At 35.5% G+C, this 72,089-nt stretch overlaps 3 protein-coding genes and 1 pseudogene across 3 annotated transcripts; all 4 read right to left on the bottom strand.

Moving 5' to 3' along the window:
* Positions 1-6,043: 6,043 nt before the first annotated feature.
* On the bottom strand, positions 6,044-16,181 carry LOC126713455 (uncharacterized). Its single transcript, XM_050413205.1, has 9 exons — positions 15,811-16,181; positions 15,633-15,727; positions 14,177-14,384; positions 12,201-12,726; positions 11,861-12,112; positions 10,707-10,895; positions 10,548-10,622; positions 7,917-10,430; positions 6,044-6,520 (listed from the first exon to the last, which is right to left on the bottom strand). The coding sequence occupies exons 1-9, from the start codon at positions 15,975-15,977 to the stop codon at positions 6,215-6,217; spliced, it is 4,332 nt and encodes a 1,443-aa protein (XP_050269162.1). The 5' UTR covers positions 15,978-16,181; the 3' UTR covers positions 6,044-6,214.
* A 7,210-nt stretch (positions 16,182-23,391) lies between these two features.
* Positions 23,392-43,932, bottom strand: LOC126713452 (uncharacterized; annotated as a pseudogene).
* LOC126713454 (uncharacterized) lies at positions 43,780-46,239 on the bottom strand. The gene is made up of 3 exons (XM_050413204.1): positions 45,922-46,239; positions 45,684-45,798; positions 43,780-44,204 (listed from the first exon to the last, which is right to left on the bottom strand). Exons 1-3 carry the CDS (start codon positions 46,054-46,056, stop codon positions 43,939-43,941), a joined length of 516 nt encoding a protein of 171 aa, XP_050269161.1. The 5' UTR covers positions 46,057-46,239; the 3' UTR covers positions 43,780-43,938.
* Positions 46,240-48,789: 2,550 nt separating this feature from the next.
* Positions 48,790-69,480, bottom strand: LOC126713451 (exocyst complex component SEC5A-like). Its single transcript, XM_050413203.1, has 21 exons — positions 68,852-69,480; positions 66,040-66,191; positions 65,503-65,597; positions 64,884-65,078; positions 64,567-64,694; positions 64,294-64,452; positions 63,273-63,377; positions 61,243-61,317; positions 60,601-60,738; positions 60,325-60,516; positions 56,704-56,847; positions 56,243-56,369; positions 55,889-56,099; positions 54,921-55,036; positions 54,565-54,799; positions 53,555-53,648; positions 51,335-51,412; positions 51,136-51,192; positions 50,671-50,820; positions 49,615-49,830; positions 48,790-49,242 (listed from the first exon to the last, which is right to left on the bottom strand). The coding sequence occupies exons 1-21, from the start codon at positions 69,278-69,280 to the stop codon at positions 49,024-49,026; spliced, it is 3,315 nt and encodes a 1,104-aa protein (XP_050269160.1). The 5' UTR covers positions 69,281-69,480; the 3' UTR covers positions 48,790-49,023.
* Positions 69,481-72,089: the final 2,609 nt, after the last annotated feature.

Raw genomic sequence — 72,089 nt, 5'->3', positions numbered from 1 at the left:
AGTTTGTAAATTTTTTTTGTAAAATAGTTTGTATCTTTAGCATTATTCTAATTTTTTACCCTAAATTTAATAATGTAGTCAAGTTGGCTATTTTCAATCTCTAGTTATTTTTATTACTTTTGCTATTTCCTAATGTTGGTGGGAATCCATAAATGTCTCCTTACCTAGTATACTTTAGCATGTGTTAACAAATATATATATATATATAGTTTTTTAAAGAGTAAATTACAAAGTTGGTTCCTATTCTTTACATCATATCTCAATGACATTTAAGTCCGACAATGTTTTTCCACCTAGACATGAGTTGTAGTGAAACGAAGGGACAACGTTTTTAGTTTGACATAAGTTGGTGGAGATTGGAGATTGAGGATGGTTTTTAGTTTTTTGAGGTGGGTTATTAGTTTGTCTAGTTTTGGGTCTTTGATTCTGTCCTCTAATGGTGTGTTTGTTTGGAGGTGAAATAAGATAGATGAAAAAATTTTGAGAGAAAATGAGAAGGAAAATTTTTTTGGAGTGTGTTTGGTTGGGTGGGGAGGAAGAAAAATAAATAGTGGGGCCTAAGTGTTTTCTCTCTAACCCCACGAAAAATGTTCTCTCCCCAAAATGGAGAGAAAATTGAAGAGAGAAAATGAGGCTGCTTAATGGACAAAAATGCCCTTGTGCACTTGCATATGGGCTTTGTCTGTACATTGCTCTTCTTCACTTTTTTTTTTCTTGGACGTTGCCTCCTTTCTTTCTTTTTTTTTTTTTCCTTCCTTTGGACATTGCCTCTTTTTTCCTTTTTTTTTTTTTCCTCTCTCCTGGACGTGCCTCCTCTTCTTCTTCTTCTTTTTTTTCTTCCCTCGTTGCCTCTTCTTTCCCTTTTTTTTTTTTTCTTCTTCTTCTTTTGATTTAAGTGTACATAGCTCATATTTTTTTTTTTCTTTTGCTGTCTTTTGTGTGTGTGTTTTGTTTTGTTTTGTTTTTGTTTTTTTTGTGGTTGTCTGTCACTTTTTTTTGTTTTAATTGGGTATCATTTTTAACAAGGGTAAATGAGTAAATTTATACAAACTCATTTTTCCATCCCTCCATTTTTTCACTTCCAACCAAACAAAAATGAGGGAACTTAAAATCTTTTCTATCCTCCCACTTTTCCCTCCTCCCACCAATTTTTATCCTCTCATTTTTCCACTCCTCCAACCAAACGGACCTTAAGTAAGTTCTAGTTGAGATTACTAGCGTATCTTCTTTTGAGTGAAGGAGTTGAAAGGGCCAAATAGGCATTTTTGTGAGTCTGTGAAAGGATGATAATAATGCGTGGATAGTAGGATAATGAGTTTTTATTTTATTTTTAATAGAGAATTTCAACCTATAGCATCTACTTCTGTTTTTTTTATCATCAAACCAAGGCACCAATCAGGTTTTGGTGTAGATCGGGATTGAATCTCAAATTTTTTATTCAATTATCAGAGACTTTATCAGTTCAGCTAACTAGAACCTACGGCAGGATAATGAGTTTGAATCTATATAATAACCTCATGATATTTGATTTAGAGAGAGAATAAGAAAAAGAAAGAGAGAGAACGATTCTTTGTGTTGAAATGAAGGTGCGACCAAGGCTTGATGCTTGATGCTTGATGAGATTGAGAGAGGGAGAAGAGATGGAGATGAGTTAGGGGTTTTAGGGATTTTGGTTGTCACCTGTCTCAATTTAATTTGGGTTTTTTTTCATAACAGTTTTAATGGTACAATTAGCAGATAATGTGGCATGAAAAATAATTTTTTTTATTGTTCCGTTTAACACATTAACTTTTCCCATCCAAAAGATAATGACATGGACTAAATTGACATGCATTGAAAAGGTTAGGGACCAAATTGACACAATTAAAAAGTTATGGACTAAATTGAAATATGGTGTAAAACATAGGAACCAACTTTGTAATTTATCATTTTTTTAATAAAGGAAAAAATTTAGGAAGTCTTATACAACTCTTTAGCATGCAAGATACTAGGGTTCCTAATAATTTAAACATGTGGTTGCATTGATCAATAAAGTACCAATATTTTTTTTTAAAATTTTACAAAAAATAAATTCAAGGCAATAGTGTGTTTGAGATTAATTAAAAACCCTAATAAATTGCACTTAAGGAACCATTGCCAAGTTTTATCCTCCCATAAATATAGGTATGTATGTATGTGTGAGATCTACACGTTTAAGTAACTAGTTTTTTTTGTTTGTTTTTGTTTTGGAAAACAAAACAATAGAATCCTTCATTTATAAGAGTATTTCAACTACAATATACATCAAAGAAGCACCAAGCAGTGTGTTCTCTAGAAAACCATTTACTCAAAAAAAAAAAAAAAAAAAAAAAAAAAACAAAACAAAAGAAAACAAAGAGACCTAGAAGACCGTGTACACCAAAGGAAAACAAAAGAAAAGAGGCCCACAACCACTTTATACAAACTGAGACAAAAGAGACCCACTACCACTTTATACATACTGAGAACAAAGAGACCCACTACCCCTTTATACAAACAAACAAAAACAATCTACAATAATCTTCATCCAGACTCACATATCTTCTTAAGAAACCGCAACCCGCTGATATGTTTCCAGTAACATCAACGCCCCTTCCACTATTGCCTTTGGTTGTGGTTGGACTTTCTCAAAATAGACTTTGTTCCTTGCATTCCAAAGAGCCAATGACAGAGCAGCCCACTGTTCCAGATCCTTCTTTGTTAGTTTGTCACCCAAACATTGAAAGAGATGAAAAAAATCCTGGACTTCATTGCTGCACTTTTGCGCTCTGTCTTTCACCATCGCCCACACGTTTCGAGCAAAGGGGCATTCCCACAACAGATGAGCACAAGTTCCCCTCTTCTGTCTACACAATTCACTCCTTGGATCAATTTGTATCTTCCTCCAAAAAAGATTATCTCTTGTAGGGAGAATGTTGGAGCAAGCCCTCCATAAAAAAAGTTTTAACTTTAGGAGGTACTTTCAAAGCCCAAATCTTATTCCACCATTTTCTATCCTCCTGTGCCTTTGAATGTTTAGCTTCCACCTGCTATTTTAAACGAAGGGTTATCTAATATGCTGACTTGACAGTGAACTCATGCCTCCTATTTTCCTTCTAAATCAGAATGTCCCTAGAACGGCTTCGTTTAAGTGGTATGGCTAAGATTTCCTTCCTAGTTCTTGGTGAGAAGATTTCACAAACCTTTAATCTATTCCACTGCCATGTGTTTGTATCAATGAACTTAGACACCTTAGCAGATAGCCTTTCTTCTCCAATAAACACTAGTCTATGGGATAACCAACGTGAAGATGAAACTTCAATCTTTGTACCATTTCCCACCCTTCATCTTGTGCCTTCTATAATGACATCCCTAGCAGCTAACAAACTCCGCCAAACATATGAGGATTTATATCCTAATTCAGCCTCCATGAAAGAACAACTAGGAAAATACCTTGCCTTATAAACCCGATAAAACAAAGAGTGTGTATGGTGTGTCAATCTCCAGGCTTATTTAGCTAGCATAGCTAAATTAAAGGCATGTATATCTCGAAAACTCATACCTCATTTTTTTCTTTGGTGTACACAATTTCTTCCAATTTATCCGGTGGATCTTCTTTTCATCCTTTGTTTGACCCACCAATATTTGGCCAAAGTAGTGTTGATAGAGTCCCCTACTACCTTTGGAATTTTAAAGAGACTCATAGAGTATATTGGAATGGCTTGTGCAATTGTCTTGATCAACACCTCTCTTCCAGCTTTAGAAATAAGCTTTTCCTTCCATCCCATAACTCTCTTTTTTATTCAGTCATGCATCTCCTTAAAAGTATTCACCTTTGATTTTCCACTAGCCATTGGTAGCCGAAGGTATTTTTCACAGTTATTCATAATCCTTGCTCCCAATAATTGCTATATCTCCCTCTTAACTTCTTCAGTTGTATTTTTACTAAAGAACAAAGAAAGTCTTCTGTCTATTAATGGCTTGACCAGATGCCTCTTCATACTGACCTAGGATGTCCAAAAGGCGTTGGCATTCTCCATCTGATGCTTCACAGAACAACAAGCTATCATCAACAAATAGTAAATGAGAAATATGGACTCCTCCCCTACATGATAAAACTCCTTGTAACTGTCTAGTTTCTGATGATTTTCTTACCATTCCAGATAACCCCTCAGCACAAAGGAGTAGATAAGGTGACAAAGTGTAGGGGTGCGGCATAGAAACCCACCTCGTTGACCAAGCTTCTCTTTTACAGGCCATCGTAGGTTGGTTTATTTATTTATTTTATTTTACACTAAAGGCTATTGTAACTGTTAAATAAAATTCTTTTATTTTATTTTGAGTGTTCTGTTCTGTGTGTAGTGTATACTCCATTAATCGTAGTCAACCATGCATCCCTATATTTTCTTTAAAATTAAACCTAAATTTAAAATGAATAAAAAAGAGTAAAAGTAACACCTAACTTATTGCAACTAGATTATAAAATGAAATACTAAAAATAAGATAGAGAATTCCCATAAAATAAAATGAAATATTAAAAATATGATAGAGGATTCCGATAAGAAAAAAAATAGAGGATTTATGCAAATTCTAGCATGGTATGCATTAACGGGATTTATGTGCTAGGCTAAAACATTCTTGTAGAAGTGTGGTAATCTCTTAAAGCTGTCGTTTAATATTAGCCTATTTCTATCCATATATGCTCTCCTAGTATTAGTTTTTTTTTTTGAATTGTATGAGTTTTGACATGTTCAAATTTTCTTTCTCATTTTTTGTATTTTGCTTTATGCTCTATTAAATATTAATCACAATTTATTAAATATTCTTTTTACTTTTCTTAAAAAATACCAAAAGTTAAAAAAAAATAAAAATTTAAACATATGACATACCATAATTGGTGAAGCCATAAAGTGAAATACAAAAAATGAGACACAAAATTTGTTTCCTGCTTAACTATTATCATTTGTAACTTGGAAAAAAAAGAAAAAAGAAAAGAAAAGAGCAGAATTGTATTACACTTTCACTCATTAAAATGTAACTGATTTTAAAGCTAAAGTTCTGACGCATATGGGGCCATTTGGTAGCAAAGGTTTTTGTTTACAAAATAATATGAAAACTATAATCTAAAAAAAGTGTAATAAAAACACATATTTCGAGAAACACTTCAAACTTTTTATATTTCTCTTTTTTGTTGTTGTGAATTTTGAAAATCTAACCGTTGAATTTCATATTCTTTATATTCTTAACAAGTATATCAATTTTTGTACAAATCAGATGTTATTTATTATTCGATTAATAAACTTATTTTTTATACACAATTTTAAATCACAAAAACTTGAAATTTTAACATTTGTTTGATGACATAGCAATTGATATTTGATCTTCTTGAAATTTTGTAAGCATAAAAGGTATAATAAGAACATACAATCCTATAGTTAGATTTTCAAAATTCACACTCAATGTAAAAATATATGAGAAGTTTGAAGGATTTCTCTCTAAACTAATTTGAAGAAAAATTTTGTTATGACTATTATTGTTTTACATTCCCTCATGTACCTGAAAATTTTGAAACTATGTTACAAGCAAACACAATAAAATTTTATCACAAGGAAGCAGAGTGCAAAAGCATTACCGTGTGATCGATATTTATAAAAGGAATATAATAACATTGTCATGTCCGAATTGTGAGTTCTTCAAATAGGGTTTGACTTCTTCCAGTACTGTTTTAATTGAAATCTCCTTTTATTTTAATGAAAAACTACTTTATTATCCACTAATTAAATAAAATGTGAAGATTAAAACTTACAACTACTTGCCATTGTATATTTAAAACAAAAAACCATGTCCAGTTAAAAAATTACTGGAGGTAAGCCTAACCCTTTCAAATATTCATTTTCCTTGGATGGCTAAACCCTCCAATTGGAACAGAAAAAGTTGGCTGAATTGAGATTGAGTTAAGCAATTGCAAATTCATCCAAAAAGGAAAAAAGAAAGATGCAAATTCATACGCAGTTTGCAACTGTTGAGAAAAAAAAAAAAACGCATATGATCCTGTAATCTGACAATCAAAATGAAAATTTGAAAGTGCCAAACATTCATCTTCAAAATCTTCCTCTCAGTGATATAGGCACCCAATATAGAGTGGCATATTAAGTAATGTTCAACTATCCTAAAACGAAAATGTTTAAAAACAGAAACTGTAAAGATAAGTTTCTGATTATGATGTCCACAATGCGTGCATGACATGCAATTGACTCATATCAGTGAACTTCAGAGACATTTTGTAAAGCTCTCTCAGCTTTTCAGCATCTCCAGACCTATTGGATACTGGATTTGGTTGAGAAACAGAAGCAGACTTGTTTGCACTGGCTGAAATTGTCATGGCCAGGATTTTCTTCAAAAGCATTTGCAACTGTCTCCAGAATTTCTCATGTATCTCAGGATAGCTGATTCGGAAAGAGTCTGAATCTTTATCTGATAGATGGCGTCCTTCAAGCATGCGTGATAGAGCTGATTCCAGCATCTAAAAAGAAAATGCAAAATTATTAATATGTCTCAAAAAGTGGAGAGTAAATGAACAATGCTATGCAGACCAGTACATAATATTCATTAGCAGCTAAGCCCATGATTTGTTGATACATCATAAAATTTTGAACCTGAGGAAACAGCCCTGGTCCATGTTACAGGGCAGGAAGAAAAGATTCCTTTGTTATCCTAATTTTTACTGAATCTCATTCAATAATAACCCAAGAGATGCTAAGATTATGTTTGGTAACAGTTTTTGTTTTCTATTTTCAAAAACTTGTTTTTGGGAATATAAAGAAAAAAACAATTTTCTTGTATTTTTGAAATAAAAAACATGTTTGGTTAGTTGAAATTAAAAAAATAATTTTTTTAAAGAAAAAAATAAAGAATGCTAAAATATGTTGTTACTAGGATTTGAACTCTTAAATGAGACAAATTAATTAAATTAAATACATATTTTCATTGACTTTGGAAAATTAGAAACTAAAAACAGCTTTTTGCATGTCTTCAGTTTCCTTCACAAATTGAGTTTTGAGAACAATTTTTGTTTTGTCCATTTTAGGTTGCCAAACAAGTTTTTTAGTCTAAAAAATAAAAAATTGTTTTTGAAAACAGAAAAAAAGAGGAAAAAACAGTTACCAAACATACCCTAATTTTTTTTATGATGATGCGAAATACAAAAATGTGCTCACATTGGCTTATGATGGAACTACATAAGATTTGTGTATAAATTGCTGAGCACTATCTTGAAGTTTTTGTAGCTTTTATAGCATGGCAAAATAGATCTAACATCAGATTCCCCTCTCACATCAGAAAGGTTTTCATAATATAGTGATTTAAATAACATAATTTTCTTAAAGATAATTAATTTAGTTTTGACATGCAAATTTGAGTAAAGTGGTAGGATTGCACAACTTAGGTCTTAGGTAAAGTCTTACTCATTAAGGAAAAAACTTGATATACTAAATAAAAAAAAAATGCAAAATTGGTTTCTTCCTAAAAAGTCTTATCATCAAATTTTTTCCTTAATGAACTATGACTTGAACCTAAGAGTTACCTAGTGTAATCATACTGCTTTATCACCCAAAGCTGAGTAGAGACCCAAAGGCATCGTTATCATTATCATCGTTATTTCCATTGCAAATAGCGGCGACAGCTCCTTGGCAACTCAGTTTCGCTGGTTTGAGAATCAATTTATAAAATCTAGGTTGGCCCTTGCATGGCTCATCCATAATTCTAATTGTGATGAGGAAGATATTTTGGTGTCTTATCACATTTTTTACATGCCATGGAAGTGTAACACATATAAACATTAAAATAAAAAGGTGCGCATTCAACAAGGGAAAAATAGGAATATGAGGCTCTCCTTTAGCTAGAAACAAAGAAGTACATACCGTGTTTGAGTGTAAAAGGCCTGAAAGGCTTAATGACAGAGCTGATCTCTCTATGAGTATAGTCAGATACATGCTGGGATGTGTTTGTGGGCCATAAAAGTCCATGGCTCTTTGCCAGTTTCTCTCAGCCAAGGAGGCATACTGCTTGACTCGTTGGAGAATACTGTTTTCAGCTTTAGACAGATTGCTTTTCTTATGATCCGACTCCAGAAACTTCAAACAACAATCCCTTTGGTAGCAACCTAGATGAAAGTAAGCATATGCAGCCTCCTGTTTGCGCAATTCACCTAGTGATTCATACACAGACAATGCCTCTCTTATTGCATCATTGGCTGAAATCTCATGCTTTCTTGATTCTTTCCTTCCCTTTCTTTCACTAGAACTGGTATAACCTACATGCGTATCTTCCAACGCTCCATTTTCATAAACTTCTGCAGTTACATCTTCTTTTGCCAATAGCATGCCAAGCCTCAGATATGTATGAGCAAATTGTGTATATACCTCATTCCTCAAGTTACTTGTCACAGAATCAGCTTCTTCAGTGATAGAATTCAGTTCTAACTTTGCTGCCCCATAATATCTGAGTGATTCACTGTATTCTAGTTTTGCAGTCTCCAATGCTTGGTTGTATGCATTACGGAAAATTGCATGTGTTTTAAGAGTCTCAATCTTTGATACCATCTCTTCAGCCAATGCTCGTCTGCCATGGCCCAAATTACAGTTAATTAATATAATGTTGGTGTGATCAGAAACTGCTCTAAATGCATCGATAGCATCTGCAAAAACATCTTCAGCTCTGTTCATTTCTTTTCTTGCCAGTCTGTTACGACCTAGTTCGTTACAAACCCACCCTTTCTTCTTGACTACAAACTGTAATTCTATTGAACCAGATGGAAGTCCACCCAATGCCTTTCTAGCTTCTTCATAACAGCTTAGGGCAGCTAAAAGATTATGCTCTGCATCTTTAACTAAAGGACCCCCAAGGTACTTAAATATCCCACCAATTTTCACTTTAGGTGTTTCTCTAGGAGCTGTTTCAGTTTGAGATAAGACTGTGGAGCCTACATCACGCGTCTCCAAAAAACCCTCCACTTTTTTGGAATTAGTCCCCAAAGGTTTTACCCCATCAGTGTAAGAATCTTCTTTTCGGCTTTTATCACCTCTGCTGTGCTGAAGACACTCAATATCAGAATTTTTCTTATAATGCATTTGGTGATGAACACAGTCATCTTCAGGGTTTCCCAAAAGTGAGTAGGCTGTGCCCTTAGCATGTGGTTTCTTTGATTGTTTTCTGCCATAAGCTACTGAGCTCATATCTGCATTGCTACTGCTGGCACTACTACCACTGCTTGCCCTGTCACTCTGGCAGCTGCAATTTACCAAGGAACATGAACTGCAATTCTGGTTATGCTGCACCAGCTTCTTCTTGAGCCTTTTAACTTCCGTAGCCACCTCAGAAGACATTCTCAATTGTCTACTACTGGATTTCCTCTCTGCCTGTTTTGAGATCTCTTTTCCATTTATTATATGGAACTCAACATAAACATCTCCAACTAGTGTCCATGCCTTGGCCCAGAAAAGGTAAGTGGAAGAGGATTGTTCAAGAGTTTGAGAATCATCTGCAGAGTTGGATAAGTCATCTTTCTCATCAACGCTGTATGATCTTGTGTTTTCATTTCTTTCACTGAATTTTTTCTGCCATGATGAGCAACTGATCATTGAGGAAATGAACCTCGTGTCTTCAAGATGCTGGGGCATTGATCCATAAACAGAACATGCCAATTCTGCTACCTTCAAAGCCTGATGTAACTGGCCATCCTCCATATAAGCTTGACCAAGTGCCAAATAAGATTCCCCAAGCAAAAGAACAAGTTTCCACAACCTATGGTCCAATTTTGATGTTGGAAGCCATTCCCGAATGTCGCAAACTTCAATACAGTCAGCATCACCACAAGCACAAACAGAAAAAGGAATAGATGAAGGCAACTTATCATTAGTTTCACTGACTTCCTCCAGCCGTAGCTCAGTGCTCTGCAGTTGGCGCATCCATCTAAGAGACTTGATAGCCTGAGAGACATGATGCACTGCGGCTAACTTTGAAGAAATGGGATCAGCAACAGTTTGAACTGGTGTTGGAGACACCTTGCACACTGCGAAGCTTTCATCACCACTGGAACTTGGTGCAGCTCCATCTGGATCCCTTTGTTCCTTGTCACCTGCTGCTATCAAATTCCGGGAAGCAGATAAATTTTCCTCCATCTTCACAGAAACTTCTGATACTAAATCTTGATAACTTTGTCCATCTTCATATGGTTTGTCACCTACAACTGAAGAGAAGACCCTTTCATGGAAAATTGATTCAGAAATATCACTAACAAAGTCCAAGGATTCTTCCTCAGCATCAGTAACTGTAACTTCGGATTCTACAGGAAGAGATTCAGATGTCAAATCCAGCTCTTCATCATAATTTAAAATGAGCCTCGCAAATTGTTCATGAGCAAATGCACGCACAACCTGTTTAGCATAATATTAAATGTAAATCACATTATATTTCCAATGTAATATAACCAAATTTAACAAATTACAAAAAAGAGTACAACTCTTAGAATAAAAGTAACTCAATAAACATACCAGATGATCTGGCTCATCCAGAAAATCCAAACATTTTCTAAAGAACCTCACACATCTGGCCCTATTATTAGGAGCCTGCAACAAACCGTCAATTTGTAAGAGCTATTTTGAGGCTACTAGGCAACATATAAAAGAAAACAGTTATTATCTCTTTCCCACCATTGAAAGCGAAAGCCTGTGACCAATTCGGTACAGGAGAGTCCCTAATGAATACAAGGAATCACTTCGCGTATGCAATAGAGTAGGTAGGGAGCTTGAGGCATCATCACAATCATTGGAAGAATGGTTCTTGGGAATGACAGAAAGATCAAAAAGTTGAATTACATCTTCGCCAGCACTTTTATAAAGCTGCAAAAATTGAAGTCAGACAAGAAGAACAAGCTCACCAACAATTTTAACATTAAATGCATGAAGAAAAAATTTATTTTGGATAGACCCAATACCAAACCAAAAAGATTCCTTTAGAAAATAATATACATATAATCTTTTATTATATAAATATAACTAATTCATTACAAAAATCTATTAATTAGGATTATAACAAACAACTATATGTATATTTCTTATAACTATGAGACACAAAAAACCAAATAATTTGATAAGGAGGTATCCCTATCACAATTACCTAGTAGAAGATGATTTATACAAATATAAGAAAATTCCAGATAGAGAATATGTACAGCTATGCTATTATCAAGTATCAAAGCTGCCTTGTCGGCTTCATCATGATTATTAGTATCTTTGGTTTTAGTGTATCAGTGGTCATTAGTAAAATTAAAAATAACTATATGTGAGATCTCTTGAAGATCATGCTCCTTTGCCACAATTTCTTCATCTTCTCTTCCTGGTGTTCCAAATATATACTTATAAAAAAACATAGTTGACAGATTTGAATCACAAATAAGGAACTTTTCACTGATTTCCATTTTATAATTCCAATACATTTTATTCATTTTGGCATAAAGAAAAATTTTAAAATCTTCATTTTGGCATAAAGAAAGTTCTAAGATATTAAAAATTTATGTGGATTTTCAGATCACTAATTGACTCAAGGATAAGTGGATTCATTCAAATTTAGATCACATTATACAAGGAGATTAATTCTACATATTCGAATTGAAGGATGATATAAATCAGTCTATTTCCAACATCATATCCATGGTTAGTGCATTCATTATTAGAAGGTAGTTCACTTTTAAAAAGGAAAGTAAATATAAATCAGTCTATTTCCAACATCATATCCATGGTTAAAGCATTCATTATTAGAAGGTAGTTCACATTTAAAGGAAAGTAAATATAAATCATGACAGTACCCAATAAGCGCCAGGATCCTGCTTGCAGTTTTCTTGAAGGAACCTCAAAACAGAAAGGCCATTTTGCTGGACAACATAAGGATGAAAAGCAGGAGTGCCGTCCTCAGAGATTCCTTTCAATAGAAAAATATCATCTGTTTTCAGAAGCTCATAACCTTGAACAACACCATTTTCATGATAACAGATGGCCAACTCAGGCACACTCGCCATGACATTGTCAAGCCAAGCTTCAAGCCAAGTTAATGGAGTGACCTGTGAAAACATTGATGTAAAGCATAATGAAATTTGTGAAGAACAAAATCAAGAAAAAAAAAATATATTTCAGAAGTTCACTTCCCACCTGTCGTGTAACATCCCACAAATGCAAGCTTACAGCAACGTATTTTTCGTTACTGAACAGAAGTAAGTCACTGCCCAAGAGCATACGAAAATTGTGGAACTGCCAAAACAAAACCCTTAAAAACTCATCATTACTGACTCTTCTATGTTTTTCAGACTCTTGCATTGAGCTCCTAGGCTTCTCGCCAACTTGTGAAACCTTTTTGGCAGGATGATGCCCTTTACTTCTGTTATTCTTCTTATTTTCCCAAAGAAGGCCATCCTGTTTAACTTGTGGGTAGTCAGAAAAAGAATTGAATCCTTCATCTTGAACAACACTATCACTCTTCCCCATAAAATGAGTTGTACTTCTTCCAGGAAGTACAGAAGAGTTTGATTGCTCCTGTGATGGGACATGATGAGTTGGAGGACAATCACAAGCCTCCATTCTAACTGAATGCATGGCAAAATTCAAAAATAAAGATTGGTCTGCACATTTTGATTGATTATGTCTTCTAATAAACTTTTCCCCCTCTTCAACATCAGGCCTGCACTTTAAAAAATAAAATAGATGTTAAGAGCTGTTTGTTTCTCAGAAACTCAATACTCAAAAGTTGTTGATTTTTGAGAGTTAAAATTAGAAACCCAGAAAATTATTGAAATCTATTCTAGACTTCTAGTACTTTTGTTTAAATCCTTTTACCTTGCTCCCATTAGATGATGAAGAAATTCATTTATTTATTAAAAAAAAGGGCATTGTGGCACTAGAATATCAGTATCAGTAATTCAGAAAATTATATTATTTTTAATTTTTTTTGATAGATTTTAAATAATCATTTGCGGTGAGCGTGGATCGAATATTATTTTTATTTTTACTTTCTTTTAGAAAAGGGGGAAAAACAATTCTCGCCTTGCCTCAAATTAGATAACTTCAAAATCAAATCTGAAAGATCCTCTTGCTCTACATTGACCTCATGTAGCTTGGGGGCACTACAGAGCAACTCAGGCCCTAATGAGGACATCAAGCATTTAAGTAGGAGAGAATGTAATACCCCAGATTGTATGGATCAGATTAGACTGAATTGAATGAGTGTTTGTGTGTGGGCATGTACAGATTCACATCGAGTGTGTACTATATAAGAGGCTACAAGGAGCTCCAATTATAACTTAACTAGTATTTTTAGGCAGATGTAGCCACCACTTTCTTTGCGTCGTGACAAATCATCTTCATTTTAGTGACTTGGCAATCTAGGATGTTGAATGGGAGCTCGAACTTGCCCACCATGCTAACTGGGATGGCTCAGCTATAGGTTCTAGCTTTGTCAAACTTGCACTTGATGAGGTACACCTCAACACTGCCTTTGGCAAGGGTATCAACAGCTAAGTTGCCAATTGGGCTGCAACCAATCATGAAAACCAAGGTTTCAGTTGGTTAGTTTTGGATTGGATTTGAGGTGATCATATGGAATTTCTGGGAAGTTGGGTTGGTATTGAGAAGTGAAATGGGATTTCTCTACCAAGGTTTGGTGGGGTCCAATAACAAATTTGGAGCAATGATGATCATTTGGATTGGTTTTACCATCTTTACTACTATAGTTTTTATTTTTTATGTTCTGAAGTGGCTAACATTATGCCATGTTGAAGGAAGTTTGGTTAGATATGATGGCCAAGACTTCATGGAACTAGGGGACCAAAAAGAGAATTTAAATTATTTTTCTCTTTTCTAGTAAACTAAAAATTAAAAAAAAAATTCTAAAGTTTTTTTATATCGATATTCTAGTGTCAAATGGCCATTTTTTGGGCTAAAAAGATGGCATCGTTATGACATTTTAGCTTGGACAATGTTGACAGATATGGACAGATGGATGAAACTGACCACAACTTTAGAGCTAAATTGACCAAATCTAAACTTCAATGACCAAATTGACAACAAATCCAATCTTAAAGGGATTAATATGTAATAGGATGACAAACAAAGCAGTATATGCAATAACCCACCCAGTATTCAGCACAAGCGTCTGTCCAATACGATGGACTCCAATTGATAATCGAGCCTTGGAATAAGGCATTTTAAAGATTTGCTTCAGAATGTCAGCTGGAGCAATCACATCTATCTCATCCCCATACTCAACTAAACCAGATACTGCAAGGGCCTCACATTTCCTAGAAAGATTTGATGCAACAGCACCACCTTCCCATGGTAAACCTGCCAAGTATGAGCACCAAAATAATACCATCAGATATAAGTTTTTTTTTATAAGTAAAATACTATTGAATATATCTGATTCATAAAAGAAGAAAATTAAAATATTAAAAGAATTATTCGAATGCTGTTTACATTAACACAGTAGTTCAAACATCAGATGATAGATATTGTTACAGAGACCACAAAAGCGACTCACACCATTGCAGGAAAACATTTGCAATTATATGCACCAGCAAGTGAAAGGGAAATGTACAGGATTGATGACTAGGATTCGACTCAACAAATTGTCACACATGGCACAATATTATTGGGTGGGAGGACCACTGGGAATTGCTGATGTGACCCCCTAGACTCCCAGTGCAGTGAATAATTACTCGGGAGTCCCACAACGGCTCTCCACAGTATTTTTTAAGTACGCTTACTAATGACTTTGTGAGGTTAGTGATAGGTGATGGGGCTATAGTTTTGCTAGAAGTAAATGCAAAATTGAATGTCGAATGTATATACATCCCAAAAAGATAGAATCGAAGGAGGTAGTATTGGTATAAAGCTGTATGCATATGAATCATGGCAAAAAAAGGAAACTTTGCCTCTGCAGCAAACTGTTTCTGGAGTTTATAAATCTGTAGATTCTCATCAGTCTATACATGCTTTTAAGAAAAGTATATATATATATATATATTAAGGCCAAAAATGACAACATTGAGATGTATAAGTGGATAGTTTTCTTTTTCTTTTTGCTTTGCAAATAATCTAGCTTTTAAGAGCATTCAAATACCAGCTCATAGCATTGTATACAGGGACTTTTTTTGATTGGTCTTGAGCTTGAGGATTCACTTCTAGTGATTCCATTCAGTTGTTTATAGATTTCCATTTTTAATTGTACATAATATTTTTTTCCTTTATCTGTTTTTGTTGTTTGTACATATCTTTTTAGCTATTTCATTCTTCTGTATGAAGTAATTCTTCTTCAATAAAACTTTTATTACTACTTATCAAAAAAAAAAAAAAAAGAAGCTACATTTTAGGTTTTCGTAACACATTAAACAAATAAATGACCAAAAACTATATATCTTTTGATAAACAATATGCAAATACTACCGAAAATAAGCAAATGCATTCATATTTTTTGGTGGCATTTGGCATTTCCAATATATAGTATGTAGAGTTTTGAACCGTGTCTATATTATTAGTTAATATTCTAGCGCCAATACAATGCGGTAATATAATTGTGACTGAATTAGGTACCTCCGGTGGCAGTAGTAGGTTTTGAATTCGTAAGAATTGGCGGCGAATTCAGATCCGTCTCCGTCGGAAGCATCCGATATCGCGGAGCACTCACTCTGTGTGTATATATATTTGTGTCAATACAAAAATAAAAAATCAACAATTCAAAATTCAAAATTAAACGAGAGAGAGAGAGTACGTGTGGTGGAGCGAAGGAACGAGTGCGGAGGAATTGAAAGCATGGAAGGAATTGTCGGTGGGAACAGGGATAGAACCGCAGAGGAAACCGACGGGTTTTGAACTTGAATTTGGCCTAACCACTTCAAGTTTTCCCACGCACTGAAGCTCTCCCTCCGATTTCGCCATTTCTCTCTCTAATTGGTAGTATAATATTTCTCTTCACTATGTATGTATGTATTTGTGGTCTCTAATTTCAACTTCAACTAAGTGCGTGCCTCTAAAACTAGTCAGTTGGGGCACCACCACCGCCACCTCCATCATCTTCTACTAGAGTCTAGAAATTTTCAGAACCAACTAGAAACCTTTTTTGTTTTTTTTTTTTTTTACTATTTTGTCTTAATGGCCCATTTTTGTTTAACAATCTATGTGTCGGAAAAGTTTAATGTAACATGCTTTTTTTTTCCCCTAAATATAAAATTTAATTATTAAAAAGAGCTATTAATAAACGAAGAGCCTCATTTTCAGCTATTGAATTATTAAAAAATATATATTAAAAAGTATTTATTACGAGTATATTTTTATGCCAAATTAAATATTCTACCATAAGGAATTGTTTTATTTTTATTTTGTACAAGGTAAGAAGTATATCACTAAATATTTAGTATGATTTTGTTTGTATACGTAATTATATATCATACCTTTAAAAGATAATGTAGGGACACGATTATTCACGATCCAAAAATGACATTGGGCTCGCATGTAAAAAGGCCCGAACAATATAATTTGTAGAGTGTGGGCTTGAAAGGCTGGACCTTGATCACTGGACAGCGGTCTAATCGTGGTTTTTATGATAGCTCATATGAGGGTGGACTTGGCGTGACTGATAAAACCTTTCCTCAATGCAACTTATGGGGTTTTTGTCCTCGGACCCCGTCCGAGGAGCTTAGTGTTCTTTTCATTCTCCCTTTTCTAGGACTTCATCCCCCCCAAGGGATCTCCTTCCACCTTGGTTCTTCTTCCATTTTATACTAGTAGTTACTTCCCTTGTAATGTCCACGTGTAAGTTCTGCCTTCTGAGATGGAGACTTGTCCTATCAGCCCATACCTAAAGTGGTTGAGAGTAGACGTAAAAGTTGAATAGCATGGTGGAGAGCATGGGCCTGTTAGACGCAGAGTTCTTTATTACAGTATTGACAACTTTTTCACTTGTCTTGTCCTTGCATTAAACTCGTCCTTTTTCTTTAGGTGTCTTGTGAGATGCTGAGCGTGAGATCGTCCTCGGCAATAGGTCTCCTCAGTTTGGGTCTTGGGCCGTTAATGTAAAGTGGGTCGGGACCTCAAATTCCCCGGGCCCACAGATAATATGATGTGTCAAGATTCTCCTTAAATTTAAAATTAATTTAAAAAATAAGAATAATGACATGTAAGATTTGTGAGGTTCCAAAAACTTAAGTGCCAAAATATGATAAAGTTGACCAAAAGACAAACATCTTCAATTATATATATATATATATATATATATGGTTTTACTAACATGTGACCTTATGACATACATTAGTAAATCATTTTAGAAAACTTTTATGGAAAAATGAAAAACTTATCAACTTTTTTGACAGTTTTTTTAATTTCCCATAAAATGTTTTCTAAAATAGATGATTAATGTGTGCTTTAAGGGCATATATTAACTGGACCCATATATATATATATATATATATATATATATATAATTGGTTGATAATTCCTTCAATGCACTTGAAAATTTAACAAAATATAATATATTTTCTTTCTATTTTTCCTTAATTATAAATTAATAATTATGGTAATTATTAAATATTATTACATATTTTGAAAATCAAATCATTGAAGTGCATGTTTTTTATTCTCTTAATATATATGTCAAATTTTGTATTAATCAAATATTATATACTATATGATTTATAAGTTTATATTTTATGCATAATTTCAAACTACAAAAATTTGCAATTTAAACAATTTATTGATGAAATAACTATTGATCATTAATTTTCTAGAAATTTTGCAAGTATGAAGGATATAAGAAAAATATATAATATGTAATTACCACCGCACACCCTTGGTGCGATGGTCACTCTACAAGTATAAATGTTTGGCCGAAGTTTAAGTGTTTAGAGGGAGATTCACACACATATACACTTAGATTAAGTTAGAGTAGAATTTTTATCTTGTATAAAAAAATAAAAAATAAAAAAAAGGAAGAAGAAGAATATGTAATTTAATGGTAGATTTGTCAAAATTCACATCTAATAAAAAGATATTTGTTTCTCAAAAAAAAAAAGAAGAAGATATTTAATAAAACTACAACAAATTTTGTAATTAAATTTTGTGCATATTCTAATGAATGGTTTAAATATAATATGGAAACTAAATTCAATTAAAATTATATATTAAATAATGATACGTAAAATTGTGAGGTCTTAAAAACTTGGGTGACAACATTAGATCAACCAAAAGTCAAACAAAAATCAGTTTGGAGGAATCCTCTTCAACCCACTATGTATTAATTTACAAGACCATCCAATAAGTCACATGACTCACTTCAACTACAAGTGGATAAATTTTTTTTTTAGAACAAAGGCAATATAAATATATAAATAAATAATTGTGAAATAATTAAAATTATGTGAATTCACCCCAAAGTCCTGGTCCATCCAACTTCTGCAACAGTTCATTAGTAAGGTTTTTAAAAAAAAATTAAAAAGACTAAACTTTATTTACAAAAATAACAATACAAAAACATCATGGATAAAAGCTTTTTCTAGGAAACAAGGACACTCCTCTATCCAAGTTGAGAAATCAACCAAGCCAAAAGCTTGTTTAGCTAACAAATGGGCAGGCCTATTGCCTTGTCGTCTCACATGAGAGAACACTACATTCCTAAGCTCATGACATTCTGCTAGCATCCCATAAATCAATGGAGAAACCGAGGAAGGGGCATGTGAACATTCCTAATTAAAACTTTTAAAGTAAAATGTTATCTCAAAACCTCATTCAAATTGTGTCGATCTTTTTCAAGCTTATATGTTGATTTTTCTCATCTTAAGCAACCTTTATATGATGCTGTAATGTGTAATCTGACAATCAAAATGAATATCTGAAAGTGCTATACATTCATCGTCAAAATCTTCCTCTCAATGATATAGGCAATCAATACAGAATAGCGTACCAAGTAATGTTTAACTATCCATAAAACCGTTTGAGCTTTCTACCTAAAACGAAAAATGTTTTAAAAACAGAAACTATGGAGATAACAGATAAGTTTCTGAGTACGATGTCCACAATGCGTGCTTGTCATGCATTGTTGGTGTCATCATAAATTTTGCTGTAACAACCAATTAATAGATTGGCTCAATGCTTCTCTGCTAAGCCTGATTTCCTCTAGTGCGTCGCGAACCCACTTTTCCTTGTTGACCAAAAGTTGTAGTTTTGCTGAATCAGATGGAAGTCCAACCAATGCCTTTCTAGCTTCTCCATAACAGCTTAGGGCATCTGAATAATTATATACTTCATTTTTAAAAAAAGGACCCCGAAGGTACTTAAATATCCCATGCATTTGGTGATGAACAGAGTCATCTTCAGGGTCTCCCAAGAGTGAGTAAGGACTGCCCTTAGCATGCAATATCTTTCTTTGTTTTCTTTCACAAGCTTCTGAGCAAGTTTTGGCATTGGGAGGACCACTAGTGCTTGCACTACTACCACTGCTTGCCCTGTCACTCAGGCAGATGCAATCTTCCAAGGAACATGAACTGCAATTCTTGAACTCAATATAAACATCTCCAACTAGCATCCATGCAGTGGACCAGAAAATTTCAGTAGAATAAGATTTCCCAAAAGTAAGAGAATCATCTGCAGAGCTGGATTTATCATCTTTCGCACCAACACTGTATGGTATTGTCTTTTCATTACTTTCACTGACCACTGGGGAAATGAACTTTGTGTCTTCAAGATGCTGAGGCATTGATGCACAAATATAACATGCCGATTCTATAACCTTCAAAGCCTGAAGTAACTCGCCATTATCCTTATAAGCGTGACCAAGTCCCAAACAAGTCACTCCAAGCGTAAGAACAAGTTTCTGCAACACATTGTCCCATTTTGATGTCTGAAGCCATTCCCGAATGTTGTGAGCTTCAATGCAGTCAGCACCACCACAAGCACAAACAGAAGAATTAGTAGATGAAGGCAACTTATCAGTAGTTCCACTGCCTCCCTGCAACTCTTGCTTCGTGCTCTGCAGTTGGCGCCCCAATATGTAAGATTTGATATCCTGACAGACATGATGCACTTCAGCTAAGATGGATGAAATGGGATCAGCAACCGTTTGAACTGATGCTGGAGACACAGAGCTTTCATTGCCACTAGAACTTGATGCAGCTCCTCCTGGATCCCTTAATTCCTCATCACCTTCTGGTGCTAAATCTTGAAAGTTTTGTCCATCTTCATATGGTTTATCTCCTGAAGCTGAAGAGGAGACCTTTTCATGGACATCTGATTCAGACATACTGCTAACAAATTCCAAGGATTCTTCAGCAAAAGTAACTGGAACTTCAAATTCTACAGAAGAATTTAAAATGAGCCTCAGCAAATTTTTCATAAGCAAATGCACATACACCCTGTTTAGCATAATATTAATTGTAAATCAAATTATATTTCCATGTAATACAACTAAATTTAACAAAAGTATTTACAAAAAAAAGAGAACAACTCTTTTTTTTAGGGAAAAAAAGAAAAAAGAAGAGAAGAACTCTCAGATTAAAAGTAATTCAAGAAACATAAAAAAATTCAGAATATCCAAAAAATTTCTAAAGAACCTCAAACATCTAGCCCTATTATTAGGAGCCTGCAAGAAACCATCAATTACTAAGAGATACTTCAAGGAAACTAGACAATAAATGAAAGAAAACAGTTATTATCTCTTTCACATCAATGAAAGTGAAAGTCTGTGAGCAAAGAATACAAAGAATCACTTCGTGTATACAATAAAGAAGTTCAAAGAATGGTTCTTGGGAATAACAGAAAGATCAAAAAGTTGAATTATGTCTTCTACTTCACTTTTATAAAGCTGCAGAATTTGAAGTCAGACAAGAAGTACAAGTTCACTAACAATTTGTAGGTAATGATTTTAACAGTAATTGGATGAAGAACAAAATTGATTTTGGAACAGGCCCATTACCAAACCAAAAACAAAACTTTTAGAAAAGAATGTAGATATGATATTTTATTTGTAACACATAACTAATTTATCACATAAATCAAAACAAGATGTATGCTAGAGTGGCTACAATGTCAATAGAAATGAGGATATACAATAAACAGCTATATTATCAAACTTCATTAAAAGAAACTTGAATATTTAGAGAGAGAAAGATTCTAGAGAGAGATTTGTTATATAACATAATGGTGCAAGACATAATATTTGCAGTTTCTAGAAAAAGAAAGATTCTAGAGAGAGAGAGAGGGAAAGTAGAGAAGAGAGAAAATTCATACCTCAATCTAAACTCAATCTGAAATTGTGAAATTTACTAACAATCAATCTATCTATTAGAATGCACGTACATGGATATTTATAGCCTAAGAGTTAGTTATGGATGATGTCACAACTAACTCACATTTATCACATGCCAAAATAACTAATTTTCCCTCCAATTTTCAAATACCACTAGAAACTTGGCACGTGGATTTTAGTTACAATATTCATTAGCCAAACCTGAAATTAAGCCCTCAGGCTTGGCTGCCTCCTTGTAGCATTCAACTAAGACAACTCCATGCCTGCCATGTGGCACTTGTGCCATATTCCCCCCCGCCCCCCCTCATGCCACATCAGCATCATCATGTTGCACACTAGACTCTACATAACATAAAATTATATGATGTGGAGGTATCCCTATCATAATTACCTAGCAGAAGACGATTCTGGATGGATTTTAAGTTCAACTATGGTATTATTAAGTATCAAAGCTGCCTTTTTTCAACAGGATTATTAGCATCTTTGGTTTTAGTGTATCAATGGTCATTAGTAAAAACAACTAGTAAAAAACTGTATGTGAAATCTCCTGCAGATCATGCTCCTCTGCCACATCTTCTTTGTCTTCTCTTCCTGCACAAATGAGTGGAAGTGGATTCATTCAAATTTAGATCACATTTTACACGGAGAGATTACCTTTCCTAATTCAAACTGAAGGGTGATATTAATCAGTATATTTCCAGCATCATTTCTATGGTTAGGGCGTTCATTATTAGAAGGAAGTTCACATTTAAAGGAATGTAATTATAAATCAGGATGCTGCTTGCAGTTTTCTTAAAGGAACCTCAAAACAGTAATACCATTCTGTTGGACAACATGGTCTAATGGTTTCTAAGACCTCGTGAGGAATAATTAGGGTCTCAAAGAGCTTTGGACAACCTTGTTGGAAAAAAGAAAAAAGAAAATAGTGAGATCTAAAAGACGAAAAGTGCTATTATAATATCATTGGTTTCTTATTCCATTTTGAACATTCTTTTTTATACTCCATTAATTACAGTCAACCACACGTCCATATATATATATATATATATATATATATATATTTTTTTTTTTTTTAAATTAAATTTAAAATGAAAAAAATTAAAAAACACACTTGATATGTTGTAGTTGGAGTAAAAAATGAAATACTAAAAATAAGATAAGGATTTATGCTAATTCTAGCATGCTATTCATTAATGGGGTTTATGTGCTAGCTAGAACATTCCTCTGGCAGTGTGGCAATCTCTTGAAGTTGTCTCTAGTTGTCCTTTAATGTTAGCCTGTTTCTATCCATATCTGCCCTTCTAGTATTAGATTTTATTAGTTATACTTGTTAACGAACTGTATAAGTTTTCACTTTAATTAATTTTAAAGCTCAAGTTATGACAAATATCATTTTTAAGACTCTTTTAACTTTTCTGCTTGGGACTCTACAGTACTACCTGCCTGCATTGTTAAAGCAAATCATATTGCCTTTCAGGTATAAGATAAAAATCACTTTTTCTAAGCATCTTCAAGCTGAAACTCGAGTTATGACAATTGCTGTTTTACATTTGATCTTGTACTAGACCTGGCCTTCATAATTTATGTAAATCCCCAGTAAACAATTACAAGCTGATCTCGAGAAAATTTTGAAACTATGTAAAAGTAAACACAATAAAATTTAATCATAACGAAGCAGAGTGCAAAAGAATTACCATATAATTGATATTTAGAAAGAAAATATAATGATATTGTCACATCAGAATCGTGGGTTCTTCAAATATTCATTTGACCTGAAAGGCTAAACCCTCAAAACCAATGGGAACAGAAAAAGCTCACTGAATATATGCAAATTCATACCCGGTTTGCAATTGTTGAAAAGAAAAACGTATATGTTATCTGACTCAATCAAAATGAATATATGAAACTGCCAACCATTCATCTTCAAAATCTTCCTCTCAGTGATATAGGCAATCAATAGAGAGTAGCATACCAAGTAATGTTCAACTATCCATAACCGTCTGAGCTTTCCTAAAATGAAAATGTTTAAAAATGAAAACTATAGAGATAATTTTCTGATTATGATGTCCACAATACGTGCATGGCATGCAATTGACTCATATCGGTGAACTTCAGAGACATTTTGTAAAGCTCTCTCAGCTTTTCAGCATCACCTCACCTGTTGGATACTGTATTTGGTTGAGAAACAGGAGCAGACTTGTTTGCACTGGCTGAAATTGTCATGGCCAGGATTTTCTTCAAAAGCATTTGCAACTGTTTCCAGAATTTCTCATGAATCTCGGGATAGCTGGTTCTAAAAGAGTCTGAATCTTTATCTGATACATGGTGTCGTTCAAGCATGCAGGATAGACCTGATTCCAGCATCTAAAAAGCAAGCGCAATATATTTAATATCTCTCAAAAAGTGGAGAGTAAATTAACAATGCTAAGCTGACCATGACATCATAACTCATTGGCAACAAGCCCATGATTTTCTGATACATCATAAAATTTTGAAACCGAGCCAAGAGCCCTAACCATGTTGCAATACAAAAGAAATGATTCCTTCCTAGGCCTCATGTTTACTGAATCTCATACAATAATACCAAGTGGTGCTAATCTTTTTTGTGATGATGCCAAATACGAAGTGTGGTCACATTGGCTTACGATGGAAGTATGGAACTGCAATAAGATTTGTGTTTAAATTGCTGAGCACACTATCTTGAAGTATTTTGTAAACTTTTATAACACAAGGAAAAATAAATCTAAACATCAGATTCCCCTCTCCATCAAAAGGCTATTCAAAATGTAATCATTTAAATAACATAAAAAATATTATAAGATGATTAATTCAGTTTGAAATGCAAATTTGAGTAAAGCAGTAGGATTGCACTACTTAGGTGTTAGGTTCAAGTCTTACTCATTAAAAAAAAAAAAACTTGATATGCTTAATTTAAAAAAAATGCAAATTTGGGTTCTTTCTAAAAGTCTTATCATCAAGTTTTTTTCCTTAATGAATAAGACTTGAACCTAAGAGGTTACCTAGTGTAATCATACTGCTTTGCCACCTAAATTGAGTAAAGGCTTGAAGGCATCATTATCGTCATCATTATTTCCATCTCCAAAACTGGAGATAGCTCCTTGATGACTCGGTTTCGCTGGTTTGAGTATCAATTTATAAAATTTAGGTTGGTTCTAGCGTAGCCTAATCTCCATAATTCTAATCATGACGAGAAAGATAATTTGGTGTCTTATCACATTTTCCACAAGCCATGGGAGTAACATGTATAATCATTAAATAAAAAGGTGTACAAGAAACAGAAAGTCCAAGAACATACTGCATTTGAGTGTAAAAGGCCTGAAAGGCTTAAGGTAAGAGCTGATCTCTCCATGAGAATAGTCACGTACATGCTGGGATGTGTCACGTACATGCTCTTTGCCAATTTCTCTCGGCCAAGGAAGCATACTGCTTGACTCGTTGGAGAATGCTGTTTTCACCTTTAGACAAATTGTTTTTCTTATGATCTGACTCCAAAAACTTCAAGCAACAATCCCTTTGGTAGCAAGCCAACTGAAAGTAAGCATATGCAGCCTCTTGTTTGTGCAATTCACCTAATGATTCATACACACACAATGCCTCCCTTATCGCATCATTGGCTGAAATCTCATGTTTTCTTAATTCTTTCCTTCCTTTTCTTTCATTGTTAAAACCTACACGTGTATCTTCCATTGCTCCATTTTCATAAACTTTTGCAGTTTCATCTTCTTTTGCCAAGAGCATGCCAAGCCTTAGATATGTATTAGCAAATTGTGTATATACCTCATTCCTCAAGCTACTTGTCACAGAATCAGCCTCTTCGGTGATGAAATTCAGTTCTGACTTTGCTGCCCCATAATATCTAAGTGATTCACTATATTCTAATTTTGCAGTCTCCAATGCTTGGTTGTATGCATTACGGAAAATTGCATGTATTTTGAGATTTTCAATGTTTGATACCATCTCTTCAGCCAATGATCATCTCCCATGGCCCAAATTACAGTTAATTAATATAATATTGGTGTGATCAGAAACTACTCTAAATGCATTGATAGCTTCTGCGAAAGCATCTTCAGCTATTTTCAATTCTTTTCTTGCAAGCCTATTACGACCTAATTCGTTGCAAACCCACCCTTTCTTTTTGAATACAAATTGTAGTTCTGTAGAACCAGACGGAAGTCCACCCAATGCCTTTCCAGCTTCTTCATAACAACTTAGGGCTTCTAAAAGATTATGCTCTGCATCTTTAACTAAAGGATCCCCAAGGTACTTAAATATACTACCAATTTTCACATCAGGTGCTTCTTTGGGAGCTGTTTCAGTTTGAGATGCCACAGTGGAGCCAACATCATGCATCTCCAAAGAACCCTCCACCTTTTTAGAATTAGTCTCCAAAGGTTTTACCCCATTAGTATAAGAAGCTTCTTTTAGGCTTTTATCACCTTTGGTGAGCTGTAGACACTCAATACCAGAATTTTTTCTATTATGCATTTGGTCATTTTCGGGGTTTCCCAAAAGTGAGTAGGACATGCTCTTAGCATGTGATTTCTTTGTTTGTTTTTAGCCATAAGCTACTGAGTGCATATCTGCATTGCTACTGCTGGCACTACTACCACTGCTTGCTCTGTCACTTTGGAAGCTGCAATTTACCAAAGAACATGAACTGCAATTCTGGTTATGCTGCCCCAGCTTCTTCTTGAGCCTTTCAACTTCCATAGCCACCTCAGAAGACATTCTCAATTGTCTATTACTAGATTTCCTCCTTGCCTGTATTGAGATCTCTCTACCATTTATCATATATAACTCAACATAAACATCTCCAACGAGTGTCCATGCCTTGGCCCAGAAAAGGTAAGTTGAAGAGGATAGTTCAAAAGTTTGAGAATCATCCGTAGAGTTGGAAATGTCATCCTTCTCACCAACACTGTATGTTCTTGTGCTTTCATTTCTTTCAATGAATTTTTTCTGCCATGATGAGCAATTAATCATTGGGGAAATGAACCTTGTGTCTTCAAGATGCTGTGGCATTGATCCATAAATAGAACACGCCAATTCTACAACCTTCAAAGCCTGATGTAACTGGCCATCCTCCTTATTTTGAGATTAATTATTTTGAGAGAACAGGCCTAAATGGTCTATGCCCAAATATAGATATTTTGCCTTTTATAGAGAGCAAGGCTATTGAGGGAGAAAGGAAATCAACCTATTGGTGCATGCCTGCTGTTCTAAACTCTCTGTTTTTCTTTTCCTCTCCTTCCTACTTCTTAGTTTTCTTTTTCTTTTGTTTTACTTTCTTTCCTTCTCAATGTTTACTTTTGGGTTATGTTTTTCTCTAGAAATTCCTATTATTGTGATTTTTTGAATCCCTCTCTCAGTGCACAGCAAGGGGTCCTTTATAGAACCTGCCGTGATTGGTATTTACTGTTTTAGCCCTTAACTGCCTTTGTCTGGTGTGGGTGTCCTTGCCGACAACTTACTGGTCGTTAGTGGTTCAGCCACCACCACTTACCTGTGCTGGCTGTGTCGCTCCCCTCTGCTAGACAAAAAAGGCTATTTTGTTTGTTTGCTTACTGTGGCTTTTCTACCCATTACAGTGTGTGTGCTTTCTCTCTCTATCCCTCATGGCATACACCTGGTGGTTCCAACTCATCCTTGCTTCTTTTGAGTGGCATGTCATTCCAGCAGGACATTTTCCCCAAAAGAGCCTGAGCAAGAATCCTAGAATAGGTTTTTTCCCTCTGCCCACTGCCAAACCATGCCCTGTGACCCATGACCCACCACTTCCTATATTGGCTGGGTACAGGCTGGTGATGCCTGGGTCTCGCGCGCGCTTCACCTTCTTCACCTGCCGCTCTTGGATTTGCCGTGTTCTGGAGATTGGTCTGTACGTTTTGCCATGCACTTTTGGCTTCTTATGGCGTAGGTTGTTTTCTGATCTGCCATTCTTTATGACTTACTTCTTTTGGGGATTGGGCCTTATTGGATCATGGGCCTTCCTTCCCTCGGCCTATTCTGTGTTCACTCTGTGGCCTTGTTAGCATTTTCCTGCCGTACCACTCTGCTATTCCTGCTGTAATGTTGTTTGACTCAATTCTGTTCGGCCTTTTTTAGCCTGTTGTTTATTTCCCTCCCAATGACTCAATGTGTTCACTGGCCCTTTTCTTACACTGTTTGCGAGCTCCTGTGTCCCATTTCCCTCTTGGGCATCCTTGGCCCATTTGTTTTCCTTGAGCTTCCTCGGCCCTTTTCCAATCCTGCTTTCCCCTGGGCCTTTACTAACTCTCTTGGGTTTCCCTGACCCAATTACTTTATACTTCATCCTTGAGGCTGATGGGTCTTCCATTAGCCCCTTATTTTCTTTGCTTGCATTCTTTGGGCCTATTGTGGCTCATTCTCGCTTTTCTACATACTACCCATGGGTTTGCTTCCTCTCTCTTTCCGAGCCCATTCAAGCCCATTTGCTTCTTCAGGACCCACTTTATGAGCCCGTGAGCCGTTCATTCTTGCCACTTGGGCTCAATAGCTTTTTTTTGCTTGCTAACTTTGGTTTGCCCATGTTGCTAGGCCTTTCCTCTTACTGGGCTTGCCAAAAATGAGCCTCAACATTTAGCTTCCTAAGCATATGAAACGTTGTTGCGGTTTATATGCGAATAAAAGACTTTTCTGCCATCTTCTGTCTTTTTTTTTCTTCTTTTCCTTCGCAAGCTTTTTCGAACAGTAGTCCCCAACTCATGTGTGTTTCTTTTCTTTCTCGTCATGAATAGTGTTGTCTCTTCGAATTTCCCAGTTTGGTGGTTATACTGAAGGGCAGCCTTGCTTCATTAATTTTATTCCTTATCCGGTGGCTGACCCATCGCCTCCCTTCACTTCAGTTTTAATGATGTTGATATTTAAAGAAACCTCCCTTCATGTTTCAACCAGTTTCTCCTTTTCCCACACAAACACCTTTTCCGTTCCCCTTCCTTCACCGTGTTCCCTTCTTCAAGTATTTTCACCCATTTGTTCCGATCAACCATCAAGGCTAGAGCTCTTCCCGCTGTAAGGGGAAAGATGTTGTTTCCGATCCTCCTGCTACCTATGATGAAGGCAAGGAGGCCGTGTACTCCGAGCCTGACTCTTCCGGTGAGGAGGAGGCGCGACGTCCCTCTGACAGTGAATATGCCCCTCTAATAGATCCTTGGTACGATGTCCACCCTCATTTTCCAAAGGTTCTCGGTGATTGCATGCTGCCACCGCCAGGCCCTGTGTGGCTTGCTCTCTGTCGTCGCAACACGGAGGCTCCTTGGGCACCATTGGCTTCTTCGATTCCCGATCTAGTCATTCGCTAGGGCACTTCGCTCCTCGTGCCTATTCATTTCGAGTTTGGGTCGGGCATGGCCTTGTGTTGGAAGGAGTGGGTAGATAAAGAGTTATCCGATACGGGCTTCATGGGTTTGCCATAGCGGGTTGGCGTATTGAAGGCCATTGTTATGTCCCACTGCTTATCCAACTACAGGGACCTCTTTAATCTCCGTTATCTAGTCCGCCGGTGGTGCACCGCCACCCACACTTTCTTCTTCTCCTGCGGTGAGATCACCGTGACCCTGAAGGACGTGGCGAATCAGCTTCTCTTGCCCATCCTTGGCGATGTCGATCTTGGCTCTTTAGAGCTTTCTCCGGAGGAAGAGGCCGTGTAGGCCAAGTTGAAGAAAAGAATGAGTGGGAATGCCAAGTTATCGTATTGGGTTAGTTCTTCTTCCAAGTTTTCTGCCGCTGCTAGTCGTGCAGCCTTCATCACTTTTTAGCTCTGTAAGTTCATTTTTGGTTCCCACCCCTATTATGCTGTGAAGCCTTTGTATTTCCGTTTAGCTATTAAGATATCTGCCGGGGTAAGTTTGCCACTGGCCCCTATGTTCTTAGGACATTTGTATGTACAGTTAGACATCCTGTGGAGCGATGAGGACCTGGCAGGCTCTTGCCATATAGTTACTTCTTCTGTTCATAGTACCGTTCTGCAGCACCTGTTATATGAGCACTGCGCCAAACATTTGGCTAAGTGTAGACCCTTTCACTTTGCTAAGGAAAAGTATCAGTTTTGTCCGAGAGCTATTATTGATTTTTGTTTCAGATTCGAGTCTGAGTTTCCGTTGGTCTGGTTTGAAGCCAATTTATCATCTTGTCATTGAGTTCTTTGATAAAGGAGTCGGATTCTCTTGGAGAGCATACAAACACTTGGGTGCAGTCTATACATGTGCCGATTCTGTGATGGGTCAGTTTGTTGATACGGTTGGAACTACCACCCCGCTGGTTGGTTTTGAGGAGAGGGGGATTACCTATTTGGCAGCTACCAATGCTGGGTGGTTGCCTTATCTGGCGGACGAGGTAATCAAGTTTGTGCATTATCCTGCTAATCAGGTTAGAAGACAATTTGGGCTAGACCAAGACATTCCTAATGACCTCTCTTCTCTCATGGAGTCTCCTACTTCTGTTAGACTGTTCCTGCGGCATACTGCTTTTGATTTCTGGAGGCAGCACTTTACTGCAGTTACTGTTCCAGGCTCATTGAGAGAAGGCATTTGCACTCCTGCCATGCACGAATACTGGCAGACCATGATGACCTCTTTTGAGCAAGAATTTCTGGATAGCTGTGGCTTTTCCCTTATTCCCCTCGATAGACTTGGTATGGTTATTTCAGCTAATCCTCGATTGCTTCTTCCTTCCAAATCCGTGTTAGCCTATGCTAGGAAGCAAGGTTGGTCCGCCATCCTTGAGTGGGATGAGGAGGGTGGAGGGTGGTATTGGCATGCTGGTGATTACCCTTCAAGTTGGGAGAAAAAGGTAAAGATTACAAACCTTTCTGCACTGGGCAAGAAGGGTCCTGCCAAACCCAAATCCTCCAAAAAGGGTGGTGAGGTGGTGCCTCTTGAGAGTGACCTTCCTCCCATAGGCCGTATAGTTTTAAAGGGTTCTCTTCCTTCTTCAGCCCGCACCCGCTCTAGTGCACGCCTTGCTACCAGCAAGCCTAAGTCTACTGCTCCACGACCATCCACAGGTGCTCCTCCTTCCAGCAGGACACGGGGCAGCAAGAGAAAGACATCCCTTCATCCTGTGCCCACCATTGAGCGGAGGGTATGTTATCTCTAAATCTACTTTGTCTTTTATACATATGTATTTTAGCTTTCCTGTGGTTAACACTTGTATGCTTGTTGGCTCTTCTTCTTTAACCTTGTCTTCTGTTTTCTTTTCTTTTGTAGTCTAAGCATAAGGAGGATGCATCTGTCACCCGTCCCATATTACTAGATGAGCCCGAATTTGAGGTACAACTCCATCCTTCCATTTTCTTTACATTCCCTTTGCCACATAACTTTAGCCGTGTCCCTTCTCTTTTCTTTTTATCATCTAGTTACGGCTTCCTCTGTTCCTCATTCTTCCTCATCACTTTTATCTTCTAGGATGAGCTTGAGCCTATTTCCATATATCGTCCCATAGTCGAGGAGCTTTTTGCCTCCATAGGCATACCCATGGAAGGTTTCTTTGAGGGAGCTAATATTATGTTTAGGACCATAACTTCTGCCGCTTCAACTGCTGCACAGGGAGTTTCTGCCAAGGCTCCCATCCCCTCCACTAAGCTGGTACCCATGGAGGGTACTTATACCGAGGGGGTTACTAAGGACACTCCCATTTCTGTTGAGACACTTATTCCCCAAGAGGCTGCCCAGCCTGAAGTTGCTTCTCCTACCACATCTCTTGTCATCTCCACCGACGACCCCATCGCAGCTCTATCTCAGGCTGTGAAAGATGGTTCTTCTTTGGTGATTACCCCTTCTTCCATCCCTAGTTCTACCACTCGTGGGCCTGATGCGAACTTGTCCTCTGAGGGATCTGAGGATGCTCTTGAGGATCCTGATGATGAGCCCACCATAAAGAGGAGGACTTCTGAGTCTGATGAGGAGGAGAGTGCTGATTCTGAGACCGAATTCATAGGTATGTGCCTCTTCCTCCCTTTTTTTGTTATCTCTTCTTCATTCTTCTAATTGCAGAGACCTTTAAAGAGCCAGAAGTTGCAGTGGATACAGGGATGCCTATAGCTACTTCTCCTGCCATATCTACGGCACCTGTTTCTGCCATTCCCGCAGCGCCAACATCTACCATTCCAGTTTCTGCCACTGCTACTGTGCCTGTTTCTGCTACTCTCACAACGTTAGCATCCACCATTCTAGTTTCTGCCATTGCTACAGCACCAGTTTCTGCCACTTTTACAGCCCCAATTCTCACGAGTCCTATTGAGTTTTCTCATCTCCTACCTCATTTCTTTCTTGTGAGTTCATTGCTCCTAGATCATGGTTTCTCGTATTAAGTCTCATACTCCTTGTTAGGTTCGTTGCCTACTATCCCTTCTCAATTTGAGGTGGGCAGCAGTTCTGCCACGGTTCCTGACCCTGTGAGTGAGGCTGCAGCCTTCTTTGCGCATTTTGATTAGCCTGAGGTTAACGACCTCGATCCTGTAGACTTCTGGAGTTTTGGCCCTCCTTATGTGGACTTCCATGGCTTTAGAATTCCTCAGGATTACGTTTATCATCTAGAGGCAGTTTACAGTAGCCGGGGCGACTTTATGTAGGGATTCCGCCTCGGTCATTCTGCCAGGGAGCATTTCTTGAAGCTGTTGGGGAGCACAATGAATGACATTGAGCATAACTTCGTTGATACTGTCTCTTCCGAGAGGATCCTACAGTGGAGAGCTGCGGTTCAGGAGCTAGTTAGTGTGGGTTTTGCTGTGGAGTTCATCCTAGACCATCTCCGTGAGATGCCCGAGCCTTCTTCATGAAGAAGGTTCAACCTGCTGTAGATGCCATTGACACATGGATTGAGACTTTGAGGAAGGAGGTGGCAGACTTGGAGGGTCGTCGTGAGCATCTTCTTGCCAGCATTGGTGGGTACAGCCGCTTTGGAGACCAGCCTCTTATCTCTGGGCTTCGTTGATGTAGTTCCCTTCTCTTTTTTTTTTGTTCTTTTCCTTCTTTTACTACCCCATCTAGTACACTTTATCTACATATTTTCTTTTTATAGCACTTATTTGGCTAGTTTGACATAGTTGGCACAATTGGGTTTGTAACTTTTGAGATGCTATACTTGGTTGCTATTTCTGCTACTGCTTATGACATAGAATGCTTTTTATAATGCTTCATATCTTTTCATTGTGTACTCATAAAAGCATATTACAAACTTGTCTTGTGATATGACCACTTGAAGGAAAAGAGAACAAAAGGTAAACATTAAACTCATTGAATAAAAGGGATAACTACATAACCTCATCTTAGACATAATAACGCTTTAACCATTTCCCATTGATGGGATCCATTAGGTTCTTGCCATCCATCTGGGCTAGATGATAATACCCACTTGGATGTGCTTCTTTTATCACAAGGGATCCCTCCCATTTTGGTGCAAACTTAGATGGTCCTGCCATACCTCGCTTGACATAGTCCGCCACTTTTAGCACAAGTTGTCCTCCCTCGAACACCCTCTCTTTAGTCATCCTACCATAGGCTTCTGTCATCCTTTGTCTATATCTGCGGCTACGCTCTTGGGCTTCTTCCCTTCTTTCATCAAGCCCTTCCAAATCTTCACATCTTTCTGCTGTAAAGGCTTCCTCCTCTTTTTCCTTCCCCTGTATCTCCATAACTCTCAAAGATGGAGTCTTCACTTTTGCTAGGCTCACTACCTCCGTCCCATATACTAAGGAAAATGGTGAAAATCCTGTGGCAGACTTTGGTGATTTTCTGTAAGCCCAAAGAGCGTCTAGCAGGTGTGTTGCCCATCCCCCTGTATATTCTTGGCTCATTTTACTGATGATCTTTATGAGGGTTTTGTTCGTCGCCTTCGTTTGCCCATTTCCTTGAGGGTAATAGGGTGATGAACGATGATGCTTGACTTGGTAGAATTCCAACATTTTCCTTACTTCGTTGTTCACAAAGGTGTGTCGTTGTCACTGATAATTCTGTAGGGTATCCCAAACCTTACAATTATATTTTCCTTGATGAAGTTTGCTACCGCTCCTCCTGTGGCTTTGCAGAGTGGCACTGCTTCTGCCCATTTGGTGAAGTATTTTGTAGCTACTAGAATCCATATATACCCACGCGATGGGGGGTTAACTGGTCCCACTAAATCAAACCCCCAAGTGTGGAAGGGCCATGGGGTGACCATACTGTGTAAGTTCTGCAGATGGGTATGAATCAAGTTGGCCCGTACTTGGCAGCTATGACATTTTTTAACAAATTCTGCCGCATCTTTCTTCATGGTGGGCCAGTAGTAACCCATTTGCAGCAGACATCTATATAACTTTTTCTTCCCCTAGTGCTCTCCACATTCTCCTAAGTGCATTTCTTTTATCATTTCTTTTGCTTCCTTGGGACCCAAACATCTTAAGGGGTCCCCATCATACCCTTTCTTGAAGAGGACTTCACCATGTTGGGCTGCTTCCTCTTGCACTAGGCCCGAGTTTTTCTGGATAAGGGAGTTGGGACCGGTCCAACTGAAACCCACCTTGGTCCAGCTTGTGCACAAACTACACCACCTCTGCCAGGCTTTGGTTACATGCCCATGGCAAGCAGAGTCGCTATAAAGAAGTTATGGCAGGCAGATATAATACAGATAACACAAGAAAATATAATCACTACTTTTAACTACAATAAATAAAAGTGAGCAACAAAAGGCTCTACGTATATAGAATAAGCTAAGTGAAGGATAAATAGAGTTAGCAAAATCAAAGTGTTAGTCTACCATGCCAAGTAATACACGGGATTAAAACCAAGAAAGGGACGATTGTTCCCTCAACAAGAGTAATCTCAGAGAAGAGATTAATTGTTTTGAGAGAATAGGCGTAAATAGTCTATGCCCAAATACAGATCTTTTGCCTTTTATAAAGAGCAAGGCTATTGAGGGAGAGAGGAAATCAACCTATTGGTGCATGCCTGCCGTTCTAAACTTTCTGTTTTTCTTTTCCTCTCCTTCCTACTTCTTAGTTTTCCTTTTCTTTTGTTTTACTTCCTTTCCTTCTCAATGTTTACTTTTGGATTATGTTTTTCTCTAGAAATTCCTATTACTATGATTTTTCGAATCCCTCTCTTAGTGCATAGCAAGGGGTCCTTTATAGAGCTTGTCGTGACTGGTATTTACTGTTTTAGCCCTTAACTGCCTTTGTCTGTTGTGAGTGTCTTTGCTGACCACTTACTAGTCGTCAGTGGTTCAGCCACCACCACTTACCTGTGCTGGCTATGCCGCTCCCCTCTGCCAGACAAAGAAGGCTATTTTGTTTGTTTCTTTGCTGTGGCTTTTCTACCCGTTACAGTGTGTGTGCTCTCTCTCTCTCTCTATCCCTCATGGCATGCACCTAGTGGTTCCAACTTATCCTTGCTTCTTTTGGGTGGCATGTCATCCCAACAGGACATTTCCCTCAAAAGAACCTGAGCAAGAACCCCAGAATAGGTCTTTTCCCTCTCCCCACCGCCAGACCATGCCCTCTGACCCATGACCCACCACTTCCTATATTGGTTGGGTAAAAGCTAGTGATCTCGCGCATACTTCACCTTTTTCACCCGCTGCTCATGCATTTGCCGTGTTCTGGAGATTGGTTTGTACGTTCTACCGTGCACTTTTGGCTTTTTATGATGTGAGTTGTTTTCCGAGCTGCCATTCTTTATGACTTCCTTCTTTTGGGGATTGGGCATTGTTGGATCATGGGCCTTCCTTCCCTCGGTCTATTTTGTGTTCACTTCATGGCTTTGTTAGCATTTTCCTACCGTACCACTCTGCTATTCCTACTGTAATGTTGTTTGACTCAATCCTGCTCGGTCTCTTTGGGCTTGCTGTTTATTTCCCTCCCAGTGACTCAGTGTGTTCACTGGGCCTTTTCTTACACTGTTTGCAGGCTCTTGTGTCCCATTTCCCTCTTAGGCATCCTTGGTCCATTTACTTTCCTTGGGCTTCTTCGGCCCTTTTTCAATCCTACTTTCCCATGGGCTTTATTAACTCTCTTGGGCTTCCCTGGCCTAATTACTTTGTACTTCATCCTTGGGGCTGATGGGTCTTCCATTAGCCCCTTACTTTCTTTGCTTGCATTACTTTGGGCCTACTATGGCCCATTCTCGCTTTTCTACATATTGCCCATGGGTTTGCTTCCTCTCTCTTTCTGGGCCCATTCAAGCCCGTTTGCTTCTTTAGGACCCACTTTATGAGCCCGTGAGCCATTCATTCCTGCCACTTGGGCTCAGTGGCTTTTTCTTGCTTGCTAACTTGGGTCTACCCATGTTGCTGGACCTTTTCTCTTGTTGGGCTTGCCAAAAATGAGCCTCAAAAGGTTTATAGCAATTTAATTTTTATTTTCAGATTTTAGTTCTATAAAATTTTTTTGATCGGGCTGGGATAGTAGGATAGAGAACGTGGGTCTTCTTTAATTTTCATATTTTAGTTCTATATATATATATTTTTTTTTTTGGCTTTTTATTTTTGTTTGAAAGGCCACAACTTTATGGGACCAAATTATTGACGAATATTTAATTTTTTTGGTCTTAAAAAAATTTCAGGGTGGTCCCAAATTTTTTTAAAGGGTGGGCAAATATAAAAATTTTAAATTATTATATATAAAAAAAAAAAATTTCCTAAGTTAGGGTGGTCCTGTGACCACCCTGGCCTGAACGTGGCGCCGCCTTTGGTTTTAGGAGGCATTTCATTCATTCTTTAGGTTCAAAGGGTATTTTGGTCATTTTATTAGATTCTAAGGATATTTGAGTAATTTTTTAGATTTTGGGGGGGGTATTTTGGTCATTTTCAAGTTTTAAGGGGCATTTTGATGGTATTTTGACCATTTTAAAGGTTTTAGGAGTATTTTTATCCACCCATTTGATAGGCCTACCATTCAATGAAGGACAAGAAGTGGAGTTTGTTGAGAACTTTTACGTGATAGATTTCAATTTTGTGGCTTTATTTGAAGGATTTTATAATGAACTATTAAGGCTGATGAGCATTGGAGTTGGTTAGAAAGATTGACTTTTGTGACTTCCATGATTTGGGGTTTACCGGCCCAACATTCTGTTGGAAATAAAACAAAATACTGATGGCCCTCTCCTCACTTACTCTCACAAATACTCAACACACTACTTAGTGTATAGAAGAGACTTACACTCACAAATTAAATAAAGGGAGAGAGAGTGGAGAGGGAAGAGTTAGAACTCTTTAAAGCTTTGTATTTCTCTTCAACTCTTATTTAGAACTTGACGGATGAATGGGTTTATATAGTACACCATCCAACCATTAACTCCCACTACATTTATTTTTCTAACTCTTACATTCATAAATCCCACACATAACTTCAATAAACCTCCCACTACATTAACTTATGAAACTCACACTTATTTATGAAAGATTAATTAAAAACAAGTTTAACTTCTAACACATTCACTTGGTGCAATCTACAATCGGGGGAGGCTAGAGTTCTTGCATGACTAGTCCGTGCCAAATTACAAGGGAATGGGAGGATTTGTTTAACTACACGGAAGTTTTTGTTTTTTGTTTCTTTGTCTTTTCTGTTGAGAATCAACTTCCAATTTGTTTAACTACACGGAAGTGAAGCATGGATCTGAATTAGCTCGATCTCTGTGTGATTGTTGTTGATACATAACCGAGACGAGTTGCTATGAGACAAGGTTGTAAATGATTTCTATAAACACTAAATCTTAAGTTTGAAATTAAACCATTGAAATTGAATCATAATACTAATTTGTATTTATGAATAAATGAGTACAATTATTTGTATTTAATTATTTTACAAAAAGTTGATTCTTTAAATTAGTCTTCTTGAATATTTTTTTGATCCACATGCATAAGAAGTTTTGATTCGAAAGCATAATCTTCTCTGTTGGTTGGAAGATAAATTGAATGGTCTTTGCAACAGAATTACAACGAATTTCTGGGTTTGAACTTGTTAAAGACTCATTGTTCTTTGCATTCCTCGAATGGCTTTCGAATGTTCTTTATATTTGAAGGCATTCAGAGCCTTAAGGCAGAATTTCTTAATTAAGTTTCGGCATTAGCTCCTCTAATGAGTTATGAGATGCTTATGTTTATAGTGGTCTCTTAAGATGAGTCATACTTGATATCCTTGAGGATAAATGGTGAACTCTAGTTGGCCCAAAATCAAAGATTCTCACTAGAACTTATGTTTGTTAATAGTTATTCCTAATTTTATTTCTTTTATTTAAGTATAATTATCAACTAATTTGAATTGAAGACTTATTTTTATTTTGTGGACTCAAGTGATATGTAGCAAATTTTGATTTTTTGCCAATATAATGTCAACTTGCCAATATAAATTTTTCTCAATAAATAAATAAAAATTTGGTATTCGCCACTAAATTTTGATGTGGCCCTTTATTATTGGCTAATTAAAAAAAAATTTTAATTTTTGCCTTCCTTCGAATGGCCTTTGAGATTTGGACACATCCACGATTTTGAGCGTACAAAGCGAGGAGATTCCAACGGAGAAGTCTGAAGTCGTGTAGAAGATGCGCAAGAGAGTTGGGGTGATCCTTCGAGTATTTGAAACAAAGGCTTTGCAAGGGAAGCATGAATTTATTTGCATATGAGATGGGTTTTCGGGGGTCTCATGGTGGAAAGCTACTCTGGCTTGGTCGTTATCGTTAATGTCCTTATTTTTCAGCAAGTGCCATGTGAGTTAAAGGCTCACTAACATTTTTACAACCAAAAAAAAAAAAAAAGAAGAAGAAGAAGAGGGATTAGCCTTTTAAACAAAAGCATAATTATTTTCTTCCATCTTATTCTTGCCATGCATGAAAGTATAAATTCAGAACATTAACCTAACTTCTTGGATTAAATTATTACTGTGTTCTTAAAGGTTCTATGTACGGCAGGGAGGCCAATGAGGAGTATGCAAATGTCGTAAATATTTTAAAGGGTTGGGTTTAGACCTCTGTCAAAAAACTGTATTTAACCTGTCAACTTGATAATTAGATTAATTATGGAAGTTTTAGGTTAAATATTCAATCATCAATATCATACAAGTGCAGAAATATAAATGAGACAAGATATGGTGACTCATTAAACCTAATGAGACAAATTGTTTCATAAGAAAAATTTGGGGGGACTTAACCTTATCAATCTTGAGGTTAACAGATTCACTATTAGATAGAGATTTATAGTCAAAATAACCCTATTTATTGTAAATCTAATTATAGTTACCAAACTGAGTTTTGAATCCCACAGACGACTTTGATAGTAATCTGCTACTCCGTGAACCTCCAGCCCATGACTTCAATGTTCCCTTGAAGATTTGCATCTAGTACTCTTGATATCTGGAAATCAGCAACTTGAATCTACTGGTTCAAAGAGTATGTGAGTAATCATCGATAAAAACTTTGAAAGAGCAATAGGTACCAACCTTTTAGATCTCCAATTGATCTGCTCCAAAGTCTTAAAAACGTGTCCTAGAGTTTTCTTTATCTACTTAGTAAAGTAGGTCTCAAACCCTAATTTTCTAATGGGTTATGGGCTGAATTTCTGATTATGAATATATGACTTTCAATTGGTCAAACTTAAATTTTGATCAGTTGAAACTGTTAAAAATTATGTTCCTTGAATTAGTTGATTTTCTATTTTTGCACACTGAAGCAATACCTTGAGCATTGTCTAACCATTCTAATAGACTCTATAGCTATAATTAGATAAGTTTGTGTTCATGTGTATGCCAATAAAACTATACAAATATAGAACCTAACATAGAGAAAAACAAGTTTTGATTCAACAATAGAAATCCTAAAAATTAGCAAGAACAAAACAATTAAAGAGAGTTTAGAAAGATCTTACAAAGCTATATAACATCATGGGAAGAATGTGTGTGATATGAATAAGCCCAAGTCCATGGAGAAAATTAATTTATTTTTGTGAATATATAAACATGAACAATATATATATATATATATATATATATATATATATATATAGATGTAATCACAAACAATAACACAAATAAATTCATCTGGAAAGAACAATAAACAAAAAAAATTTGTAAAAAATAATTAAATATTGTAACTTACAGACCGGAAGGATTAAGCAAAACTAATCAAATCTTGAGTTTCACACAATTCCCTTAAGACAAATTTCGCTCCTTATACTATCAATAGTGCTTTGAGACTCACAGATGTCTACCCCCTAGGATAAAATGATCAACAACACGTAGTAGAAGCACTGCAACCTCCGTGCCTAGTGAACTTAACTTTGTTTTTCTCTCTCTTTGACTTTATACAAATGTATGCACAAAAATATTCTATTTTGGAAAGTTTCTTAGTAAAAAAAAAAAGGTAGTTTTATGAATAAGGGAGTATGAATATGTACGTTGGTGAATAGACACCAAAGTACTGTCCACAAACTTAATAAGAGGGTCTAGCCTACACATGTCTAAAGCCAACTCCAACAGATGAGCATATAAACTCATAAAATAATATTTTTCCTTCATATGTGTGTCTCAAGGATTTTCATCAGTTAAACCCATGTTCAAGTGGGCACATTTTTCATTCACTCCTTATTGGTCCATTCGGTCAACCCATGTTCGGTCCACATTGGTCCATATCAGTCCAATTCAGTCCACTCCAATCCATTTGGTCCAAATATTCATTTTTTTCAATTTTGGGCCCCAAAATTCTTTTCTATTTTATTTTATTTCCTTAATTGTTGGGCAGAAAAGTATAAAATTTTATTTAATTTGGGACAAAATCTTTAGTTTTAGGGTAAAAATATAATAATAATAATAATAATAAGCATTAGAAATTAGAAATATGGGTCCTAAAAATACATTAAAAATTATAATATTTTAAAGACAATAAAATGAAAGCATTTTAAATCAAACTTAAGAAATATTTTAGGAAATATTTTACTCATATAATTATATTTCTTAAAAAATAATATATATATATATTTTTAAATTTAAAAGAGAGATTAGTTATTTTTTTATGATTTTTTTTATTTTTATAATTATTATGTGCAGATGGAAAGTTTGTTTATTTGGAAATATATTAATTTTAGAAATTAATACACCTACTAAGAAATAGCTATTACATCTCTTTTAGAGATAAATAGTTATTTCTCATTTCAAATAATAGCTATTTATAAGGAATGACTATTCTCTGTAATAAAAACATAACCAACTGAATAACTAAACTATAAGAATAACTATTACATTACAGTGTCTATAACAATTTACCAAAAATATCCTTATATTTGAAAAAAAAAAAAACCTACAATTCTAAACTCATATAATAATTTAAAATTAACGTGACACGTTATATGAGTTCCATGGAATCGGGTTTGTACATTTTTTATAATATTCTAGAATATGTTCGAATTAGTCATTACTATGTATTGTTGTTGAATGAAAAAAATTTATATTGGGTTTGTACATTTTAAAAAATTCTTGAATACGTTCAAATTAGTCATTACTATGTATTGTTGTTGAATGAAAAATAAGTTATATGTTCCATTACATAAAACTTATAAAAATATAAAATACTCTTAAATTCTCACTCTTGGGAGACCTTGCTCATCACCATAAGCATGGGATATACAAGTACCTTGGGGATCTTTCTCTTAAAGATGCATATCAGATTTATTCAGATGCCCTAAGTTGTTATGAAGAAGCTATAAAGATATTGGGGGGACTTCCATCTGGTTCAACAGAATTATTACAAGATGTGCTCAAGAAGAAAGGGGGAGCTTACAACGAACTGGGTCGTACATGGCTTGCAAGAAACAATTTGACTAAAGCTGAAATTTGTTTTGCACAAGCTATGGCAGCATTCAAGGAAGTCTCTGATCACATCAACGTTATATGGGTTAACATGAATTTGGGCCATGGCAAATGATTATTTGCTAAAAAGATGTCATTGGAGACTGCCATAGTACAATATTGGGAATCACTTAAATGTTATGAAGCAGCAAAGTCGGAACTTAATTTTGTGCCCAGATATGCTGACTTAAGGAATAAGGTGTATGAACAATATGCTAATACATATCTAATGCTTGGCATGAGATTGGCTAATGACGTAACAGGAGAAGTTTTAACTAGTCCTAGTGAAAGAAAAAGAAGGGAAGAATGAAGCAAAAAGAATTCAGTCTAGGATTCTATATGTATGGCATTGACATTGTTTGAATCATTAGGTGAATCCTTCAAGCAGCAGGCTGCCTATGCTCATTTTCAACAGGGTTGCTACCATAGGAATTGCTGTTTGAAGCTTCTGGAGTTGGGCCATAAGAAAAGGGACTCATCTGAAGGTGTTTTAGAGCAATATGTTTCCTTGGCCAAGAGAAGCTGGCAGAGTGCCTTGGAGTTTTATGGCCCACAAGCACATCCCCACATGTATCTGAGCATACTCATGGAGAGGTCAGATCTTTTATTACGCCTTTCAGGCCCTGCGGTATGTTCTTGGACTTTGATAGATGTTAATATTTACATTTGTATTTCTTACTCCACATTTTGAGACAGTAATGTTTTGAATTTGTTTTTGCAGATGCAGGAATCATCTCTCTCCTACTTGCACGAAGCTCTCTCATACATGCTTGAAGGACAACACGTATCAAATAAAGCTTCAGAGAATTTTATAATCCAAAATTTTATATGTTCCATTACGACTAGTATATATAAAAACAAGAACCTTAGTTACAATGGTCTAAAATTCCTTTTATATATACAATTACTTTTAGACCATTGTAACTAAGGTTCTTGTTTTTATATATACTAGTCGTAATGGAACATATAAAATTCTGGATTATAAAATTCTTTGAAGCTTTATCTGATACGTGTTGTCCTTCAATCATGTATGAGAGAGCTTCATGCAAGTAGGAGAGAGATGATTCCTACCTTTGCAAAAACAAATTCAAAACATTACTGTCTCAAAATGTGGAGTAAGAAATACAAATGTAAATATTAACATCTATCAAAGTCCAAGAACATACCGCAGGGCCTGAAAGGCGTAATAAAAGATCTGACCTCTCCATGAGTATGCTCAGATACATGTGGGGATGTGCTTGTGGGCCATAAAACTCCAAGGCACTCTGCCAGCTTCTCTTGGCCAAGGAAACATATTGCTCTAAAACACCTTCAGATGAGTCCCTTTTCTTATGGCCCAACTCCAGAAGCTTCAAACAGCAATTCCTATGGTAGCAACCTAGCTGAAAATGAGCATAGGCAGCCAGCTGCTTGAAGGATTCACCTAAAGATTCAAACAATGTCAATGCCATACGTATAGAATCCTCGGCTGAATTCTTTTTGCTTCATTCTTCCCTTCTTTTTCTTTCACTAGGACTGGTTAAAACTTCTTCTGTTACGTCATTAGCCAATCTCATGCCAAGCATTAGATATGTATTAGCATATTGTTCATACACCTTATTCCTCAAGTCAGCATATTTGGGCACAAAATTAAGTTCCAACTTTGCTACTTTGTAACATTTAAGTGATTCCCAATATTGTACTACGGCAGTCTCCAATGACATCTTTTCAGCAAATAATCGTCTGCCATGGCCCAAATTCATGTTAACCCATATAACGTTGATGTGATCAGAAACTTCCTTGAATGCTGCCATAGCTTGTGCAAAACAAATTTTAGCTTTAGTCAAATTGTTTCTTGCAAGCCATATACGACCCAGTTCGTTGTAAGCTCCCCCTTTCTTCTTGAGCACATCTTGTAATAATTCTGTTGAACCAGATGGAAGTCTCCCCAATGTCTTTATAGCTTCTTCATAACAGCTTAGGGCATCTGAGTAAATCTGACATGCATCTTTAAGAGAAAGATCCCCAAGGTACTTATATATCCCATGCTTATGGTGGTGAGGAGGGTCTCCCAAGAGTGAGGACATGCTCTTCACATCTGATTTCTTTCCTTGTTTTCTGCCTTAGCTACAGAGGGCTTATCGTCATTCGTACTGCTTCCACCACTACTACTTGCGCCACTACACCTGCTTATCCTGTCACCTGGGCAGCTGCAATTTACAGAGGAACATGAACTACAATACTTGAACTCAACATATACATCTCCAACTAGTGTCCATGCCTTGGCCCAGAAAAGGTTAGCAGAAGAGGATTGCTCAAAAGTAAAAGAATCATCAGCAGAGCTGGATTTATCATATTTCGCACCAACACTGTATGGGCTTGTCTTTTCATTCCTTTTGCTGACCATTGAGGAAATGAACTTTGTCTCTTCAAGATGCTGATGCATTGATCCATAAATAGAACATGCCAATCTTGTAACCTTCAAAGCCTGATGTAACTGGTTATTCTCCTTATAAGCTTGACCGAGTGCCAAACCAGATTCTCCAAGCAAACAACCAAGTTTACACATCTTACACTCCGATTTTGATGTTCGAAGCCATTCCTGAATGTCCCAAGCTTCAATACAGTCAGCATCACCACAAGCACAAACAGAGGAATTAGTAGGCAACTTGGGCATTGATCTAAGAGACTTGATATCCTGAGAGACACGATGTACTTTAGCTATCTTAGACAAAATGAGATCGGCAACTGTTTGAACTGGTGCTGGAGATGCAAAGTTTTCATCCACTAGAACTTGATGCGGCTTCTCCTGGATCCCTTAATTCCTTGTCAACCGTTGCTATCAATTTTTGATAAGCAGATAAATTTTCCTCTGAAGTTATCTTCACACAAACTTCTAATGCTAAATCTTGAAATCTTTGTAAATCTTCATAAGGTTTGTCACCTGAAACTGAAGAGGAGACCTCTTTATGGGCAGCTGATTCAGACATACTAATAACAAATTCCAAGGAATCTTCCTCAGCAAAAATAGCTGCGACTTCGGATGCTAGAGGAGGAGATTCAGATGTCAAATCAAGCTCTTCGTCAGAATTTAGCATCGTTGCAAATTGTTAATAAGCAATTTCACATACAACCTGTCTAGCATAATATTAATTGTAAATCAAATTATATATCCATCTACTACAACTAAATTTTTAAAAGTAATTATAAAAAAGAGAACTCTTCTTTTTTTTTTTGGGTAGGAAATAAAAAAGATAGAAACTCTTAGGTGAAAAGTAATTTAAGAAACATAACAGATGATCTGGCTCATCTAAGAAAATACAAACATTTTCTAAAGAACCTCAAACATCTATCCCTTCTTAGGAACCAACAGAAAACCATCAATTACTAAGAGCTTCTTCAAGGCTACTAGACAGCAATTGAAAGAAAAACAGTTATCATCTCATTCACAACAATGAAAGTAAAAGCCTGTAAGCAGTTTGGTGGAGAGTCCCTAATGAAAACAAAGAATCACTTCGTGTATGCAATAAAGAAGGTAGGGAGTTTGAAGGTTCATCACAATCATTGGAAGAATGGTTCTTGAGAATAACAGAGAGATCAAAAAGTTGACATCACTGTCAACTTCTATAAAGCTGCAGCAATTGAAGTCACACAAGAAGAACAAGTTCTATAACAATTTAGAAAGTAAATCGATGAAGAACAAAATTGATTTTGGAACAGACCCATTACCAAACCAAAACCATAACTTTTTAGCAAATAATTTAGATATGACATTTTTTGTATATTATAAAGCTTATGACAGCTACAGAAATTGAAGTCAAACAAGAAGAATGAGTTCACTAACAATTTAAACAGTAAATGGATGAAGAAAAAAATTGATTTTGGAACAGACCCATTACCAAAACAAAAAACATCAAAATGTTGAATCAAAGTCAAGTTTTATAAAGCTACAGCCATCAATTGAAATGAAACAAGAAGAACAAGTTCAGTAATAATTTTAACAGTGAATGGATGAAGAACAGAATTGATTTTGGAACAGAATTAATACAAAGCATAAGTAATGCATGACATAAATCTGTAAATTAGGGTTTTTGTTGAGAAGTACCCATTTCATGAACCAAATGTATACAAGAGTGGATACAATGCCAATAGAAGTTAAAACATAGAATTAAACAGGAACATCATTACAAGAAACTTGAGAATTTAGAGAGAAAAAGACAAGTCTCTAGAGGGAGAGAGGGAGAGTAAATGATTAGAGTATTTATAGGCCTAGGGAGTTAGTGGAGGATGATGTCATCAACTGCATAACTAACTTTCCCTCCAAAATTTTCAAACAGGGCAGGTGTGGTTTAACATTTTTTTTTGGTTATGAATAATATGATTTGAAGAACAGGGCAACATTAAAAAGAACAAAACCAAATTGACAATAAATAGTAGCTTAGGATGACAATTACAAATGAATCAATTAAAGCAACATGTAATAATCCGGACAGTAATTGAAAAGTATTCAGAATTGATCACATACCATGGAACTGGTATTGAAAGTGCTCTCCTAGCCCTAGCCCTAGGAGGCACAATATGTGTTTGAACTCCAATACAATCCAATCGAATCCATCTCTATTAATTTTCACTTCAATGTTCTAACATAGCAAACCCAATATAATCTATCAATCATCAATCAAATGGCTGTCAAACTAAAAAAAAAAAAAAAAAAAAACCATTTTTTTATTATAATAAATTCCATAATATAAAAAAGGGAGTACCTTTCCTTTCCTTTCCTTGAGGAATGAAGATGTTCCTCCATCTCCAGTTCTCCATGGCGAATGCGCCGCTGCAGCGGGCCCCACGAGCCCTTGAAAATCTTGCCTCGCGGCTGCTGCTGCTGCTCTCTCATCCATTGCTGCTGTATCCGTATGCCTTCCTTCTCCACCTCCATTGTAGTAGTACAAGACATAATAATAATCATCACCCAAACACACAGGTACAGGTTGAGTTGAGACTTGAGACGTTGAGGCTGAGGTTAAAACTTTAAATTAAAAAATAAGAGGAGCTAGAGCAGCTAGCCATATGTGTCAATCTTTCGTGAGAAATTAGAAACAAAAAAAAAAAAATATATATATATATATATATATATATATTTTTGGGGAAATTACAACTTGCCTTAACGTGGTTTGAATGAAATTTAAGTTACTTATGTCTAATTTAAAACTTGACATTTTACTAACATGAGATTAATTTAATTAAAGTTATGTAACCCACCTCTGTTAAAAATAGACTAAATCCACTTTTATGTCTCCTTCCTCCTAAAACATAAAACACACACACAAAAAAAAAATAAAAAAAATAAAAATAAAAGAAGAAGACAAAAGAAGATAAAAAAGAGATAGCAATTGTAATTTCTAACCATTTACAACATTAAAAATAATAATAAATAAATAAAATTATCCTGCAATTTTAAACCAATCCACTTGCCATATTTCCATGGGCACCTTGTTCAATTTTTTTTTTTAATAGACAAAGGTGGAGGGCTTTGGGCTTTTAGATGTTTCCGATGAAAACAACCTGAAGTGTCAATTAGTTAAATTACAAAACAAAACTATGTTGGTAGTTTAGTTAGAAATATTATATACAACTAGCTGCTCATAATTTTTTTAAGGTGGTCTCACTAAATTTATTTTGTACAATTTAGACTAATTTAATAAAGAATAATGTATTTCATAATCATATTTTTATTTATTATAGGAACAATCATAAATGTAATATAGGAGCAATTATAAATCATAAATATAAATTTGAACAATTCTATTTTTATTTATTATAGAAACAATCATAAATCATAAATATATATTTGTCATACCCAAATGAAAACAATAAATTTTTTCTCAGAAATTCAAAAGGTAAGTTAATGAAAATATTCATTTTATAGTAAAAGTTATTTATAACATTTTGTGAATCATTGAAAAGAATATAAAATTTGAAAAATATTCTTTTAATTTTAAACAAACTTTCTCAAACCTTATTTTTTCTGCCGTACAATCCCAAACACCGAAAAGGGGGCATAGTTGGTGTGTCACTGGATTGGTGGTACCAATAGGAAGGGGGGACGACCCATCGAATTCACATAAAAAATCACCAACATGAACACAAACGAAATCTTGAATTGTGTATAGAAACAAAACAAACCACTTCTATTCTTGGATATGAGGTATATGAAGAATGGCTTTTTGGTCCCTTTCATCCGGTGGTTAGGACATCATCTTTTCATGTCAAAGAAAATAATTAAAATATAATTGCAAAAATTAAAATGTCACCAATCCGATTATTTTTGTTTGACTAACATTTGCTTTTCTCTAAATAAATGGTATTATAGAGTATTTCTAATACAACTATTAAAAGTTCTTTGTCCACCCCAAGGGATTAGAAAATAAACAAAAATGAATAAAGTTTCATAGTTTAACATCTAAATTGATCACTATAAAAAATTAATACCAAACTAACTAAATATGCATAAAAGTCAATACAAATTTACCAAAAAGAAGAACAAATGTGATGTGACAATTAAATCAACAATAACAAAAAGCACCATTAGTAGGGGAAAAAAGTGGTTGAAACAATAAAAAAAAATACACCAGAAGAGGAAAAAAAAAAAATTGGAGAAAGAAAGAGAGTATTGACCTTGAAATCGTGGACAACTTGAAAAGAATAGGAGAGAGAGGCGGAAATGAAGTAAGAAGAAATTTATATGAAAATTAAAATGGAAGAGGAAGGGTGGAAGTGGATGAAATGTTGAACAAAGTGAAACTGTAGAATTTAAAAAGATATAAAGGAAAAAATTTAAAAATTTAAAGAAAATCAAAAGAAAATTTAAAAAAAAAAAATTTATTGGAAGGGGTGAAAGATTGAACTAAAAAGATAATGGTTGAAAAAGATGAAAAATTGAACAAAGTAAAAATTGCAAAATAGAAAAAGAAAAAGAAAGGGTTTTATAAAATTTATTACATAACTACCATTTCTATATATTATAGATATGTATATATAAGTCTACATATGCAATTTCAAAAAGTGACTATAGGTTAAGTTTATAGCCGCGTTTTTTGTAAAAGTGTTTTTTTTTTTGTAGTGTTTACAACCGTTGAGGCTTCAAGTTTTTAATTGTAGACAATAAATCCGTGTTACGAAAGCAAATTACTCAATTTATCACACCAGTAATCAGTAGTATAACTGTAAACCGTTCCTGATAAACAAATTACTCTTATCTCTGCCTTATACCGCTGCTACTGCTCTTGTCGCTGCCATGTACCTCTCTGGCTCTCTCTCTTTTAATAAATTTTCATTTTCAACACCTTTTTCTTCTTTCAAGATTTCCACAGGGATTAAGGCTAGGATCAGCTTCAACACTACAATACCACCACTACCACCAACAAAAACGTCAAGAACAGGAAATCTTGACATAATGTAAGATGTAATATACCAGGTGCACTAAATAATTTCGCAGAAAAGCACAAAACCTTTAAAAACATGAAAGATTATTCACAGTAGGGATAAATAACTTATTAAACAACAAACCAGAGTCAAATTAAAACATAACCCAGTAGAAATTTAAGAATAAGGAGCTTAATAGGAATGTAACCTATTCAAACTAAAAGCATTTTTATTGAAATGACCTTGAAAAATGCCAAAATTATGGCACAAACAACATACAAAAAGCGTTGTGCTGTCTGCCAAAAGTGAAAGGGCAAAACTTAGGTGGTAAATACAAATGGAAAGAATATGAATTTCATTCAATTAAATTGAGTGAACTACAATACAACACTTACACATGCACATGGAAAATATAAAATAAAAGACTGAGGTTACAAAATATTTCATCGGCGCCTGTGTCTGGAGAAACTTGGTGATCCTGTAGCATGTGGGCCTCTGTAATTTTTGCTGGGAGAATCTATTGATCTGAGAGAAGCATAAGCAGATTTTGCAGCTTCAGGCACCGAGTCTAATGGAATTGACTCCACAAAGCATGCTGTGTTGATACGAGTCCTCTCCAGCTCTGCCTGAAGTAACTCAGAGCTATACTGCTGTGCAAGAGCCTAAAGCATACCAAAAAATATGCTTAGATAGAATATCTAATAACACAAATAAAACGCATAAAAGAATGCTGTAGCAGAGAAGCATTATCACAGCTTCTGCTATTAGGCTAAATCAAGAACCAACTGATATTTAAAATAATTTAACTGGAAAAAATAATGACAAGTCATATGAAACCAGGTTGTCTAAATTCCAGAGACCCTATAATACCATTCTGGTCTTCTTCTTATGTACAAGATAATCAAACAATAATACCATATCTATAAAGCTGACACGAACCTAGAAACCATAATGAACAAGGCTCAGAGCATCCTCAGTGTTTAGGGGTTAGGACATAATACAACAAAAAAAATACACGAGGAATAGTTTCTTACAATCAGGTCATCTGGTGACACAGTCATCCCTAGCTGTCTATCATCTGCAAGTGCATCTTCACTCCCACGAGTTGGCCGGCGATGGTGCCCTGGATTCTCCACAGCCTCAGTCATGTTCTCAGTAGCTTTCTCCAAAAGTACCCCTTGTAAAGACTTCAGTGACTCCCTTGCATCAGGTGTAAAATATGGATTCAATACGGTCTCGAAATATTCAAGCTGCAGAAGATAAAGGTGAAATAATTAACCTTCAAAACATATCGTAGCCATATTTCAGATGGAACAGCTGCAGGTGAAGTAAACAAAATATAAATTTTGTGATGCATGTAACACTTTTTCTTTTCTTTTTTGATAGGTAATAACTATATTTATTGATAATAAAAGTACAACGAATTTACGATAGTAAACTCACTGCACTGAAAAGAATACAAACCAATCAAAAAGAAAGACTAACAGAATTAAGGAAATCAAACAAAGAGTGACAATGCGTAAACCCCCAAATGCGAGACCACTCAAACAAAGTCCTAAGAAGCAAAGACTTCACACAATCAACAAGTCTCTCAGTTTCCTCAAAAGTTCGGGCATTGCGCTCCTTTCAACAAGGTAATCACATCAAACTTCTCCTTTCTCCAAAATTTCTCCCTGTATTAGGGGTAGGGGGTTGACTTCTCTTTCTTCTTTATTTATTTATTTTTGATGGTTGGGGGTGGGGGGATTGGAACCCTGGATGTAACTGTTGAAAACACCAGGAGGCGCAAGTTGAGCTACAATGCTCTTGGCAGGGTTGACTTCTCTTTGAGAATGCATACAACATACAACAACAATGTCTAGTCAAAGTCATAAAGTTTAAAAGATATATGTATATATTCCCCACCCCAACACACACCCCCCCCCCCCCCCCCCCCAAAAAAAAAAAAACCTGGTTCTTGTAGACAGCTAGGAAATTGAACTGTTATTTGTTATATTTCACATGATTATAGCTATTTGAAATTTCAGAAACAAGCAGTTTGATTTTGATTCAGTACTTTACAGTAAAGAATGTTGAACACCATATTTTACCTCAAGCATGAGCTGACAGAAACCATTTGCATCAAGTGACCTAAGATCTTTGGTTTTGTTTTCATGGAAAAGGCTGAGAAATGTATCAATCAGCCCTTCCACAAGAATGCCAAGTGTCTTGTCCAAGAGGGGCTTAGCACCAGCAAAAACCTGCAACGAGAATATTACTTTATTTTGAAAGAATATTTGAGCAAGAGAACTAAACTGGTACTTAATCAGTGTGTAAGACAGTTTTTTTTGGAAAACAAAATAATTGGTTTACTTATCTAAAAGAAAGGTTTATGATAATTAGGGAATTAAAACTTTTCATAAATTTGTGGAAGTATGGCCTTTAAATAACATTTATGTAGATACTAAAGTAAATAAGCAAGTTAAAAAGTCAAAAATTTACCAGCCAACTACATGAACAAGTATGGCATGCGTATCAATTTTTTTACAGATAAATAAAAGGCATGTAGTAACTACCTCTGCATGAACAGATACAAGAGTATGCAGTAACTCCACAGCTGCGTCACGCACACCCTGCAAGAAACCAGCAATTTAATAGTAATAATTTGGAGACAGCAATGTTTACCAAAGAATGTTTTGGAGGAAAAAAGAAAAACAGAAACAAAAACAACTATTATTAGTAGTACTACTACTAACAAATTCCCTAGTTTCTTACTTTGACTGCAGGTGCTGCTCCCCAGTGAACACTAGAATCCAGCAAATAGTTCATGGCAGCTGTTCTGATCAAATTTGCCTGATGGGAGGACACAAAACTGTTTAGGCAATGACAAAAAATTCAACAAAGCGCTGCAGAAAGCAATTTTATGTTTTCAAATTTTCAATCCACATCAGCTTGAGATTGTACGCATGACATTGCAGCAAGAAAAATACAAAATATTATCTAAGGTTGTACTCTGGTAGATTTTACTAAAATTTGCAAAATGTACATTTGTACCGTCTGACAGTGCATTATTCCAGATGAGGCTCAGATGCAAGTCCTAGCCATTCATATCAGCTACTGAGTGCAACTGGCGAGCTCAAATAAGTCCCCCCCCCCCCCCCCCCCCCCCTTCTTTTTCCCCTTTATACTTCTGCAGATCCATAGACTTCCAAACAATCTAAATAAAGAGAGAGAAAAGCGAATCTAGATAATCAGCTACCAGGACACCAAAAATTTGGGACTTCCGTTGGGTGCCAAAGGGAAACGCTTCCGATGAAATATTTGGGACTTCCATTGGGTGCCAAGTTTAAGGAGAGATCAATTTGGAATCCTATTCTTGAGAAGATGGTGAGGAGATTGGCAGGCTGGAAGAGGATGCATTGTTAAAGGGAGGTAAACTTAATCTAATTAAGAGTACTCTCTCAAATTTGCCAACATATTTTCTATCCCTCTTCCCTATCCCAGTGGAGGTGGCTAACCGAATTGAAAAGTTACGAAGAGAATTTTTATGGAGTGGTATTGGTGAAGAACACAAGCTTCATCTGGTGAAATGGTCTAAGGTATGTCTTCCACTGCAGCATGGGGAATTAGGGGTTAAAAATTTGAGAACCATTAATCAAGCATTATTAGGAAAATGGCTGTAGAGATATAGGAATGAGAGAGAGAGATGCTATGGAGGAGGATCATTGAGGGTAAGAATGGGAGAAGTTTTTTTGGGGCGGGGGGGCTGGTGTTCGACGTCTGTTTCCTGCCCCTATGGTCTACGCCTTTCTGATTCACTCATTTTGAAGTGGGTGACAGCTCTAATTTTATTATGACTTGTGTGGGGATTCCCCTCTAAAGGAGGCGTTCCCAGAGTTATTTTTGACCAGTTGGGATAGAGATTCTTCTATGGCAGATTTATTGCAATTCAACAATGGGGTGAAGCATTGGGATCTTAATTTTTCCAGATCAGTACAAGATTGGGAGCTGGATTCTTTGGATAGGTTTATGGATTTAATGTATTCATCTTCTGTGATTGTTAGGGGAGATGACATGATGTGTTGGAAGCCAAATAAGAGTAGGGTTCTTGAGGTAGGAGGCTATTATGTCCCTCTAATTCAATCCTTTTTCCATGGAAAATTATTTGGAGATCTAAGATCCCTCCTAGGGTTGCTTTTTCTCTTGGAGTGCTGCGTTGGGGAGGATCTTGACTACAGATACTTTAAGGAAGAGAGGTATTAATTTGATTGATTGGTGCGTCATGTGTAAACAGAATGGGGAAAATGTGGATCATCTGCTTCTACATTGTCCATGTGGTCCTTGGTTTTTTGTTTGTTTGGTATCCATTGGGTTATGCCACTGCAGGTAATGGATCTGTTAGCCTCTTGGCAAGGCAATTTTGGTTGGCACTGTAATGCTGCAATTTGGAATTGTGCCACGTTGCTTAATGTGGTGCATTTGAAAAGAGAGAAATGCTAGAAGTTTTGAGAGTTGTGAGCAGTCAATCACTGAGCTTAAATCCTTTTTCTTTCTTTCTATGCTGTATTGGGCTAGAACTCTTCAAGCTTTCTCTAGTGATTCTTTCTTAGATTTGTTAAGTATTGTTCTTTCAGATGTTGATGTTAGTTTCTCTTTGTATATGGAAGTTTTGCTGCTTTAACAAAGATTGTTACTTATCTATAAAAAAAAAAAATAAATAAAAGATACCAAAAATTTAACTTTTTACTAAACAACTTCTACAGTACCTATTGAAGGATCTATATTAACAATTCACACAACTAACCAACTTGTTACCCCTTTAACACCTACGCTCCCGGAGCTTCGGATTTTTATCAACTTTATCATGTACTTATATCCACACAAGTGCAGTGAAATACCTACAAGACACGGCATGAGCCATCTATGCTTGTGTGTGAATTGTATTTTGGGGAGGCCAAAGACTTTTCCATATAAATTGAAGAGTTAAACTTATACCTTTGCAAAAGTATACTGAGAAAGGACCTTCTCTTCAAGCCCAGAGAAAGATATCACCAGATCTTGTATGTCACTGTCCTGTTCATCTTTGTCCCTGAAAAAGGGAGGCAAGAAAGCAGGTCATTGAGCATCACCAGGAGAATCATAAAAGTATACACATTTTCAGGAATAAATGATACAGCATGGCACAACCCATCAACTGCTTTGAGGAAAGCATCTTTTACTTTTTCCAAATGAGGTTTACAGGGCTTTTCAAGCATCTAATAATACCCAGGCATATCTGGTTCCCGGTCCCATATGCACCAGGAAATTACGAGAACAAATCCCTGTGGGTTGACACCAAAGGGGAAAAGGAGGGTTTGATCTTGGGCCAAAGCTTCCCAAGGCAACTGGAACTCAAGCTGAAGAGCCATTCAGAAACCCTTCGGGTTAATTGGTCTCTCTAAGATTGGTGAAATGCCACCTTGAGAAGATTTGAACTGAAGGCTCTTCAATCTAGAGAATGGTATCATACAAATGAATCAAACAACATAATTATGTGATCTTACAATATACCCAGCCAATGCTCAACATAAGGCTGGGGACAATCTCACTGACATGCAAATTCTGGTCATACTCTTAACCTAAGTTATAAACCCAATCTACAACTACAAAGGACCTAACTATAAAGGTTAGGTCATTCTGTAGTTGTACTTTGGTTATGTAATGTATTATAAACCCGGTTTAAAATACTAGAATTACTATGTTCATGTGTGTTCTAATAAGTATTATTGTTTACTCAAAAAAAAAAAAGTTATCTTGAGTAACCAGTAAACTAATAAACTGCATGATGTCACTTTGGCCTGTGCTGATCCTAGCCCAAGATGATTATCTTCTGGGTACCAAAAGCTTATCTAAGTCAATTTCTGGGCTCACATCTAATCAAGCTAGCTTTCATAATAAAGCAACGCAAAAGACATCTATGATAAGTTAACATTTCTCCGCTAAGGAAGATGGGGCCGAGTACCTACCTAGACTGCAGCCAGATGTGTTTGTATTTGTTGTACAACTCATAAGAAAGTTCATCTTTGCAATATCCAATATTACTCAAGACTACCAACAACTGTTGATGTGGATCAACAACACCTCCATGTATATCAGATGATAGTTTTTCTTCTAATGCATGGGAGTATCCATCTTGTAAATGAGGGATTTCTTTGCTTGATTTGTTTTGGACAACCTCACTCCCATTGCGCTCCAGGTGACCTGATTAATGTGCACAGATTATTTGTTTTTGGTTAAGTATTAATTTGCGGAAAACAGAAGTGACATAACAGAACATGTTTAAATTACTTTACAAACATAAATTTGAGATAGCGCATCATACCAGCAAAATCCAAGAAACAGTTCAAAAATGCAAGTCTAACAGATTCTTGAACTTCTTGAAGTTGAACAAACATATCTTCCGACTTTGCAGCCTCACTCCTTAAAGACTGAATCATCCTGAAATAAGAAATAATGAGACAGGAACAAGGGGTAGAGTAATAGAAAAATTACTTTTTTCCATGCAATGGACAAAGCAATTCACGGTGCAATTCAGAAGCAATAAGGTTTAACACATAGGAATAAGTATGTCAAACACCAGATATAAAGAATAAAGTTGATATATAAAGTAAAATATTAGACCTCACCTCCGAATTACACTGATATTTTTCTGACATTTCAACATTCTTCAAAATTGAAGTGACACCTTTCAGTCACCATTAAAAGAAAAAGAAAAGAAGTAATGACTTAATATGTGATTGCAGATCACACCCATTCTCTTCCTGTTTATCATAATTGCTCTGACTCTGATGTTCCATTCTTCATGACATTCAGTGGTAATGAACTACAATCATAAAGCAAAGAGCTGGGTACTATCTGCAGGATTTATTATTTTGTCTAACAGTTACATACAACATTACTCTCACAAGGGGGTGGGCCCCATGAGCATGGGTTCTACTCCCATGTGAGAGCGATGTTGTACGCAACTGTTACACCAGATGCCACCTCTATATGCAGCAGCTCTTTTTTTTGTCACTGCCTAGAGATGATATAGGCAGGTGAGGCAAATTCATTTACATTCTCTTTTCTTTCTTTTAAAATTAAATTTTATGTCTTATGTTCATTCTTAATTTTATATTTCCTGAACAGTATTGGGGGATCTATAGTCTGACATTCACTTTGAAAAAGCAATCCAGCTCCAAAAGCTACTCTTCTTTTGTGTGTGAGTGTGTGTGCGCGCGCACTTGTCTTTTGTGCAAGCCCGGGAGGGGGGGGGGGGGGGGGGGTTGTTGGGGACATCTAGAGACTTACAAATTGATCTGATCCATTGCTGAGCCCATAATTGAACGGAATGCTAGAGGCAAGAAAGAAATTGTGTATGGAGATTTATTCCTTTCAAGAATTGATACTGGGACCCATGTTTCATCTTTTGATATCTCTTCAGTTGATGCCCTCATCCATGAACAAAGCCTTAGAATGTAAATCTTGGTAGTCTCTGAATGGAGTGTTCGTAGTGCCATAACTGTTGCATAAAGAAGACAAAAAACTCCGAATAATTTAGAGATTCCGAATAATTTAGAGATGTCAACATATTGCAGCTTAATAGCTCATTAAAAAAATAATAAAAAATAAAACATATTGCAGCTTAATAGACAGCCTAGATACCAGCAGTAGGAGGAGCTGACTCCTTGACATCAAAAGCTTGGCATGCTTTAGATATTTCCTTTACAGCATCACTCATGTATGATCGCAGAATATTTGTCTCTTCAAGATCACGAAAAGTATTAACAACCTGCACCAACAGTAGATTCATTTTGAACCACCTGCCAAATATATGGACTGAACACAAGATACAATAAAGCACTACCACAATGATTGTAGAGTGGACAGAGAACGGTGCTAAATAGAAATCTGAAACCAATTTTTGCTTCAGCTGAAATATACAAATTTTGCATCCCAAAACAGTACCAGAGAATAAACAATTTTTTAATCAAACAATCAGACTAAACTTAATTGAAGTATTCTCAAAGCAGTAACTATCCAATTCCACAACCATCAATGTAGCTCATTAAACTGACACTTCAATCCAATGCAAAAGGTGATAAATAGTCAGCCAGCATACTTACTTTGACTTCATATACAGAGATCGTACTTCGTATCATTCCGGAAATTTCATCAAGAGAATGACTTGAGTACTTCCCGTCTCCAACTTTTTCCTCAGTTTTATTTGCTGAAGTGTTAGCATTTGATTCAGTGGAAACTTGGGAAGACTGAAAGAACAAGATCCAGAATCAAAATGAAGACCAAAATCATCTCACATAAGAGACGAGGAGATAAAGGGATTTTTAGTTAAACATAACAATAATTTTTTGCAAGAGCAAGAGAATGGTCTGTCATAACAACAAGAAGCAGTATTTGTTAATGCAACAATAAAGGTCTAAAGATCACAAAGCAATAGGTGTAATTTTTGTATTATAAGCAAATTCAGGCAGCTCAAGCAGGAATAAAATTTAGAAGGATGAAGGTGCAAAATAATGTCACAAATAAGTGAGCATCAATGCTATGATAATTTTAAAAATTAAATAATAAAACCTTTAATTTGTCAGCAATGTTGATAAAAGCGTTAAGCGCACTTAAGCGCATAGGCCTCTTGGAGCCCGCAAAGCACAAGCGCATGCCTGATTGAAGTAAAGCGCATAGTTTTCAAATATAATATCTAATAACTTATGATAGAAATATTAGTAAAATATAATAAAAAATAATAACCACTCAAAATTTGTATATTTTACCTATTAGGTAAGTGCAATTGTATAATGCTTGTAAGTTCAAATTTTACCTAAGCTTTTTATATAATAAATTGAAAACAATTATCAATGGTCAATATCATAGTAATATAGTCATAGAAAGTTTAAACATGATATTTTATATAATTATCTTGTGCTTTATAAAATGTACACAACCAATGATGGTTATGATCAAATGATGTATATGGTTCAATCAAGATACATAAATCTAAAAGTCAAAGACCAAAAAGCACAAGAATTGTAAATTAACCTTGTTTGTACCTTATGACATGTAAATAAAAAAACTGATTGTGTAATACAACACCCTAAGGATAGTGGTTGTGTAGTAAATCATTGGTCCATATCATTTCTTTCAAAATCAAGAAATTAATTTTGATGATCCATATTTAGCAATAAATAAAAAAGTGTGCCTAGGCATGCACTGTGCTTCTTCAAAAAGCTCCAAAAAAGCGTGCCTAAAGAGCACTTCATTAAATGAGCTTTTTTTTGCCTAGTGAAGCATTGATAGCTTGGAAATTCGATCTTTGAGCTTATGCGTGCCTAAAAACAACAATGCTTGTCAGTATGAATAACTACTAATACAGCAATGATGTTCTTCTGATTAGCTATCTATATACGCTAATTTGAGTTTGAGCCCTAAGCATATTTCTAGGCATTCTAGTGAGTCCTTTAATTTTGACTGAGTTACTCAAATGTATCAAATGATAATGAACTAGATAAGTACCAAGTTCCACAGAATTTTTTTAACAAGTAAAAATAAGTTCATTCAAAAAAGAAACAAACCAAAGTACATAATGCATCATGAATTTTACATCTTTGACTTCCACAACAATTTTACTGCCCATTGCCCATTTTCCATAGAATGCAAAGTTTACATTAACCCATAATCGTAGTCACTGACTGCAAGCAACAACAGACCATACTAACCTGAACAGTAATCATGTCAACTAGATCCTATTTGTCAAAAATCTGAAAAACAAAAATCTTTACAGACAGTGACTTATCAAAAATCTCACTCAGAAACTAAAAGGTATAATATACAGAGTGGCAGAAAATTACAGCATTAAAATCATATATGGGCTCATTGAGCTTAACCTAGTTGACATTTTTTTTTTTTTTTTCTGCTTATTTTTTTTTTCCCTTTCTTTTGTGCTTCCTATTTATGTATACAGCCCGCGTACTTTGGTAGCACTTTCTTAGTTTTTTAATGAAATTGTTTACTTATAAAGAAAATTAAAAAACAAAGTCTATTCTTGAATTAATGAAGAGATCTTCATACCATTTTGAAAATTTGAAACCATACCTAGTAAGCATTAAATACAAATGATTTAAGCTCATTATACATATCATACTTATATTTAGAGTTCGGCGCCTTAATTCACTTTGGCAAGCATCTTTTTGGCACTACAAAGACTTGGCACCTTAGGGTTTCCTTTCGCCTTTGACTACATTGGCCATTTATCAAAACATTTGTCCATTTCATTGTCCACACAAAAAAATGCAACCTTTTTTGGAGCCTCTTTCACCAAATAGTCTTCCAAGTAAAAGGTTATTCCATTAGAAACTCTTAAAGCCTCATAATAAGAGTGAATATCAAACTTACCATTCTATTCAACCTCTACCTCAAAAAATTAGGCCCTCAACGCTTGGAATGTTTGAATACAGAGTATCAAACAAATAGTCAACTGATTCCTACTCCCAAGTCCCAATCATTAAAAGCTTGAAATTTGATCGTCCACACGAGGGTGTCTCCTTCACTCGAGTACTCTAGAAAAGAAGGTATAGAAGCATCCACATCCCATCACTTGAGTACACTTATTATCCAAATTTGATAGCCGAATGTTTGAGGATGTTGAAAGACCTCTTGATCAATTGAAATCCTTGCTGATTCACACTTTGTTTGATTGGTCCTGAGCATGGGGTTTTACTCATTGTACTTCTTTTCTTGAGTGTCAAAACTCTTTTAGACCTTCTATCTAATCTCCTTGTAATTTTTAAAGTTTCCTTGTGTTCATCATCATGAACATTTAAGTACTTTTCATCATCAATAAAACCTTAGGAGTTTGAGATGATTACACGTGTACTATGGGATTATTGATTGTTCATCATCATCATCATCAATAAAACTATAGAAAAGACGAATATTGATGATTATACGATGATGAAAGGTTTAATCCCATAAACCTTTTCTATTTTTTTCCCCACTAGGTAGCTAGAACACATGCACTTGTATGGGATTACACACATTAACTCACCCTTTACCCCATATTTGTGTGGGGAGGATATGCTCCAAAGATCATTTGCCCATCAGCTGATTACTAATGTTAATACAATAATTGACATGATTCAAAATGTCCATGTGCCGCAAATGAAGCAACTAACTATAGTAACCAATGCGCTGCCAGACAAATTGAAATGTATGTTAGCTTATGTGATCAGTACGTTAGCAACTAACTATAGTTGTGACTGCTTCTATGTTAGGGCAACATTCTCTTCTTATTTAACGATTTACTGGAGTTGTAACTGCAGCTTTTGGAAATTTATTGAATGACATTTCAGCTAACGTTTTTGGTTCTTTCTCTGCCTTTTATAGATTAAGTGTGAATGTTCTGGCTAATTTTATAGCTTGAACTAGCACTTTGATTTCCCTTCTTAAACTCTTTTATTCTCTAAATCATATACGGATTACATCAAATTGCAATTGTTTATGGGGCTATGACTTGGGGGTGGTGGTTGTATATATAGATTGCATCAAATTGTAACCAAAAGGTGTATAAAAAACAAAAGAAACTAGATAAAAGAAGAAAAAAATTAGAAATATGATACACAATGCTCCTTGATTTCATTCAAATCTAATTTTAAAGGATAAGTTCTGCCTAAAATTACATTTGGATTCCAATTTACATATAAAAGCTTTCAGAGAAAAAAAAATTATCAGAATACCTTAGCAAATTTCCCGCTGAAAACAGAAAGTGCTACTTTCCAGAAGGCTGGTATGTGATGGATAAGTACAGCAGTTAATCTGCGGATATACCTTCCTCTAAGGGCATCGACTTCTTCACCGGAAAAATCTACTGGCTGAGAATCGACTAGAAGATTGGTGTTCCCAAGATTACTAGAATTGTCAACATCTGACTGACAGTAGAAAACAAAAGCTAACATCATCATTAGTACTAGTCAATTGGTTGGCTACTTTGCTCCAATTATGGTTATACTTACAGACTGATTTAAGGCTTGTTGAATCTGCCTCCACCTTGCATCAGAAACAGCTCTTTCACGGATCTCATTATGCAATGTTTCCATGTTTGCCTCATGATCTAAGGTGCACTTCTCAAGCAAACCTCGAATTCTGTGATTCTGGCAAAGAGACAATGCTAGATATTCAGCAAGTTTACTTTCCAATAGCAATATTAGCAAGTTTACTTTCCACTTTTCAAATTACTAGCGCAGATGGAGAGCAAGGACAATATGAAAACATAATCAAATATGAAGGGCTCAAAATGAAAATTTTGAAATGTGAAGGGCCAAAATGAAAACAACCCCAAACTTAAAGGGCCAAAAGTGCTCTTTAGTATTTTCTTTTCCCTTTTTTCTTTGAAGGGAGGGTCAGAAGAAGGGAGAGAGGCAACCTATTAGTTGTAAGTGGTCAGTACTGTTGTAAGTTAAAATGTTAAGTATAATGTTTTATGAAGGAAAAAACTTCAACCATATGACTTAACTAACTTCAGCTATTCAACTAACATCAAAAAATCCTAAGAGACATTACTGGTTTAGAATAAACACAATCTAGGAACATGGAGATTAGGTGAAAAAAAAAAGAAAAAAAATTGAAAACTGTGGCACAATCACAACTTTGCTGACCTGTATAGTTAAATAATGCCATACAGGATCTGACTCAGGTTCCAGCTCCAACAAAAGCCTTACAGTATTTTCAAGCTACAAGAAGCATTGAAAGTTAATTTTTTTGAAAATTAAGTAATGCAATTTTATTGATAATGCAACATGCTTTGTGTTCACAATGATGAACAAAAAGAGTCATAAAAAATATCAATTGGAAGAAGCATTGAAAGTTATAGGCAGCCACAAAAGGAAAAGGGCCACAAAGTATTTGGCTTTGCACAAAGTGGTACATAAGAAAGCACATAAACAATATAATAACAAGATATTGGTATCAAGTTGTTCCTTACTTAAATACACACACATCATCAATCATCACACCTAGCCAAACCATCACATCCACAAGGTCATAGGTGGCTAGAAGATGCTCAGGCAACACCCAAGCCACAAATCATAGGCACACAGCAGGTTGCCCTGGTTGTTTCTATCAACCAGGTCCCAAAGTGGTCTATTCAACTAATCAGCAATGAGATCACATAAGCCAACAACCAACAGGACCAACTGATCAAAATTTATTCAGAAAAATATATAAATGGAATAATTTTGAAGCATCTTTGATAAATTAGTATAGTTATAAACTGAATTCATGTGATCATTATTTTAGAGTTATTAGAAGACACATTATAAGTTGTCAAACTTAAAACTTGCATTTAAATTTTTTTTTTTTTTTTTTGGTAATATACTTTTATTACATTGTCTTGGAAAAGTCCAGGTGTTATTAAATGCAAATTATGATGCCAAATTGTATGTTTCTTCTTATGCTTTCCCTTGGTAGGCTAAACATTACCTAGATGCCACATGGGACTGGCAAAACTGTTAAATACAAGTATTTAAGTATTGGTATAGAAGTGTAACTGAGTCAAGTCAAACGGAGTCTTAATCTATTTGAGGTTAGCTTGATCATGGGTGAAAGTGTTCAGGCCTGGCTTGTGCTCGACTTCTCAAGTCAAGCTGTACTAGCCTTGTTCAAACTTGGCTTGAATATGTTAGCCATGAACTCAAGCTTGGCTCGATTCAACTCAGTTGCAACCAAAAAAAAACAAAAACAAAACAAAATAGTAGATCTGAAGGGTGGGAATACAGAAAACACAACTTGCTGCACCCAACGGAATAAATAAAGCTTTTAAACATCAAGCTACAAGATTAATTCCCAAAAGATATCCATGTATGATAAGGGGAAAAACCCTTAAATTAAAATCATCAAAACAATTTTATCAGTAATTGAAAAGCCAGAAGAGAGGGGGTGTTAAACAGAAATCTAAAAAGGCTTGGTTCCTTCTTGATTTGTTTTTGTTGCACAACTGATCACCATCTCTATTGACTAAAAAAGACCCCATGTCTGTTTGCACTAAAGAGGAAAGGGGCTGAGAAGCTTTGGTGGCTCCAGAGAGAGAAATGAAAACTAACAGAAAGACAAGACGCCTTTGATCAATGGTTGCATGAAGCCGTATGTTTTGAATCAGAATGAAGAGGAGGATGTTTGATAGAAAAGAAATTCCCTGTCCAGGTAAGTATCTGGTAGAGGGGCAGTGAGAATGAATTGGCAGTACTTTATTTGGCAAACAATGGTGTAAGTCATAGAGGGCCCTGTCCAAGCTTGTTGCAAGTCTAATGAGTCTTCTCAAGTTTAGGCTTCACAATTAATCCTCAAGCCTTATATTCACAAGCTCGTTCATGAAGAAAATAGTTTGCTTGAGCTCAGTTTGCTCATAAAACAAGTTTAATAATAGGGCTCGATCTTGGCTTGCTTCTGTGCATGCTCAAACATAAATAAGCTTTGTTCACCAAGTCATGCCCAAGCTTTTCATGAACAGGTTGGTGCATTTACTGCTCTAACTGGTCTAATGAAAATGGTATTCTATGTAAAAATATATAATTAATACATCTTAAAAACCCAAGCAGGAGACATCAGGTTACTTCAACTTTTTATTACTTCCAGTTCAGCATCACCAGCAAATAGTCAAAAGAAACCAAAAAGTACAAAACAACCTTACATTTGTGAGGTCTATTTGTGGATCTTCCATAGATTTGTAAAGCATACTTTTGAACTCATTCATCACTTTCTCAACCTCTTCAAGAACGCGTTTTAGTATTCCCACCTGAAAGTGACTTATAACCGTAAGTATATTTACTTCAGTAGGAAAAGAAAACTGTCGAGCAATTATTTTTTAAATTAGTGGGTATAAATAATTTCATAATTTTGTTTTAACTGAAATATTCCTCATGAAATTAGCTAATTCCATAGTATACTATGACACAATGATAGTGAGCATATGTAATAGAACTACACCAAAACATCTAAACTACGACCCAAGATGAGGTGCCTTACACAACAGTTAAAATTTTAAGAAGAAAAACAGGCAAAATTTTTCATTTCAGATTATAGATGTTAGCATTTACAACATTCATGATTATAATTATAAACATAGAAACATGATTTATAATCAAATCAATTTTAAGAGATCTATTCATTGATGAAGGAAAAGAAAAACCAAGTACGGCAATTTGATTGAAGATAAAATAGAATCTTAAGCAGGGATTGTGATGATAAAGAAAGAACATATATTATAGAATGGAAAAGGGGCAGGGAACCCCCTAGACCCCTAAAAAACAAAAAACCAATACCAACTCTTATTGGTTACCTAGTTTTAGAAATAGGAAACCAAACCTTCATTTTAGCACATATTCTGGGATACATTCATTAACTTAACGTTGTGTACAACTGTCAAAATGACAATGTGATGCTGCATAAAATCAGTCAAGTATCTTGTTCTTTTAATGACAATGAATTTTAAAAAACATTAATACATTGACAAGGACATTTGCAAATGCACATAAAACAGATCTTGGAAAGAAAAAGGATGATGATGGATAAAAACGGAAGAAAGAATTTACAAACATATCAAAACTGAACTTCAACCAACAGGTTAATTGATGCTTAAACGCGAGATCATAATTTTTTTTTTCTGCCTTGACAAAAATTAAATTACTAGATGAATATAAATTCTTGTATACATGAGACGGCAGGGCAATTGACTTCGCCTTCTTGTATTCCCTTACTGCCAAGTCATATTCACCCTTACTAATGCTCCCACGAATTGTACTTGGCAAGTTGAATAATGTCCGAAACCTCTGTAGCATTCCTTGGACAGACCTGATCTTCTCAGCTTGATCCTACAGCAGAGCCATTCAAAAAAGAGAGGGAGAGAGAGAAATGCAACAAATGTGATCAGTGTTGCATCAGATGTTATATATTTCCAATCCAATCAAAATTTGAATTTTACAAACCTGTCTCTCAAATAGAGGCTGAAAAGCACGATTGGCCTGCAAACTTACTCCTCGAATGCAATTAAACAAATGAGAAGTCCCTGAACCTTCAGGATCTTCTTCTATTCGTTTCAACTTTGACTCAATATCTGGAACAAGAATTAGAATTCCCCAGATCAAAATCAAGAACTAATCAATCATATCAAAAATTTTAAGCTTTACACACATATATGCACAAAACAGGAACCTGAGAAGTTTGCTGGCAACACAGCATTCTATGTTCAATTATGAATGTTAAAACTTAACACCATAACAAGTGACACGAAATGGATGCATACCATCAATTGTGGTTTTGCATGAGACAAAGCAGTCAAAATTGTCTTTAACCAATTGTTTTCTCTGTTGAGTCCTTCCTTTGAGATCAGTCTTCAAAGCAAGAGCACCACCCTCCAAATCTGCTGCAGTTGTATCTTGGTGAATTCGGGATAGAAACAGCTTTGCATCAAATTTCTCAGAGAAATACATCAACTTCTCTGCAAATATTTGCATCAAACATTATGTCAGCCATAAGACCATAGATGGAGAGGTAAATATAACACTCTTAACTTATGTGACACAGAATGCAGCAATCAGTATAAAACTTCCATGTCATCCAAAACTAACAAGGGAAAAAAAGAAACATTGTTTTCCTGTCAATATTATTGTACATTTCACTCTATTATAATAATAGATATTGATTATATTACTGCTTATTTTTATTAGAAAAAGAGCAAAATAACCTAAATTTTGTAAAAACTATAAGATATGTGTGTTAAAAATATCCACTACTTTCTAAAGAATTACAATCCCTTGAATTCTAAAAAATATGCTTATGCATCAAATGTGCTCAATAGTATGCATCAAATGTGCTCAATAATATGCATCAAATGTGCTGAATACAATGAGAAAATGCAATACCTCGAAGGCTGCTATCCAAAGGATCTTTATCCAACTTTGTTGGAGAGCTTTCTGATGTGTCGGTGATCAGCTTTAATGATTTGTTGTCTATTATTCTGTAAGAACAGCACAAACTCAGGATAGTGGAAGTAAAAATAAAAGATAAAAAGTTTTAGAACTACTGACTTCCGTCTGCCATAGGAAAAGTATCAGGCTTGTGTTTCTATTAGATTCAATTTTATTTAATTGCAAATAGTACAAATTAGGTTGCCTTGCCTTCAAATGAAAAATCAACAACAAAATATTATAAATTCAAAATCCTTTAAACATCAATGCATATCCAGTAGCTCAACATGATTAAAACAGTCAACTAGCAGAAACTTGATATATTAAGGAGACACTTTCATTTGTGCAAGATATACTAAGGAGTCACTGAAAACAGAGGTAACATGGCAAACAAAACAAAGTGAAAAATTTTTCAAAATAGATTAATCATGTAAGGCCAGAAGAAATCATGATTCTGTAAACCAAGATAGGCATTACACAGAAGATTTTTACCCAAATCCTAGAGGATCAACACATTCCATGCCACGAGGGAATGACTGAAAAGAGGTAAACCCCTTTCTAACAACTACTGATGCTTTCCGCTCGAATTTTTGAGCCACAGGTGCTGTTCTTGTCTCCCGCATTTCCCGAACCCTACGAGAAAGCTGTCAGAGACACACAACCAAACGGTATCAAACTAATGGTCCATAAAATAAATTGACAAAAAAAAAAAGGAATAAAATATTTAAAAAGAAATCAAGTATTCTGATGCACATTATACTGTCATTTGGAAGGCATTCAATACGAAAATACCTAAAAACTAGTTTTTGGGCCTTTAGTTCAGGATATCAATTATTTTATTTTATTTTATAAGTATTTGAAAATAAGATTTAAAAAAAAAAAAAAAAAAAAAGTATCAGCCTTGTCACTGAGAAAAATATCACTCAGAGCTAAAGGCAGAGTTACAAGTATGGAATAAATACAAGTAACATAAAACTTCAATATAGCCTAATGATAGATTCCATTTTTTTCTTTTCTTTTCTTTTCTTGGGGGGGGGGGGGGGGGGTGGGGGAGGGGGGGAGGAGGTACAAGGAGTTGCACGTTGCAGACATCAAAATAAGCAATAAAATAATAAAGACTCAAGTAACATTGAAAACAATAACTTGGTGTAGGAATTATTTATTTTCCAAAAATAAGCCAATAATATCTCATATTGACAAAAGGAAATTTTCTTTAAATAACCTATTACTCATTTGTCTAAAAATACAGCCATTGTGAAAAATAAAACTTATGATTAACTCTCCCATTAAGAAGACATGAAGTCAATGTAGTCTTTTTTGAACATATTTTTAGGGGAGAAGCAATGCCTTTAAAATATCAAATGAGAGTACCATAGTAATTTAACTGAAAACTCTACTTTCCTTACTCATGGTAATGCATATGCCATTTCTTCTTCTTCTTCTTCTACTTCTTCTTTTTCATTTAAATCTACAATCCCACAAAACTAAGGTTTTGTGAAAAAAAATATGCTTACTTGACTATATTGTTTTGTGAACATTTGGATGTCCACAGGCATTTAGGCTCCCAAGAGCTTTTGCAACCAAGTGTGGGAACGATTTAGAATCCCAACCACATTCCATGGAATCTGAAAATATTCCACAAACCAAACCTGACTTTAGGGTCAAACTGGCAGTGTATGACAATGTTTAAGTGAGGTTTGACAAATTTGCTTCAGCCAGTTTTGAAAATGTTTAAGTGAGAGTACACAAAGGCCCGTGTTTGGATTGCATAGGACATGGTACAAGGTCTTTCTGGAAACTCAACAACGTCCAGCACCAGCTCAACCTTACTTAAAGAAATGGGAGGACAAGTCCATTATAAAAAGTAGTATATGAATGTAATAAATGGATAAATAATTGTAAAATTGCTCAAGACATTGATGGTTTTGCACCAAGTCACACAGATGTTTCTAGGTAGATGGCAACTTCATATCCATTTCAACCTTAAATTATAAATTCTCCAAGACAAATGGCAATTATAATTCAATGGTAGTATATACACTTTAAGGTAGGCAAGGGCAGCTGAGTTTGATTCTGGCATGATTGGAGGTGTGGAGAACAACTGTCAAGGATGGTCTATCTTAATTTGTATGATTGTTCCTTGGCTAGAGATGCTTCAGTAGATCCATGTGGGGGAGACAGCATGACAGGGAACAAAGGAGTTGGGATGTAAGTTTCATGCAGGACTTTAATGATTGGATGATAGAGGTTGTCACCCCTTTCTTCAATCTTCTTCATTCTATTATCCCTCTTAGGTCAGGGTAATGAACAGGGATTTTGATGTCCTTTTATGATGCTTAAGGGGTCTTTGTGCTATGATTTTCCTTGGAAGAGTATTTGGCATGTTAAAGCCCTGAGACGGGAATCTTTCTTTGTATGAACAGCAACTTGGGGGAAGATTCTTATGTGTGGTAACCTCATTTAGAGAGGATACATGTAGTAAGTTGGTGTTTACTTCACTATAGTGTTGCATTTGAATTGTGAAGCTTTGCTTTAGATCTTTTGGGTTTCAGTGGGTGCTGCTAGAAAAGATTGCTAACCTTATGTTTGGTTGGCGCAATTGGGTAGGCAAGCATTCTCCAAATACTTGGAACATTGTTCCGTTACGTTTGATGTAGACATTATGACAGGAACCTTTTTTTTTTTGTAATTTGATAATTACAATGGGGGAGAGGGGATTTGAACCTTGAACATATTCATCACACATTTGAGGATAAGCAAAATCAAGGCCACAATTTTTTTTTTTTTTAAGTAAATAAATAAATTGAAAATCAAAAAAGAAATACACTGCCCAAGTACACAGGCGGTATACAAACAGCACCGCAGGGGGGAAAAAAAAGGCCTCGGTGTGGGGTTTTACTAACAGCAACTCTATTGCTGAGTTTTTCGAATCAATAACCTTCTGTACATAAACTGTGGTAATTCTTTAGGCTACTTTGTGTTAATCCATGTACATGAAGTAATCTTTTGTCAATATAATACTTATTTACTTATCAACAAAATTTATAATTCAATTCAAATCATGCTAAAAGTACTACAATAAAACGATTTTCCTAGTCAACTTTCAGATTATTGAACTAATCTAAGCCACATTTAGTCCATTCAAGTAACAAGTTCGATGATTTGACAGCTAATAGCAGTAGAAATAAATCAACAAATTGAACTGATCAAGGCTTATTTTCTTCGAATTTAACACCAATCCCTCACTCTTATCTCAATCTCAGTAGAAAATTCATACAAAAGCACATCAATTAGAGAGACTCACCTCGGCCTCGTCGACGTGTTTCCAGAAAGAAGGCTCGTCGCCGTCCCAGGTGACGGCGGCGACATCGTCATCCCTAGACCGAGCCAGGGAGCCGCGACCGCCGGCTCCCGATCCGCGATGAGGATGCTGATCTTTAGTGGAGGAGTCATCGTCGCCGCTAGATATACTAAGCATCTCCACTTCCGAATCATCGTCCTCCTCCACCACTAATCTCCGCGCCGCCCCCGCCCTAGAATTAGCATTCGCCGCCACCGGCTTCTTCGGCGGTTGTTGCGGCGGAGGCTGCACGTAATTCACCACCGGCTTCCTTGGCTTCTTGTTGTTGTTGCTGCTATTGGTGTTGGTGTAATCGAGATCTCGTTGCGCTTGTTCCTTCAAAGCCATCTGGAGAAGCTCGTCCTCGTCGAGATCATCGCTATCGCTCGACATTTTTCTTTCTTTCTTTTTGGGATTTTGCTTTGGGAGAGAGAGAGAGAGAGAGAGAGAGAGAGAGGGTTAAATTCTACAGATCGAGAGATCAATTTCAAAAATATAAAGCTGGTGTAGCTTTGGCTCAATATGTGGCTCTCTCAAATGATGAACGATTCAACGAGCCGAGGTGTTTTCCATTAACATTTCAATGTTAAAACTTAAGACATTTCCTTTCCCTTAAATATAATTCGGGGAAATGATACGGTACGTTATTATTTTTTTTTTTTTGAGAAAGAACGGTACGTTATTATTGGTTGTTAACTTGTTACGGGTTGTGGAAAAAATAACCTATGTTGTTGATTCAAATTAAAATAAATAATAACTTAACGCTTACAATTTGCTATGAACACAATTCCTTCTATAATTTGAGATCAAGAAAATAATTCAAATGAGAATTTTTTTTTTTTTTAAAATAAAACTAAGTAGAATTTTTTTTTTTAAGTAAACAGTAATACTTATTAAAACACACATGAAAATAAAACTAAGAAAATTGAGTTTTTATATATATTTAATTACTAATTCTAAATTTTAACTCAAATGCTTATTAACATGAAAGATTAGTAGACTATATACTAGTTAAATTTTTGTTAAATCTCCTTTTCAATTAATAATTATCAATTTAAATTTTTTTGTTAATTTTATTTTGAAAATATTCTTTATTTAGAAACAATTGTAACAAGTATGTATCTATATATACACACACACTAGCCCCACTCACACGTAAATGCTATGAGACTTTATTTTTGGTCTAATATCGTAATTTTCCATTCATTTCAATTTTTAAATTATGACACATCCAAATATTAAATAAAAGAAATCGATGAGTCTTGATAAAGTTTTTTTTTTTTTTAAAAAAGTTGGAACATGGTCTTGAAGGAAATATACAAAGTGGACTGAGAAGGGTTTTTTTTTTTTTTTTTTTTTTTTTTTTTTAATTTTGAATAAGTTTGTTTTGAAGAAATTGATTAGTAGGGGAGTATCCTATTTTGTAAATATATTAAGTGGAGTTGGAGATATATTTTTACTAGATTGTTCCCAAGTTTTGTTCCTGTTAAATGTAAGGTCTAGGGGTATTTCTGAACTACATAAAAGTCCAGTCCAAAAAGGGGAATCCTGTTATAAATAGTGTATATGTATGTATATATATATATATATTAAAAACCAAAACTTAGAGAAAATTCAATTAAATTTTAATTGGATTCTCAATTTTTGCGCCATATGTCTCATCTAATTTTTAATTCTTATGTCAAGTGAATTATTGAGTATAAAAATCGAAGTGTCCAAATCTAATTAGATTCAAAATTGGACTCCAACGTGTCCTATCTAAATTTTAATTTTTGTGCTAAGTAAATTATTGAATATGAAAATCGAAGAGTCTAAATCCTATTAGATTCTAAATTGGACTCTAACATGTCCCATCTAATTTTTAATTTTTGTGCCAAGTGAATTATTGAGTATAAAAATTAAAGAGTTCAAATCCAATTAGATTCTAAATTGGATTTCAATTGGAGTCCAATTTCGCACTACGTATCCATCTAATTTTTTAATTTTTGTGACAAGTGAATTATTGGGTGTAAAAACTGAAAAATATAAATCCAATTAAATTCTAAATCATATAAATGGCTAGTGAGCACTAGAAAATCAAAATACTACCAACTTACTTATAAAGTGGTTATACTTGTTCTTATTGGTTCATTTTCAACTGTAACTACAGAGCGATCATTTTCGATTACAAATATCGTTAAAACTATAGGCTTTGTAACAAAATGGAATGTGATTTTTATGAACTCTTTGATTTTGTACATTGAAAAGGAAATTGTTGCACTATTTAGTATGGAGTTAATCATAGATGATTTCTTATAAAATAACGCGGGACTTTTCATTCTAATAGATAATTGCATTGAAATATATATAATTGTTGATAATTTTTTTTTTTTGATCGATGGGATTGTATTTCATATTATGGCGTCAACTTAATGAAGATTATTCTTTATCATCAAGCCAAGAAACTTATTGGTATTTGGTATAGACGGGGTTTGAACCTCAGATCTCTTATTCAATAATAAAAGACTTTATCAGTTAAGCTAACCCACTTGTTGATAGTTTGTTAATACTTATTTAGATTTTCATGATTATGATGTCTCCCTACATGTAAGGATGAAGCTTTTCTTGGACCCCCCAAATTTTTTTTAAAATACTAATTTATATATATATATGATCTAATTTTAGCAATTTAGCTTCATAAAATTACACTTGCTCCCCCTAACAATGTCATCGATCCTTTTAAAGGCTAGATTTTTTTTTTTTTTTTTGGTAAATTACAAAGTTAGTCTCTATCTTTTACACCATATGTCAATTTGGTCCCTAACTTTTCAATTGTGTCAATTTAGTCCCTAACCTTTTCATTGTTATGTTAATTTAATCTCTGTCGTTATCTATTAAATGGACAAAGAGTAGAGGCAACCCAAGGACTCCTTTGTAAGCCACAAACTAATCATTAGACAGATGTAAACCACGAATCTACTGCAAATTGATCAAATCGTTATCTGCAACTTGATCTTGACTCAAGTGAAAGTGAGGGTGAGGGAGAAGAGAAGGAAGATGAATCAGACGAGAGAGAAGAAGTTAGGGATTTAGAATTTTCCCCAAGCTTATCTCATGTTTGAATATTTTAATTTGGGTTTATTTTTATCGGGGTGATATAGTTGACCATTGATGTGGCATGAAAAATATTTTTTTATCATTCCGTTTGACACATCAATTTTTT

This window comes from Quercus robur, chromosome 2, assembly GCF_932294415.1.
Source record: "Quercus robur chromosome 2, dhQueRobu3.1, whole genome shotgun sequence".
NCBI classification, from domain to species: Eukaryota; Viridiplantae; Streptophyta; class Magnoliopsida; order Fagales; family Fagaceae; genus Quercus; species Quercus robur.
The sequence above is the reverse complement of the archived record's forward strand: the minus strand, read 5'-3'. Positions and strand labels throughout refer to the sequence as shown.

Bases quoted from the DNA above. Each gene is read 5' to 3' on its own strand.
- LOC126713455 (XM_050413205.1), bottom strand. From the start codon at position 15,977: ATGGCGAAATCGGAGGGAGAGCTTCAGTGCGTGGGAAAACTTGAAGTG. The intron at 10,896-11,860 runs GTACTGTCATGA...CAATTTTTGCAG, and splicing joins AGGATCCTGGCGCTTATTGG to CTTTATAAAAGTGCTGGCGA. The intron at 10,431-10,547 runs GTATGTTTATTG...TATGCTAAACAG, and splicing joins TGGATGAGCCAGATCATCTG to GTTGTGCGTGCATTTGCTCA.
- LOC126713454 (XM_050413204.1), bottom strand. From the start codon at position 46,056: ATGGATGAGAGAGCAGCAGCAGCAGCCGCGAGGCAAGATTTTCAAGGG. The intron at 45,799-45,921 runs GTACTCCCTTTT...TTGCTATGTTAG, and splicing joins TCAAGGAAAGGAAAGGAAAG to AACATTGAAGTGAAAATTAA. The intron at 44,205-45,683 runs GTATGTGATCAA...CTCCTCCTCTAG, and splicing joins CTTTCAATACCAGTTCCATG to CATCCGAAGTCGCAGCTATT.
- LOC126713451 (XM_050413203.1), bottom strand. From the start codon at position 69,280: ATGTCGAGCGATAGCGATGATCTCGACGAGGACGAGCTTCTCCAGATG. The intron at 65,598-66,039 runs GTAAAAATCTTC...CTGTTCTTACAG, and splicing joins GTTGATCCTCTAGGATTTGG to AATAATAGACAACAAATCAT. The intron at 56,370-56,703 runs GTAAGTATGCTG...CTGTTGGTGCAG, and splicing joins TCTCTGTATATGAAGTCAAA to GTTGTTAATACTTTTCGTGA.